The sequence below is a fragment of the Phragmites australis genome, chromosome 9, assembly GCF_958298935.1.
Source record: "Phragmites australis chromosome 9, lpPhrAust1.1, whole genome shotgun sequence".
NCBI lineage: Eukaryota > Viridiplantae > Streptophyta > Magnoliopsida > Poales > Poaceae > Phragmites > Phragmites australis.
In genome coordinates, this window is record NC_084929.1 from 20,889,836 (window position 1) to 20,961,924 (window position 72,089).

A 72,089-nucleotide genomic window follows, 5' to 3' on the forward strand; every position below is an offset into this window, starting at 1 on the left:
TGAGCTACTGGCTTTGGCTCCTTGAGAATTGGACAAACGATAAGCCACATGATCATCACTTTCACAGATTTCACAGAAGAGGATTGCGGAACAATCAGCTGTCTTATGCCCTTTGGTTGCACATTTGAAACAGTACTTTTGTTTGTTGCCCTTCCCACTTGCCCTCGACGTGCCCGCCTCCGACTTGCTAACGGGTGCCGAATCCATTCACAACACTACTGACTTGCTCTCCTTTCCTCCATCTGTTGTAGTTGACAAACCAGAGACAGAGGCCGCGACCGAATTTAAGGCCGACAACCCTTTCGCAATCGCCATTTGCGTAGGAGCTGAGGGTGCACTCGGCGTAGCCAGCGATGGTGCTGGAGCGGATCCAGATAGTGCTGGCACCGTGCCCACCGCAGTAATCACCTCAATCACAGGTGCCACTTCAAACAAAGAAAGCGTTGCAACCGCGGTCAGAGCCGGTAGTTTGACAGCATTTGGTGCCCCTGCTGGAGGCTGAGGAGCACCTGCTCCCAGAAACATCGGAGGAACGGTGACATGGTTTGGACCACGACCTCATCCCGGAAAGCGACCACTCGCACCACGTCGTGGGAAGAAACCTCGTTGCTCACCACCGTGATGAAAGCCATGGTGACCCGCGTCAACACCAGGCCCGAAGCTAGAGCCCGGTTGAAGCCATGGTTGCCGCTGTAGAAGCTTGGGATGCCACCGCCATATCCATCCCTGCCACCATAGCCAAAAGCTTCATCTCCACCATAGGCTCCCCCATTGTAACTAGAACCATAACTGCCATGGTCGTAGTCGTTGAACCGATCCCCGGCATAGCCACCGTGGCCTCCACCCCTGTGTCCACCATGGCCACCATGATCACCACCGGATCGTCCTCCCCTGTTTTCGCCACCACCAACAACTTGATTCCCCCGCTGCAGATCTGTCCATGTTTCGATGAACAACCTCAGCGTATGTAGGGCGATCAACCAGCTTAGGGTCGGCAAGCGGAGGATTAAAGCCGTGCGCCGCCGCTGGATCGGAAACCCAAGTGCAAGAAATTTTCCAAGCGATGGTAACACCCGGAACTGCAGGCAGGGCCACCTGGAATAGCTACAGAGGGTACTACGCCCACCCTATTGATTACCGAAATAATGGGAACCGAAACCGCACCATTAGCACCACTATCGCTGTCATTTGAAATTTGAACGTCATCATCAACCTTCTGCTCTTGAATTCTGGATCTCCGGCGAGCCGGCCGTGCCTCTGGAGACACCGACATGCAATGAAACGGAATCAACGAACTGCGGTGGCCCCGACGATCCGACACTATCACATCGCCCAACGTTTTGGGCGGTGAAAACCTTGCTGGTGGAAGAGGCCCTCGCCACGATTTCTCCTTCCTTGGTCTGTATTTGGCCACGACGTCGATGATTTTATGAGCCACGGAGACCCTAGGATCAGCTGCCGGAGGAGTGACAACCGTGTTCACTTTGGCTCGAACAGAGGAATCGGCGACGTCACACTCCACAGTAGGGATGAAAACGGAACGGGAAAATCCCGTTCCGTCCCGGTACCGTATCCTGTTTTTTTCAGTTCGTTTTCGTTTTTTTCCGTTCCCGTCTATCCCGTTTTCGTTTTCGTCCGACTGAGAAAATGTGAAAGTGAAAACGGTAGGGGGTTTTTCTGACCATTTCCGTCCGTTGTCACCCCTACGTTCACTTATATTTTTGATTGAGACTTATCACTTATGTTTATTATATGCTCGAGTATCGAGTTAAGGTTTATGTGGTTCTTTTTTAGAGGGGAACAAAACATGACGTACATAACCCACTTACATCACACTCACGCCTAACGCGCGCACACACGTGCATGTCCTAAGCATACACGTTACAGATATATTCTCGCTAAACGGGCACGTGTGTGCATACCCCTAACTACTAAGGAAAAACCCCCGATGAGGCTCGTGGGTCGATCCTAGGGATCGAACCCACGACTGGTCGTCCCTGTCAATCTGCCACTGAGAGCGAACCAACCGAGCTACTACTCGGTCCTAAAGCTTATATTGTTGTATCTTCGTATCTTGTATTGTTTGAGTGAAATATTGATAAAAAAATGATATGTCATGTGAATCGAAAAAGCATATGACATTTTTTTTTACTTTAATGCGACTTGCTGATTGGATTGGTTCATTAAACTTATTAATTCAATGTTATCTGAAGATAATATTAAACTTATACATGTTGACATGTCTTGATGGTTTCGTAGGTCGGTGTTTCCATTTTGTGTTTTCGAATCCCGACCGATACCGGTATTTTTCCGATCGGATTGGTTCGTTTTCGACCTTCCAATTATGTCCGACCGTTTTTTTTCCCGTTCCCGCCTATCCCATTTTCTTTTTCGTCCGGTAGAGAAAATATGAAAGTGAAAACGGTTAGAGAGTTTTTTCGACCGTTCCCGTCCGTTTTCATCCCTACTCCACAGTGAAACCTGCTCTGACTGCCGTCCGCAAGAAACTGCCAGAAGACGAGGACTGCATGCTGCCGCTGAACGGGCCTTCTTCATCATCAGACTCCCAATCCCTCACCGAGACCATGTCACCATCAGTCGCGAGTGACCAAAACTTAGAACCCGATCCAGTTGGATGTAGTCCATGCAACGGATCCGAGTGGACATGGCCAACTCGTCGAGGATCCACCGGAGCCCATACTTCGCTGCCTTCATACACATTCCAAATACCTACCAACATGAATGGCAAATACAATAGTGTGAGGATTCTCCTAGTACAAATGGAGAATCACTTCCGTGTGAATGTGTGACTAGGATGGTAATTTATCCTGTTTACCCATGGTTAAATATTTTAATAGGATAGAATATGTGTATTATTTGATATTTATATGTATGTTTATGGATAAAAATACTATCTGACACAGGGTTCAAAAATTTGTTAGTAACTGACTAAAATGCGCGATAGCCGGCCATCTCGGTCCGGCTCGGTTTCAGAAACCGAACGGTAACCGAATTTGAATTAAAAAAAATCAAAAAAATCAAAAAATCAAAACAATTTTTAAAAAATCCTAAAACAACTAGACACAATTCTAATATCTTCTGTGAAAAACAATTTCAAAAATAATATCGTTTGCATCATATTCTACAGAGAGGAAGTTTGAAAAAAAATGAAAAAAGTTGAAGCGTGCGGCTCAGTTATTAACTTATATTAAGGAAAAGCTTAACATGCAAACACATATTTTTTTTTGTGTAGAACGTATCTTAAAAGGATCTTTAAAATTGATTTCACTTTATTTAGAGTTTTATTAATTTCTCTATGATTTTTACAAAGTTCACAAGAATAAAGTGAATATGTTAAGAAATAGCATTGTAATTAACTTTTTCATGTCTACTATTATTTTTCCTACGTAAATAATAGTATAAATAAACTAATAAAAGTGGTTTCACTAATTTTTGAGGTGTGATGGGTTAGTTATGAATTAATCTAGTCGCAACACATTTACACAATCCTGCATGTTACAATAACTAATTCATAAGTTCATGTATTTTTAAAAGAGATAGGATCATGTAAGAAGACTAACAAAATTAGTTTCATGATTTTTGAATTAGCAAAGAGTAAACTATGCATTTAACTTGGTTTAATAAATACATTTTCTCAAAGAAAATTTTGAACTTTTTTATGAGTATAAATATTTTTATCATGTATATTATGTTATAAGGAAACCAACAAAATTTGTTTCACTTGATTTGAATCTAAGATGAATTAGTTATTGATTTTACAAGGTTGAGATAATTTTTGGGTTTTTGTTGAACTTCACTGAAAATAGAGAAAACCGCTCGATAAATCGAGAAAACCGAACGGTTACCGACAAAACCGAGTGATTACCGAGAATACGAAAAATTCAAGAAAACTGCTCGATAAATCGAGAAAATCGCTCGGTAACCGATCCAATTCGACCAGTTACCGAGAGGTCAATTTCACGATTTTTTCCTAAATTTTAAATTTTATCAAACGAATTTTGTCCAATTTTTTTTGAAAATTCGAGTGGTTGTCACGGTTACTATGGTTTTTCGGTTACCGCCACAGCTCGGTTGCCGAGCTTCTGACAGTACTTATATTCACAAAACCTATATACTCGTATAGTTCTCTGATGATGTCATTGTTCAGTGTTCACATGTTCATTTGAACCTACGAAGTGCTCGTCCGTTCAAATGTTCGTTCGAGTGAGAATTGTATTGTGCTTGGGAGTAGATGAACATATTAAAGTTCAGGATATGTTTTGCTGAAATCATTTATTTATATGTCTTGCTGAAATTATTTATATGTTTTATTGAAAATATTACACTATTCTGATATAGAATGAACGAATGATGCATGAAACTTATAACAATGTTTGATATATATGTTGTGATAAGACAAGCGGGTAAATAGATATACCTACGGGTGACGAGTAGTTGTGGGTGACGGGTTTGAAGGGCCGTTCTTCACTAGCAGGCGTTTATAGGTATACCTACAGGTGGATAATTAACAGATATGAATATAGGTGAACACTACCTATCATACCGATTGCTATACCTATGTGTTTGGTAGAGCTTCTCAGGATTGGATCTAGAATCAGCCCCTGGGAGTTGTACCGAACGAGACCTTAAACTTCACTGCAGCCAATTACAAAGTTGTATTTGGGAGTTACGACAAACGCCAATTCTAACAGAAACTCAAATGCTACAAATTTACAATCTGAATAGAACAGTCATTAACGCCAATTGCACAGCACGTCCTGCCGAAATCCAGCTACCGACGCCGAGAGGAACACACCAACTGAATAGCATCAGTACATGTAGGATCCGTACATACAAGTTCTCTGATCTAACACCAATCTGATATTATAGTCCCGGTGTATTCCCCCCCCCCCCCCCCTTTTTGGGCTCCCACTACAAGCGTCTACGCCTATACATAGGCCCGTCACAGGCCCAAGACACAATCACATGGTGATAAAATAGCCGTTGCATTGCGTGTCGATTGAAGCCAAGGATTATCCATTTCCTGGCCTAATTTCAATCATAAAATAAAAATCAACAACATTATAATCATAGTCAACAAAAATAAGCGATGTAGATTCCTCACCTTTGTTCATTTGATTAATCAGTTATTTTCTATATTTTTTCCTAAAGAGTTTCCAAATTTAAAGCTAAGGATTATGGTTGTGCGTTCTCTCTTCTTAATACAATGACACCTGGATCTTCTCCAGGTTCTCCGGTTTTTTTTATTGTGGTGGCTTCAACCCTATGACTTGTTTTCTACCCAGGTAGTCAGATAGATATATAGATAGCCATGAGCAATATCAACTTAGCACAATAACTCTAAATTTGTCCCTTCAGAGATTAAAACACTGAAGGACAATGAACAATCTGCAAATACATTGAAGGGCAGTGAACATTCTAAAAATTACATACATTCTTCTCCCAAACGATGAAAAGAAGAATTAGAAAAGGAGAGATACATACAGCTCTATTTCTTCTCACCTCTACTACCAAACTATACCAACCATGATAAGCTTAAAAAAGAACCATACATGGCATTTCACAACAATCCAGAGCCTGTACAACTTCGCAGAAACAACAGCTGTTAGACTCCACACGCAATCATCATGTCATCAAATAGCAGACATGAAATCGATCTTCGACGCCTCACGACGTGAACAATTGGCTCCCCAGTGTGATGATGGCAGTTCCATCACCCATGATCGTTGTCATGGACATCTCCGTCTCCAGAATCCGGTCCAGTTCGGTCACGACCAGCCTCATCTTTGGTCGCCTTCTCGACGACGGGTTCAGGCACTGGAATGTGAGGCCAACAAGCTCTTTCATACTTTCTGAAGTGAAGCTGCCGCCTAACCTTGGGTCAATCAGTTCATCTGAACTGAAATGTGCTTCCATCTTTCGATATACAAGAAAAAGTCTGTCAGTGGGAAGTTAGTAAACGAAATATTCTTCACTACAAGAAACTGCAACCTATTTCTGAAATTGTTGGAAAGTTTATACCTCAACTGGTGTAGGAATAATACCATATCAACTATCAAATATCAAGAAGAAATTTCAGTGTTCAAGTACAAATATCCCAAAATGAATTGAAGTGATATTGCTAAAATGAATTGTACTTTTCTTATGTTCTGGCTGTATCAAGCTTGGGAAATCTGTGGTTCACCTTAACAGTTAGATTTACTAAGCAACCACAGTTACAATGCGTCCATAGATAAGTTAATCATAGCCTAATTATTTTCTTTTTCCAAACAAAAAATGTAGTACGAGCTTTGCATGATCCCTTGACATATTAGAGACTGGGACTGAAGGCTTGCTGGAGATTCTATGAAACAAACAGCAGAAGTTCATAGCTTCCTTTCTAGCCAACTTACAGAGCTACGTGTCAGTGGAAATTACCCAGTGGGCCAGAGGTTCTCTGGAATCTGGAGATATCAAGCGAACCGCTTCCTTGCCGGTAATTAACTCCAAAAGGAAAACTCCAAAGCTGTACACATCGCTGCTTTCAGAAAACTGCGCCACCGAGTGTATCCTACGGATAGACATGCACAATTGGTCACAAAAGATTGTTAAGAATGAGTAAACAAAATCATTCCACAATTGCAAGACTCAATAACGATACAAACTGATGCTACTAAAGGCGTGGCTTCCATAGAGAACTAGTAGCAAACTGACCGTGCATGTTATTTGAGGATTTAATACTCAAATGTCAAATCCAGCAAAATGGCCTACACACTTGCTGTCTGGCATAAAATTTGAAGATAGATAGAAGTGGTGATGGGACTTACTCAGGATCCTGGTAGACACAGCTACTAAACCCATGCGATGGGCCGACATCCTCAGGTCCTCTAAGTAACCTAACAAGTCCAGCATCAACCACCTTTGCAATGAAATTCTCATCAACCAAAACATTACTCGTCTTGAAGTCTGTGTGGATCAAAGGAGGCACAAGACTGTGCAGATAATCCAGACCTGCATCAGCATTCGCACTGGCACTAAGTATTGTTAAAGCCATAAAAAGGGCAATGTCAGGGTTTTCCTACCTTTAGCTGCTCCGATGGCTATTGAGAGCCTTTGCTTGAACTCAAGCCGCGTTATGTTGCCTTTCCCAGTATCTGGAAAATAGTGTGAGGCTTCAGAGATAGCAAGGCAAGAAAGGCTACAATCATTTCCCTAACAAGAAGTGAACATTACCATACAGATGACCACAGACGCTGCCATTGGGCAAGTACTCATACACCAGCATTTGTAGGCCCCCTTCTTGACAGTAACCAATGAGAGTTACAATGTTTCGGTGACGGATCTCTGAAAGCCACCTAACCTGCATTTTGCAAGGGACGCCAGAACCGAATCAATTTATTAGGCAACGACGAATGCATTTATTTACTTGTCCCTGTCTAATTGACGAAACTTATTGGGCTAGAAAACAACTACTGTTGACAGAGAAAGATCTTCCTAACATGGCAAACTAGTCATTGGCTAAAAGTGTTCCCTGTCTGCCCATAAATAAGGCACGATTTATTGCAGTTAAGTGCCAAATCTGAATAACGCAATGCATGGAGAACCTCTAAGTCAAACAAGAAACTATGAACACTTGACACAGATGACCAAACATGACAAATGCAGCTCAGAAACTAGCTGTGCTTAACCCAGCTCTTAAGCATCACAGAGTGAAGGTAAACTATTTTTCCTTTGTAGGCCAATGTAGGTAAACTTTACAATAAACCTAATTCCAATCTAAAACAATGTCACTGCATAATTGAATCCACATTTTACCTCTTCAGCAAACTCCTGCCTCGGTGCCGCCACACGCCTCTTGATCGCGACAACCGTGCCGTCAAGAACCAACCCCATGTACACCAACCCAAAGCTCCCCACGCCGACCACGTTCGCCTCACTGAAGTTCTTGGTGGCCTGCACCAGCTCCTCCAACGAGAATTGCCTCGCGCCCTGATGTTCCTCAGGCGGCGTGGATGAAAACCGGCCCCTCTTGCCCCACTCCACTGACACCGACACATTGCATTAGCATGAGAACACTGAATAGTGTTTTGTTTGGCACAGCACTGGCATCCATGGACGACACAAGAAACAATAACCGCAATTCACCTAGCGTTGGAGGATCGGAGGAGCCGGTGTCGGAGTTGCGGTTACGCCACGCCCTGAGCCGCGCCGCGCACCACAGAGCGAACACCACGGCCGCCGCCGCGAGCAAGGTGGCGCCACCGGCGGCAATGCCGGCTACGACGGCGATCGGCAATGACATCCGGGTGCCCGTGACATCGAATCTGCAAAAGATAAAAATGGGTCTGCTGTCAGAAGAAGCAGCGCTGCACTTGGGACCCCAAACATCTCGAATAAAAAATCCCTGCCCATCTACCCTTTGAGGCCTTGACCTACCCCCAAATCAGTGAATGCTATAGCTCCGGCATTCATCAATGCAGCAGCAATCCTTTCTCCAAATCGGTGCCTCGATTGGGCAATGCAGCTATACAGGTATGACAGGACCAAGATCCAATCATCCAAGAACCAAACGATGCAAGAAGCGGCCGTTCTTTGGAGAAGGGTGGGCCGAGTGGTGATGGTGATCAATCAAGAAGTAGTAGAAGAAGAAGCGCAGCAGACAAGAAGGGGATCGATGGGGGTTGTGGTGTGCGAGTGCTGGTGTAGGGGGCAGCCCTTCCTCCGTCGGCTCCCTCGCATGGCTGGCAGACGGGATGGCAATTGGATCCTTTTGTCGAAGGGGGGGAGCGACCTCTTGCGCCATGTCATTGCCATGGCCCTCCGCCGCGCTGCCCCCCATCCATCACCCCATGTGTGTGCGCGTGTCGGGGGGCGTGTGTGCGCGTGTGGGAGCGTCGTAGGGCCGTGCGGGTTGGTGGGGTGCGCCCGTGTGGGGCTGTGCCTAGTGAGAGAGAGAGGAGAGAGAGAAAGGTAGCAGCTTGCCTGCCTCCATTGGAATCTTTCACCACCCTCTGCTGTGCTCGCCGTGTTCTTCTTCTCTCTTCTGCTACATTTTTTTTTTTGCGAGTGATCTTCTACTACATTCTTCAAGACGAATGCACATACATCATTTACTGCAATACATTCATAGATTGCGTAGTGCATTGCCATTCCTAAGAATAAAGCATCTCGATTCTCAAGATGGGTGGAAACAAAAAGAGCCCAATAAGAGAAAAGGCAAAGAGGAGGGAGAGAGAGCGCGATTGATGATTAGGATGGTCTCTACTTTCTGGTACAAGAAAGGGAGAGAATCTGCTAGCTCCGAGGGAGGCCAGGCCGCAGGCCCTCTCTCTCTCTACCATCTCTCTCCTTTCGCTTTCGCTAGGGAGTAGGGACACACGCAAACATTTGCCACCATCGTCAGGGCTCTCCGGGGAGGACTTGTGTGGTTGTGTTCTTGTGGTGCTTTCTTCCTCCTTCCCGGTACACCGAATCCATGCTACTGTGTTTACGGGATCCTGATGTTATTCTTGGAGGTACTGCTGATCCTTTGTGTCAGCCATGCTGTTGTGTGCTGAATCGCTCAATGCTTGAATGTTCAGCTAAGTTGTGAAAAAACTACATAAATAGGATTAAGAGGGGTCGAATCTGGGAGGATCAGTGGAGTACCCTTAAAAAAAATTTCTTTTCGTATCTCTTCGCATTCAATAAACTATTTATATTTCAACTTTTATATTTCACTCTTCTATATTTTAGTAATTTATTATAACTAAACATATATTTATAACGGCTACATTTATAATAACTATAATTTTAACAACTATATTTATAACTGCTATATTTCCAACGGATATATTTACCATGGCTACATTATATACTATTTTAATTATGGAAGGTGTACTATTTTAATTATGTAACGGTGTAGTGTTTTAATTAAAGAACGGTGTAGTGTTTTACTTATGGACCACCTCTTTCATACAATAACTAGTTCATACATCATAAAAGTTCATACAACAAATAGCTCATGCATCAAAAAGTTCTTACAACAAATAGTTCATACATCATAAAAGTTCATACAATTAATTAAAGTGTGCAACAAAATAACATAATAGTTCATACATCAATAGTGCAGCTCAACCCGATCGTCGAGCGATGATCTCACCTTGCAGGTTCATGTAGTATTGTTGTTGTGGTCCTGTCATATCACTAAGATTCATGCTTATAATTTTCTCATCTCTCTTATTTCTCTAGATTTATAACTTTTCTTGTTCTATTGCCAACCTCTTTTCTTATATAAAAATGCTTGTTCATAACACTCATCTTTCTTGGCCTCTTTCACAACCTATATCTCTCTCTTCTTTGTCCACACACTATCCAGTGCTAAGATGACAGCACTATTATCATTTGTAGAGGCAAAACTTTTACCTCGTTGTAATCATTCTTTCTCCACCTTCTTACCACTTGGTCTACTCAAGAGATCATCTTCTGGAGTAAGAGCATCTGATACATCCTGAAAACGATTAGAGTTCGTACAAGGAGATGATGTACCCGGACTTGCAGACGAGGTCACCTTATGTTTTTTTTTTTGGAGATAACCTATCAGTGCACTTCGGATGGAGATGTAAGACATTCCAATAATGCAATAATACAAACGCTCCCTCCCTTATCTTTCACCCAGTACAAAAGTACATGCATGAATAATCTGCATAAGGAAATGTATCTTATTAAACTTGCATGGAATATAAGAAGTTACAAGCAAATTAAAGAGATTGATGTATACCTTATCTTTCTCTATCATCCCGCTTTGCCTTATGTTCTAAATCTGATCATAACATCCACATAACCTGTTAACTTGTTCTTGAATAGTACCCCCAACGGTTCACGAGAGAATTTTGATTATGCACAGACTCGAAGTACTTGTTCTCGTGAAAGTACCGATAAATCCTCATCCAATACGAACCACGAGTTCGTTCATTCGCTGTTGTTGCATCCAAACTAGTATTTTGCCATACTGACACCAATACATTGTCTTCATTCTAGGTAATTTTTTTTAATCTCTTGTTGTTTGGTCTCACGGAGGTGGTAGCTTCTTCAGTTGGGAGTGGTTGCTCCCAAATGAGGCTAAACTTTTGATTGTCCTCCCAAGTTGAACCATGAATTCCCTCATTCAACAAGTTTACATAACTATCTATTGAAGCACCTTGCATTCAAATATCATCAAGAGTCAAATATTTGCTGAACGGGTTCATGCATAAACAAGCAATTTTAGCATAGGTATTTGTAAGCAAATAATTCTGCAACTCATCATAGGCTAAAAGCATAGGCAGCAATACACGAAAATGAGGTGACATATTTCAGCACGACATAGCAAATATTTCATTTGTAAAGGAAAAATCAAGAAACAACTATAGGCATCACTATAAGAGCAAGTGATGTGCACAATTGGACAAAAATATTGACCCATGATCTCAGTTTACGCAGATTAAGGTGAGCAAAAGTGATATATTTAAAGAAAAATCATAGGCGCTACTGCATCAGCTATTGCATTTGTTGACTTGCAAGCCATGAGTCTATGAAAAAAGAGGAATCTAAAAGACATTGGTACCTTGTGTATTCAGGTAACTGGATGAGTAGCTATTATTTGACTGTTAATTCATGCATATTGTCAAAATCTAATCCCTATTGTAGGGTTTCCTTTTTTTTAAGTGTTGGAGCAAGAGATCGTCTTACCCCAACAAGTACGGCGAGAGTTTCTTCTAAGGAGGAGATTCAAGTTTATAGACGAAGTTTGAGAGAAAGGAACATCATGAATGTATTGATCGTAAAGATATGGACTGGGCTAGGGGAGTATCACAGGAAAACTTTGTGATTATGCTCCTCCGTGCTGTATTGAGCATGTCCTCTTTTTTCCTCCTTCCAGGTGACCACTGCCCCCTATTTATAAGGCAGTACGTAGCTTAGTGTACAAGTTATCACGATGTACAAATACCTAGGACTTGGCTGAATTACTGGGTCTTATCCTAGACAACTACTTTTTACCTTACATAGAAGATAAATATCTATCATGGTAACTATGTTGGTGCTTGCCCCCTAAGGGGTGAGCCGGCTGCCAATTACGGCCTGGTGGCGCTTTGTCGGGGGTGTCAGGATGACTTGCATCATGTTGGGGTGTCAGGATAAGCACCACTTGTACCGGCATTTATCACCCGTCACCTGGTGTTAGGTCAGCGGTAGAGAGGGGGTGTCCTTTCTTCCCCGATATTATCTCCGGAGGCCTATCGCACCTTTAGGCTTCGGAAGGCTGCATGAGCACCGGAGAGGCAGCCCAAAGGGGTCCGCAACCCCTAGGGATAAGGCCTCCTGCTGAGTTCGGAGGCTAAAGGCTCCGGGGGTACTTGTTGTAGCTCCGAGTCTTCGGAAGGCCATGTATGAGCAGGAGAGGTGGTTCAAAGGGATTTGCAGCCTCCGGGGATGGGACCTCCTACCAAGTCTGGAGGCCGAAGGCTCTGGAGGGACCTTTGATAGCGACCGCCAACTATTATCCTCAGGTTGGTCTATTTTCCCCCAACAGTACCCTCTCATTATCTGGCCTCGACGTTTGGAGGGGTGAGAGGATGTAGAGGAAAACCAACTCCAGGGTTTGTAACAAGAATGCCTGAAGGCTATTCCCTGTTTCTGAGGAATTTTTTGGCAGGAACTGTGGGCGTTGATGGTGAAGCTCAATGCTGACGGTGCATTGGTGATGGCGGCACACCCTGGAGTTGTGCTGAGGTTAGAGGTGCAGCCGGTGTCGAAGTCGGAGTGGAAGACCGAAGATGTTCAGCAAAGGAGGTACGTTCCGGAGCCTGTTGGAGTTGGAGTATACGGTATCGAGACTCAGGGTTAGAGAGGCGTTGATGGAGGTGATGCGCTCTGGGGTCTGTGCCGAGGCCGATCTAGATTCTTTGAACTGTTTTGGTGATGGGTATGCTTGCCATTTGAGTTTGTCAGTGTGGGGATCACGTGTGGGATCAGGGAATCCCCATGTGTGCCCATTTGAGGACGGTAGGATGGGATGTGTCACTGGCGCGTTTCTGACTGGATAATGTGTGGGTTCATTTGGGGTCTTGTGCCCACGCCCCTGGCAGGCGTCGAAAGGGGTCTAGGTCATTAATGTGATGGGACATTCGCGCGAGAAAATGAGGCGCTGTAGTGGGATGTTGCCATGTGTCGGTGGGACGACCGCGATATGGCCACAGGCCTCCAGAGATTTAATGAGGGATGCCACGGAGCGATGTCGAGTTGGTTCTGCTTCTCTTCCTAGGCGGATGTGGCCGCTCGACCCGAGTATAAAGCGGGGGTCATCCAGCTGGATCTACCACCGCCCCACGAGCGAACACATAACTTTTCTTTGAATGTGGCATCGTCTTCCTCCCCATTCTCTTCGGAAACATCGATGATCTCGACTACTTCTACTGGGGCTGGGCCGTTTCGGCCACCGGTGGTGGTGCTGGTGGCCATCCAGCTTTCGTCCCTATGGGGCGGATAGCTGCTTGTTGCCCCTGCCCAACCCCCGGTTCGGGAGACCATGCCTGTCGAGATCATTGATATTTTTGACGATGATGCGGGGATCGACTGGGATCTTCTGCGGAGGGAGAGTGATGAGGAGGAGCGGACTTCGGTGGCGAGGGTCGAGAAAAAGCGGGAGGAGGACCCAACGGTGGCTCCTTCGGCTTCTTCCTCATCTTCTGACAGCTTGGGGTCGTCTACTGCATCAGCTTCAGTGACAGCAGGCCGCGGATGAGGTGTATACGCTACTCCATGCGCGGCCCCTGCTGGGATGCATAGGAGGCGAAGGTGGCCTTCGGAGGTGCTTCACGGACATCCTTGTTCTATCATTCGACTATGGCCCTGCTACGGGTCATAGTTGTCTTTTGCCACCTTGCGCTATTTCTCCCCCTGGTTTGCTCTCTCGGGGTTTGCCTCCTCTGCAGCGGCCTTTGTACTGTTTGCTTCTTTGTACGCGTCCTCCAGATGCATGATTTTTTAATAATATAATGTGGACCCCTGGGGGCGATTGTATCTCTTTTTGGGCCGAAGTGTGAGGGGTCCTTTGAGCAGGGGACCGTGTGTCTGTGTGTCTTTGTGCCTAAGAGCCGCTTTTCTTTGTTCCCTTCGTAGGCGATGGCTAGTTTTTTGGACGACCGATGTGCCGAGCCTTCACATAGATCATCACCGGTTTTGTTCCTTTCAGGGTGAGGTGGCCTCGGGAATCTGGCGGTGGTAGATACGTAGTGTAACTAAGGAGGTCCAGTTGAAGCGGTGGCGACCTCATTGTTTCTGATTATCGTGTACTGCTCGGGCTCGGTGCTGGTAGGGCCTTCTTCCAAATTTGTTCCAGATTTTTGACCCAGCGAAGCTCATGTGGAACCTTGGGAGACAAGGTCCCGAGGTGGTCTTCGACCCTTTTAGCCGTTGCCCAGCTTCGAAGGTAATTTGCCCGGGGCTTGGAGACGGCGTGTTGGAGGCAATGTCGAAGGCCACACGGGAGAGGTGGTCCTCGACCCCCTCGACCCTTAGCCGCTGCTTGGCTCCGGAGGTAATCCACCCGGAGCCTGGCGATGGCGCGTCGTAGGCGAAGCCGAAGGTTAGTCGAGAGAAGTGGTCCTCGACCCTTACCCGCTGCCCGGTTCCGGAGGTAATCCGCCCGGAGCCTAGCGACGGCGTGTCAGAGGTGAAGCCGAATGCCATACGGGAGAGGTGGTCATCGACCCCCTCGGCCCTTAGTCGCTGCCCGGCTCCATAGGTAATCCGCCCGAAGCCTGGCAACAATATGTCGGAGGTGAAGCCGAAGGCCAGACGGGAAGGGTGGTCCTCGACCCCCTCAAACCTTAGCCGCTGATCGGCTCCGGAGGTAATCCGCCCGGAGCCTGGCGATGGCGCGTCGTAGGCGAAGCCGAAGGTTAGTCAGGAGAGGTGGTCCTTGACCCCCTCGGCCCTTAGCCACTACCCGGCTCCGGAGGTAATCCGCCCGGAGCCTGGCGACGGCGCGTCGGAGGCGAAGCCAAAGGTCAGTTGGGAGAGGTGGTCCTCAACCCCCTCGGCCCTTATCCACTGCTCGGCTCTGGAGGTAATCCGCCCGGAGCTTAGCGATGGTGTGTCGAGGCAAAACTGAGGCCAGACAAGAGAGGTGGTCCTCGACCCCCTCGGCCCTTAGCGGTTGCCCGGCTCCGGAGGTATCCGCCCGGAGCCTGGCGACGACGTGTCAGAGGCGAAGCTGAAGGCTAGTCGGGAGAGGTGGTCCTCGACCCCCCTCGGCCCTTAGCCACTGCCCGGCTCCGGAGGTAATCCACCCAGGAATACCATACTATTTCCCGTGCCACGCAGATTGGGCTTTTACTTATTGTTAGCATGACCTCCTCGGTCTGTTGGCTGCGTCTGTTAGGGGCTAGTGGGCTTCGCATCCCTCCGGCACGGAGTCGCTTGCCTTCAAGATGTCGTGGGATTTTGTTCGATAGGTTTTTTGGAATCTCTCCATCTGGTGGAGGTTTTGTGAGACTATTTAGTGGATTTTTTTATAAGACGCTCCGTCTCGTGGAGGTTTTCAGAACTCTCTCCATTTTTGCTGGAGCTTTTGCATGGCTGTTTGGCGAAGGTTTTTGTAAGACGCTCCGCCTTGCGGAGATTTTCAGAAGTCTCTCCATTTTTCCCAGAGCTTTTGCAAGACTGCTTGGTGGAGGTTTCTGTAAGACGCTCTGCCTCGCAGAGGTTTTCGGAAGTCTCTTTGTTTTTACCGGAGCTTTTGCAAGACTGTTTGGCGGAGGTTTTTGTAAGACGCTCCGCCTTGCGGAGGTTTTCAGAAGTCTCTTCGTTTTTGCCAGAGCTTTTGCAAAGGGCTCTCCATTTTTTCTGGAGGTTTTGTAGGACTCTCCATTTTTGTCAGAGGTTTGATAGGACTCTCCGATTTTGTCGGATGTTTGGTAGGACTCTCCGTCTTTGCCGGAGGTTTTATAAAGGACTCTCCATTTTTGCCGAAGGATTTGTAAAGGGCTCTACGTTTTTGTCAGAGGTTTTGTAGGACTCTCCGCTTTTGTCGGAGGTTTGGTAGGACTCTCCGCCTTTGCTGTAGGTTTTGTAAAGGTGAAGCATCTAAGTACCTAATTTGTGTTTTGGTAATTAATAATAATATGTCTTTTGTGAACTAACATGTTTGAATGAGTTATGAAAAGGTTAGTCACAAAGATGTTGCGGAGCTAGAAGTTGCATCAGTGGAAAACATGAAGAATGGCTAGCTCAAGGCAAAGGGATAATTGTAGGGCATTTTCTTTTACCGGTCAACAGAGATTAGAGAACAGAAATTGGCTGGATTGATAGGATAAGTGTCGTACTATAAAAGAGAGGTTAATGTGTGTCTACTTGAGGTATCTATAGTGCTATAATTTCTCAAACTTGTATTTCATATAGAGTGGAAATTTTAGTTTGAAAGAACCCATAAAAAACTCATCTCTGGGGTGTTTCTGTGTACTGGCGGTTTGACCGCTGGAGAGGTCGGTCTGACCGCTGTATAAAGCCTCATCTATGCTGAGCTGAACCCAGTCGCGGTCTGACCGCCGGAGAGGCCGGTCTAACCTGTATAAAATCTCCTCAAATGCTCAGTAGAACCAAGTCCCGGTCTGACCGAATGGTGTGCTGGTCTGACCGAAAATCATACAGAGAGTTTTGGATCCCCCGGTCTTATCGCGAGGTCGGCTGATCTAATCGCCAAGATTGTGACGGTCTGACAGCCGGTTTGTTGTCGGTCCGACCGTGCGCATACAGAAGGTTTTTGTGTTGGCGGTCTGACCGAGAAGAGCAGCGGTCTGACCGAGAAGGATGGCGGTCTGACTGCCAGCCTGTGTCAGAATTAAATTCGACTGCTGTCTGTAGCCATTGTACGGGGGCGGTCTAATCACCATTTGTGCTGCAGTCTAATCGCCACTTGCGCAGAACTGTCAGAACTGCAGTAACGGTCAGTTTTTGTGTAGAGGGGTATAAATAAGGGCATGGCTGGTTCATTGAAGGCCTCTCTTGATTCTAGCACATAAATACAACATCTTGAGCTCTTGCCCTTGCTCTCCCTCTCCATTGACTTGGTGATTGCATCTTTGAGAGGTTGAGAGCAACTAGTCATAATTTCAAAGAGTTTGAGCAATTAGGCACTTGTGATTCTTTAAGCAAGCATCATCGACTTATTACTCCTAGAGGTTGCCTCCTAGACGGCTTGGAGTTGTGGTACCTTCGAGCCCTTCAAGGAACATTGTGAATGAGCCGCGATGGTGATTGTGAAAGGTTTAAGCACTCCTTGCCGGAGCGGTAAAGTGCTTAGCTAGTGGAATCGAGTTTTTGAGTAGTTCTTGTTCAATTCCGGCTTAAGGTCAAGTTGCTCGGTATGAGCCTTTTCTCATGTGAGAATTGAATACTTGATAGAGAAGCGGTTTGAAGCTTGAACTTACCTCAACGTGGATTAGTGGTGATCGGCAAATCACCGATACCACGGGAAAAAAAATCTCTTGTGTTATTTTTGAGCTATTTACTTTATTGTTGAGCTATTTACTTTCATGCAATTTACATCAAGTAATTTATCTTCTTAGATTATAAATTGTTGCATGTCACCCTAAGTTTGCAAACCTCAACATAGCTCTTAGTTGTTCTACTTATTGCTCTAGTGGTCCTTAGTTTGTTTTCGCTAGTTTTCTTGATCGCTTAGAAATTAGTTTTTAAAACCGCCTATTCACCCCCCCTCTAGTCGGTATCCTTGATCCTACAAAATGGCTCTTCGTTTTTGCCGGAGGTTTTGTAAAGGGCTCTCCGTTTTTGCCGGAGGTTTGTAGGAGTCTCCGCTTTTGTCGGAGGTTTGGTAGGACTCTTCACCTTTGTCGGAGGTTTGGTAGGATTCTGTGTCTTCGCCGGGGGTTTTGTAAAGGGCTTTTCATTTTTTTCCAGAGGTTTTGTAAGACTCTTCGTTTTTTGCCGGAAGTTTTGTATCCTTTTGTAAGACTCCATTTTTTGCCGGAGGTTTTGTATCTTTTTGTAAGACTCTCTGTTTTTTGTCGGAGATTTTGTATCCTTTTGTAAGGCTTTCCATTTTTTCCAGAAGTTTTGTATCCTTTTGTAAGACTATCCGTTTTTGCTGGAGGTTTTGTATCCCCTTCAGCATGTATTAATGTTGAAGGCTCTACACACTATCGGGGCTACGCAATACCTTTCAGGAAACCTAGGTAGCCTTGCCTTCCAGGTGACCTAGGCATGCTATGCCCATTATGTGTAGGCTCGTCGTGCTCTCGAGAAAACGCCCTGGGTGCACCGCAACACTGTCCGCCAAGGGTGTGCCCTGGCGCGTGGTATTTATACAACCGAAGCTATGCAATGCCTTCCGGGAAACCTAGGCTTGATGCCCTCACGGTGACCTAGGCATGCTGCGCTCGCGGTATATAAGCATGTCGTGCAACGAGGATTACTTGCGACAGCATTCCTCAGAGCACCACATCCTCACATCAAGGTAACGTCCACACTACTGAGGCTATGCAATGCCTTCTAGGACACCCTGTCATAATCTGCCCTCTGGGTGATCTAGGCATGTTGTGCTGCTGCAGGTGTGTGGGCTCCACTGCCTACCAGGGCAAAGCCTACCCTTCGGGGAACCTTTTCAGGTGACTTTATGTTTAGGTAAGCAATGCCTACAGGTGCGTGGGTGTATCACGCCACCCGAAAAAATCTGTCGGGGGCGCCGCAACTACATTACCAAGGAAGTTCCTTGATAACCGACATCTACACACTATCGAGGCTATGCAACGCCTTCCAGGAAAACTAGGCTTGATGCCTTCGCGGTGACCTAGGCCTGCTGTGCCCGCGGTGTGCAGGTATGTCGTGCAACGAGGATTCCTTGCGACATCATTCCTCAGAGCACCGCATCACCGCCCCCCGGGGCATGGCTTCGACACTGCCGAGGCTATGCAATGCCTTTCAGGACACCTTGGCAAAATTTGCCCTCTGGGTGACCTAGGCATGCGGCGCAACTGCAGGCGTGGGTTTTGTGTGGTTACGTTACTAGTTAAGTTTTGTAGTCTACTGTTGGCAATAAGCAGCTAATTACAGTATAAGACATAACTATGTCAGATGACTAATTATAACTCATGTCAAAGGAAGATGTAACTTAAGTTCTACTGCTTACTGCTAAACAGGGACATAATCTAGATCTACCATTCTACCTAATGGCTATCTGTTGTAAAAGCTTCTAGCAGTAAGGTTGGAGGCCTCCAACATATTTTTTATCGTACTGTACGAAAGATAGACCAACTGGGTAAACTATCTATAGGTAACAGTTGGCGAACCTTTACCAGAGTAAAGCCTTTATTATGAGGCTTGAAGGCCTCGAGGCCTACGACTAGGCCGAGAGAGATTTTCCTCGACCCCCTCGGTCCTTAGCTGCTGCCCAGCTCTAGAGGTAATCCGCTCAAAGCCTGGTGATAGCGTGTCAAAGGCGAGCCGAAGGTTAGTCGGGAGAGGTGGTCCTCGACCCCCTCGGCCCTTAGCCGTTGTCCCTCTCTGGAGGTAATCCGCCCAGAGCCTGGCGACGGCGTGTGTCAGAGGTGAAGCCGAAGGTTAGTCAGGAGAGGTGGTCCTCGACCCCCTCGGTCCTTAGCCGTTGCCCGGCTCCAGAGGTAATCCGCCTAGAGCCTGGCGGCGATGTTCTCGGACTCAGTCCTTGTCGCTGGGATATTGCACCGTTGGTAGCAGAGTTGATGGCGACAGAGCAGGGTCGAAGGGCCAGGGATCTGCTCGGGAGTTTGCCCCAGTCTTCTGACCCATGTGTCATCCTTTGCCGGTTCCCTCCGTGGCCAAGTATCCTGCTTGTCTTTCGAGGTACTCCTCCCGGAAGGTCCTGAGGGTTCGGCAGTCGTTGGTGTTGTTGCCGCGCCGGATACACCCGTATGGCTCCGGGGGTACCAGAGCTTGTGGCTGACATTGAGGTCACTGCCGGGGGGCCGCGTACCCCGGAGCCTGTGGTTTCCCCTGGGCCTCCTTTCCTTTGGGTAGACCGTCGGGGTTGTCTAGTGAACTGGTTTTTGGAGCCAGAGTGGCTCTGACAACGCCTCCCTGGATGAGATGGACTTGAGGTTCCCCGCACGCGGTTGGCGTCACGAGGGCTGCGTGGGAGGTGCTGGTGGGGTCTGCGCACTCCAAAGTATCGCACCTCTTCGGAACCTTCCTTTGCCCAGTGGGGGGAGGAGGACGCTGGGTGTACAGGTTCTCCAAAGGTGTAGGCTCGCCCGGGGCGTCCCAGGTGTTGTCGAAGGAGATAACCTGGGACCAAGTCCAGGTGGGGACATTCTGGGATTCGACCGCCCAGAACCACTGGAAGGCGGCTTGCTTGGCTGCGACCTCGGCCGCGACCTCTTCTGGTGCAGCGAGGTATTCACCATGTAGAGGCTGGAAGGGCTCCGTGCCGTCTGGAGTTTCCGTACCGATCCAAGGTTCTGGGTTGGTCAAGGCCGGAGGAGCGCTGTCCCATATGGCAGCGAGGCTGGAGGGTATACGCAATGTACACGGCTGAGACGGCCACGCGTATGGTTGCATGGTTGTAACGGTGGATATGGTGGCTAGCGCGTTGGTGATTTTTCTGGTGGATTCCTACCTCTCTTAGCACTTCTGTGTTCAAGATCCCCATGGACGGCGCGCTGTTGGAGCAAAAGACCGTCTTGCCCCAGCAAGTACGACGAGAGTTTCTTCTAAGAAGGAGACTCAAGCTTAGAGACGAAGTTTGAGAGGAAGGAACACCACGAATGTATTGATCATAAAGATATGGACTGGGCTAGGGGGAGTATCACAGGAAAACTTTATAAGGCAGTACGTAGCTTAGTGTACAAGTTATCACGATGTACAAATATCTAGGACCTGGCCGAATTACTAGGCTTATTCTGGATAACTACCTTTTACCCTACATAGAAAATAAATATCTACCGTGGTAACTATGTTGGTGCTTACCCCCTGAGGGGTGAGACGACTACCAATTATGACCCGGCGCTGCTTTGTTGGGGGTGTCAGGATGACTTGCATCGTGTTGTGGTGTCAGGATAAGCACCACTTGCACCGGCATTTATCACTTGTCACCTCGCGTCAGGTCTGCGGCAGAGAGGGGAAGTCCTTTCTTCTCCGATATTATCTCCAGAGGCCGGTCGCGCCTTTAGGCTTCAGAAGGCCGTATGGGCACCAGAGGGGTGGCCCGAAGGGGTCTGCAGCCCCTGGGCATAAGACCTCCTGTTGAGTTCGGAGGCCGAAGGCTCTGGGGGTACTTGCTATAGCTCTGAGTCTTCGGAAGGCCATGTGTGAACCGAAGAGGTGGTTCGAAGGGATTTGCAGCCTCCGGGGATGGGGCCTCCTGCCGAGTCTGGAGATCGAATGCTCTGGAGGGACCTTTGATAGCGACCGCCAACTATTATTCTCAGGCTAGTATATTTTCCCCTAACATTAAGAAAACATCTTTAGTCTGGAACTCTAACCAATGGTCCAATGTTGTGAATTTCTACACTTAATGGCTTACATTTGCCTAGTTGTTGGCGTGGAACTTCCTAGGAAGAAGCAACATCACAAGTAGCTGGGAAGCTTGACTTGTAGTTGTTTGGCAAGACCCATTCCAACTTGGAAGTCGTAAGTGGGTAGGGAAAAGAAAAACAACGGAATATGACTAAAAGACAGTTACATTCTACACGCGGTTTTTGAAAGGCTAAGAAAATTCTTGGGTTCCAAAGGACAAAAATTAGTGTCGTTTTTGAACGGAACGCATCACACAAGCAAACCAGGAAGAAGATTGTGTAAACAATCAAATTTATTCACCAAGTCATATAAACAAATATGTATCTACTTGTTCAAAATTAGCTAATGATGTAAATGACAGCGCGCCTGTTCGAAGATTACATATTTTTCCACAAATATGTATAATGAAAATAATATGACATTCTAGTGTGCTTTTTAGCATTTGAACAACCATATGACTTGTAATCACTAATTGGGTTAGAAGAAACAGCAATTTTTGAAACACACATTGTAACTTCAGTCCCAAGACCAAGAGCCACTTTGTATGCATACAAGAAGGCTGAGAAATGGTTTTGAATCCAGTGTCCACCACCAATACACACCTTATTGGAAAAAGCTAGGAAGCAAAAACTATGAATTCCACCTAAGAGACATCACTGTTATGTCAAGCTGATATTCTCGAGTAGGCACATTTGATGGCTCTTCGGGCTTGTTCAAAAAAGCAAAAAAAATGATGAAAGGTTAGAACAAACAAATAACCTTTTAGAAGAAAATCAAAAGGAAAATGTGTTATTGAGGCAGCGTACTGCAATCAAACTGTGTTAACAAATTCAATCATGCTGAAACTAACACAACTCCATCAAGGTGGGTGGAGCGGGCGACTTGGTGGCTAGAGTGGGCGCCTTGGTTGCTGGCCGGAGATGGACATCTGCCAGAGCAAGTACCTGGGCGGCTGGCTGGTGATGGACGGCTGCCGGAGCGGGTGGCGCACAGGGCGGTATGCAGTGGGGGCAGAGCGGAGGGTTGCAGGTGGCGGGGGCGGAGCGTAGGGTTGCACGTAGGCAGGGGCGACGCGTAGGGGATGGGCAGAGGTAGGCGGCAGGGGATAGGGAGGCCGTAGGTGGCAGGGGCCTTCTCCGGCTGGATTTGGGAGGATGGGAAGGGAAGAAAAGGCTGGCGAGGGGAAAATGGACCTACCTTCGGTTGGGGGCAGCGTGGCTCCATCATGGTCCCAGGCTGGTCAAGGTGGTGGCGGGAGCGCACGAGGCGGAGCGACGGGAAGGAAATTCTACGAGACTCTTCACCGAAAGACCCCTAAGAGACCCTGATCCATGCCGTTCTTCACTGATCCAAAGGCTGACACGTGTAACTGAGAGGAATGAGATGGACACATGGTATGCACAAAAAGGGGTCTTTCTGTGAGACCGGGTCTCATAAATTTCCTTCCAGAGCGACGGTTGAGGGATGGTGTGGAGAGAGACACTCGCTAGATGCGGGAGGACGAGAATGAAGTGTGCGCCAAGGTAACAGCGGCGATAGCGTTCCTATTGGAGACTAGTTTTTGACCCTACTAGCTAAAAACCGGGATAGTGTGGAGGGTAGCAATTCTCTTAGGATGCTTTTAGTATCCTACAACTTTAAATAGTAAATTTTTCTATTTCTTAAAAAAACATTACAGTACGTTAGTATTTACTTTTAATAGTGTTTCATCAATGTAACACTACGATAGATATAGAGCGTCTCTAGTATACGATCATCCACAGAAACGTTTCTCATGGACAACATGTTCCTCGTTAGAACAGTATGTTAATCCTATCTCATCATCCACTCCACCTCCCCACACCAGCTCTATCGCTGAGGATTTGACACAAAATCCAAAACTTTGAATCCGTGAAAAAGCGGTTTCGACTCAAGGATGTGAACTTTGACACCTAACAAACATCGTAAGAAAGAAGAACGAAAAATACAAATGTGACTTCATTCAACTCTCAACCATGCTGACCATGGCACGAGAGGAATAGGAAAGCAATAGGAGAAAAAAAAAGGGAGTTCGTCGACGCTAGCCCTGACTGCCGAATAGAACGGCTCATTGTCATGTGCAGGGCATCCAATGGTTAATCGAGTTTCGTAACACCAGTAACATTTGCCAGTACTGTACCAGATACACACCACTGCTTTCATAAAATGGATGCCATCAAAACATAAAAATGGATTAAAAAAGAAAAAGGCAAAAGACCATATTTTTTGGTGCCCATCTAGAGAGCTCTTTTCTTCATCTTCTCTCCTTCTCCAGTTCATCTAGAAAGCCCTTGCTGGTACACCATGCCAGAGATGAATCAGCGCAGGAAGAAGAAGACGATGCCGGACAGACAGCCAGGGCCCACCACACGCAAGTGGCTTGTCCCCTGCCGCTGGTACCGTAGGCTTTTTTGCTTTGGGTTGGGTCCCCGGGATTTTCCTTTGACCGGTCGGGATTAGCACGGAAAAGAGCCCGGAGCAGATGTCCGGTCGGGATTAGCAGGGGCTGGCTTTTAGGGCTCCAAAAGCTCCTCCTATGTGCAGTGTAAAGTGAGAATCCCTTACCGTGTCTCTAGCAACTCAAGATTGCCTCTGCTGCTACATAGGGAGCTAGCTAGCTTAGTTAAGAATGTGTTTGATTTTTTAGATGAAGCCTTGTAAAGCTCTATGGTATAAATAGACTAAAGGAAAATATGTTAAGATGAAGCAGACTCATAGAGTCGTATTTGTTAAAAATAAAAGTGTTCAATTAGTTGTATCTGTTTGGACAGGTTAAGCTAAGTTACTATTTAGTTGATTGAATCTGATGACGTATGAGCGAATTAAGAGTTGATATTATGATTAGTTACCCGTATAAAAATGATTTTGTGACACTGACAAATAAGTCCGTCTGCATGAGTGAATACAGATCCTGCATCTAGGCTCTCCTGGATCAAGATAAAGCCGTATATTTGTATCTGTCGGCTCAGATTAGAACAGTAGATGCAAGCAACCAAACACACTTATGAGATTATATGTATCCACTTGGCCAGTTAAGGTAAATTTGAACAACCAAACACACCCTTATCTTTCACCTGTTCCAAATGCAACTATAACATATTTATTCTCTTGAACTTTCAAATGTGTTTATGATGCCATGTTTATTTTGTAGTTTTATGTTTATATTGTAAGAGAAATGGCGGTAAGGAGGTAATAACTTCTAAATTTATTGCTGTGGCAAGCATAATGTTATAAAAATATTTTCGATATACATGCATCGATATTATTTGACGTGGCGGATCTTACATTTTTTTTTCTATACTTCTACCCAAAATTTAGAACATGCGCACTACTTTGATAGTACTAGTGTCTGCAACGCAGTTTACCCAACTGCATCAAAGCCCAACTAAAATATAACCAATAGGTAAGTTGGTTTACTTGAATTATAATTGCAGCTTTATAAAGTTCATATAGGCACGATTGCTTAATTGAATAGTCAAGCATATCCATTTCATCACACGAAGCACAGTGCATAGATAATTCGGGAAACAATGTGCAATAGAGGTCCTAGGGTGCACCATGCAAGTTGCTGGAGTTTTGGCAAAGGAAGCAGCCAAAAACAGGTTAGCAATGGGTCCAGTCAGATACTCCCCCCAAGATCCAAATTTGCATCCAGTAAACCATGCTCACACACTCAAGCAACCCAGATAGAAAATTAAGATACCAACTTGCAGAGTACTTTGACCTGATACATGGTCGGCCTAGACGTAATGTATGATATCAGAGCAGTGCACATATTCTAATTCTTCAAACATGCGTGCATGGTTAATAGCAGTGCCGAACTAAGGAGAGCTCACAAAATTACAACCAAAGTGCTCAGTGTTACTCCTGGGCTGCATTTTGGAAACCGGAAACTTTTCCTGATATTTTTTTTCTAGAGGAGTGTTGGATGCAATCTGTATGAAGAGAGACATCCCCAAGGTGTCAAGTTGATCAAATAAGAAGCCAAATTGGGAACAAGATTAAACAAGGGGGAGGCTACATGCCTGATGCTGTTATGGAGATGAGAATCCAATGACTTTGTCTCTGCAGAAACAATCATCACAATGTACCAACTTCCAGCCTGTTTCGTCCAAAATTGCAGGGGAGAGGAGACTATATTATATGTAGGCATTATTGAGAAGATCTGGTCATCAGATATAGCAGGACGTGTGATCTACTAGTTCCATAGCTCATGAGATAGAATGCTGCTCAAAGTAGAACCAGCGATTTATCCTAATGAGAGACTGCATTCAGAAAGTAACTGAATGCATTAGGTAGACAATACATTCAGTAGAGCCTGTTTGTTCTTCCTGCTCTATTTGTAAATAACAAATGAAAGTAGTATACAAGATGTGACGAGAGCAATAGGAGTCTCGTGTCGTGTAAATCCAAATTATAGTTTTGAAGTTCTAAAATCATCAATGATACAGAATTATTTCCCTGGATATGATGCTAAAACTAGCATGTTCTACCTTTTATTATTGAATTTAGATATTCATTGCAAAAGGTTGTGACATGACAATTAAATATCAAAAGCTTCTGGACATTAAAAGTGAAAAGTGTGCATCCATGAGGTGCACTGTTGATTGATTGCAATTATTTTGCTCAAAACAAGAAGCTGCTATTAGGATTAAAAGGACCAAATCAGCATTGGATGCAGCAGAGCAGACCCCATTCAACAAATCTAGAGAAAGAGAGTGAAAAAAGAAATATATAATCAGGTGCTGAGCTGTAATAGCCAGCAAGGCAACAAAGGTGAGCAGTCTGGGAATCCTAGCCACATCTATTTTTCTCTGTATTCACTATGCGTCTTTGTGCCACTGCCACAATTCAATGGTCCTTTGGGTCCTGCAACTGCAAGCATCTCAGACTATTCACCTCCTCTGCGAACCTAGCCATATTTTGACATGCATGTTTTAGTTTATTATTGTCTTTAATTTATTATTGGTTTCTATTTTTCAGAAATCAAAAGTTAAAATAAAAAAGTTGGTTTATTGTTGTTATTTAAAAAACTGAAAAGCTGGTTTATGATGAAATGAACTAAAAACTGATAAACTGACTTAAGTGCCTTTTTTAACTTTTAATATGTTAAAAACCTAAAAAAATCTGATAAAAGCCAACAGCTAAAAACCAAAAGTCATAAATAGCTTTTAACAAAAGCTGTTTTTCAGTAAAAACTCATAACTTTCAGCTGTGCCAAACTAAACCTATATGTGATGTGAGATCTAAAGAAATAAAAACAAAAGCAGGAGATAAGGCAAGGAGACAAGGAGCCAAATCAGAAGATGAAATGAGATGCCCTGTAGTGAAGAACTGGAAAGAGAAGGGGGTTCTTGGATTTGGCACCTTTTCTCCTTACGCTACTTTTCCTGCTCTCTTTCTTGCACTGCTTCCCTGATACAAGAGTGATTGCTCAAACCACAAGGCCTTTTTAGCTGAGGATTTTAAAAAATAATTTGTAAATTGTAGATTGTAAAAAACTTTTAATTATGAATTTTTAAAAACTTTTGATGAGTAGTTTAGTAAAATAGACTTTCAAAATATATGAAATGTTAAGAAAAATCAGCTTTTTATATTCCTATAAGCTAACAAGCAGATTGTAAAAAGATATGACAAAAAACTACCTATTTATTTTAGTTTCAAATTGTAGAAGTTAAAATACACAATCCAAAGTAGAAATAAATAGGCTCTTAATACTACCATTCACTTAAGAGATTCACTGTATAGTGTGATTGATGACCGGTACAGAGAACTGTGAGTAGGGTTTAAAATTGTGACGGTAATCGTTCGGTTATTATGGTTATCGACCAATTCGATCAACACCGTATTTAGAAACCGAGTGGTTACTGTTCAAACTCAAATTAAAAAAATAAAAATTTAAATAATTTCTACCGAATTTTATTAAATTACTATGTAATTACCTACTCCGGACGGTTTTTAGAAGTCATTCGAATTTGTGAACACTGACTGGGACTGGAGTATGCATGCTGATGACCTCAGCTGGGGTCACCCTCTCCTGGTGGCATGCAGAGACAGCTAGAGATGTGTACCCGATTCTGCCGCAGCTGCTGCCTGTGCTGGTTCAGTGCCAGCAGCATTTTTATGTCTGTTCATGCATGCAGCCGGCGGGCGCCGGTCGTCAGGGAGCATGTGCGCACGGCAGCCAAAGGCGTCGCATGTAAACGGCCGGCAATGTAATGCCGCAGAGCTGGAGGTGCTAGTGCTACACAGAATTTGCGATGACACATACACAGTTGTTTTCTTCTGAATCATTCAGGCAGCAAGACCAGTAGAGCTCCAGAATGCAAGGCAAAACATATTTTCCATTCTACTGTGAAGCTACCAAGCAAGAGTAATCATGCACCTGTTACGCAGTGAAATCAATTTAATATATAACTATCTGGAAAATATGAAAGGTAAATAATAGAATATTGAATGTATGTAAGATAAATATTGGATGTGTAGATATGGAAAATAAATAATTAAAGATTAAATTTATTTTTAGAAGGAGAAATGAGGTCCAACGTTGCACGGTATAACTATTTGATCAACTCGGTTGGACGGTGAAGATATTTTAAATTAACTATAACTAATAAATTATATAGGAGTATAGATTTACCGAGCAGCAGCTGGAGGGGGTTCTGGATCCCAGCATTTTTAACATCAATCGACACAAGTTCATAATTTATTTGTGTCAGCTGCAAAAACATTCCAACCAAAACATAAGCATCCAACACATATTCGCAATTTCTTTTTTAGATCAGCTGCAAAGGCATTCCAATCAAAGAACAACATTTTGCAGCACGAAAGCAATTCGCTGAGCAAATGAGGCAGAGGCGGCACGTTCTAGACAGCAGTGCTGTCCAAAATAAGCCTGGGACAAAATCATTGCAACTAAGCAGGCTAGGAGGTAGGAAATAAAAATTTGCACAGTTGATACTTACCATTATTACAAACAAGGGTGCACTGATGGGCTGCTGTCAGATTGGTCACTACTCAATTCCTTCCACACACATAAACTTGAAAAGAGAGCAAGTTGGAGCAGCAAAAAGATGGAAACGAAGCTAGTTCATGAAGGAGTACAGAAGAACTAGCTCCATAATCTATCCATCATCATTACTCTCTCAGTACAGACGAGGGAATTGCGGGTTCCTTGAGAAACTAACACGATGAGCTTAGAACAAATTGAAGTACGTGATGGTGTCCTTCGTCATGACCAGCAAAAGTAGCTTAAAATGTATCAAAGTGCACTTTCTGGTGATTTCGTGGTGTACATAGTCCAGAAAGATCTCCTTGTGGAACATGTATACTTGATGAACACCGCACCGACCAGAAGAGTAGAGGTACTCATACTGTTTCTTGAGGCAAGAAGCAGGGTTGGGATCTCTGATCGCCTTACTTTGGAGCTTTCACTCGTCAAGGGACTGCTTTCTAGGTTTAGCAATAGCTGCTTCTAGTGGGCTGAATGCCACAACAGAGCATCTCCAATCGAGCCCTCTTCTCACCCCCTATCCTATATTTGAGAAAAAAACGATGAAAATCGGTCTTCAACCGACCCCCTATCCAACCCCCTTTATTTGAGGAGCCCTCATCCAACCCCTCATTTGGGAGAGAGGAGGGAGAGAGAGGAGAGAGAGTTACCAAATATTAATAAAATAGAGGTGATTCGAATATAGTGGGTTAAATATAAAGGGTCGGTTGGAACGCATTGAGAAATAGGGAATGAAATCTGGATGAGGAGCCCCTAAATAAAAGGAATATGAGGTCAAATATGAATAGTCGGTTGGAGATACTCTAAGGGGGTGTCTCTCTCCCTCAATTTCTGTGCATCAGACTGTTCCATTTCAACACCAGACTTATATGTCTCCGAGATCTATCAGATTTGCAAACATAATCAATTTCATGAGCATCTAGCACGGAGTGGCAGAAGTGAAGAACCTGTGGCTTCTGCATGGGGTATCCATTGGATGCTACAGTAGAAAACAAACGAGGTAAAACTTGTGTTCCACTGATGTGAGATGTTGGTTCATATCCCAGAACCTGTGCACACATACACTTTGACATACAAATTAGAGCTCATTCTTCTGAGCAGGAGATATAAATATATGTTATAAACCCACCCACCCACGACCACAAACAACTTCTTTCAAACCTACAGCCTAACTTCTAAAAGTCTTACAAGTTTCCATTACTGGGCGAAACAAACTTAGCAATTGGTTTTCTAATTTAGGGAGCATGGATGGATACACAAGTACAGACATATCATGCAAAAGCAAGAGGGCAAGGAACCAACTCGAACAAGTAAAATGTAGGAAAACGGATTAATTACTGAGTGGCATCAAGTGTTAGATAATTAGAATGTCATAATCTGAAAATACAAGCTGCTCATAGTATATTAATGACGTGTGCTATAAAATGTACGATTTTCTTCCCGACTACTCCTTCCGGTCACATAAAACATGTCACGGACATAACTAAAATCAAACTTTAGAAACTTTAATTATTAATATCTTTTAAAATATTTAGGCTGAAAACATGATAAACATATGTGCAGATTTTCCTTGAACAGCACTCTCGTGATATTATAAATTACAATTATATTGGGTTTTATAAATATATTAGTAGAGTAGAAATTAGTGGTAAATGCTGTGTTTTGGAGGCTGTGTCACTGTCCAAAACAATGTTTTTTCCTGATCGGAGGGAGTAGCACCGAATATCAGCAACTCAGCAAGGATGCGACATCGTAAATGGGTTCAAAGTCCATCAATACACTATAATGGTACGACAAGGTAAATATTGTTAAATGGTTTTGGGCATTAGTTATATTATCCTCTATTAATTCATCATCCACACTGAAAAACATGAATTTTGGTTTTTTTATAGTTTAGTTCTCTACAGAAGAACACACCTTTATCAGTGAAAAGTGTATATAAATCGTTTAAGGAAGCAAAAGTCTTTGTAGTTTATGTGGAAGAGGTCCTAGGGGCACCACAAAGTAGTCAGTATTTTTTTTTCTTTGGACATCAGTCAGCCATTCAATGAAGCAGAGTCCCCTGTTAATAGTAAATCACATATTGACAGATGACAGTTACAAGGTGAGGACTGAACAGTTCCTACTAATACAGGTGCAAACTAGCATGCAGTGTATTCATTTTCCTTTAAGAGGTACTTTATATATCTCCTTGTCATTTTCATCAGCCTATTCATTACAAATTTACAATCCTTGATGCTCAATTGCCCATACATCATGGTCCATTCTCCATACCAAGTCCATGTCAGAATATTCAGAATATATGTCAAAGTAGGCAGTGGCGGACCCAGAACAAAAATAACCGGGTGTCCCACTTATTAGTCTAGAGATTCGGGTATTCTATTTGTTAAGTTAGAGGGTGTCCTAGAGACCTGGTACACACGATGTATCACTGAAAAACAAAAATCACCGGGTGTCCTGTGCACCCCTAAAGCTCAACGTCGGTCCGCCCCTGAAAGTAGGTCAACTGCTGAGTGCATTTTGCTATTTGGTCTGGCAATAGAATTTTGCAAAGGCTTTATTATCAAAATAGATATGAAAACATATCCTCTCATGTGTCAGATATTGAGCTAATGTGCATAATCCGATGTTGTTGCAGATTATATCTGCATAAGAGCTCCACATTGGAACGTAATTCCTGGAATTGATGTACTCGAAGTGATGACAATTTTACGACCACCAGACATCAACCAGGATTTACTTCTTGCTAAAATATGATACTGCCTCCACTCTAAGAATCAGCTCGTTAGCATCGTTCCTAACTATGTCACAGGCTCCATTGTAAGAAACTGCAACATATTGTTCTCCATCAAAGCAAATTGAGAAACCAAGTTCAAATGTGATTTGGTTTTCTTGTGATGAGTGATTGATATTGTCATTTATTTGGTTTGATGATCTTCGGTTTTGCATGAGCTTTGATGTGATTTGAATTGATTTGAGATTTCATTTGAGCATAATGATTATGGACTAATTGGAATTAGAGTTGGAGATACGTGTTTGCTTGTCTCATAGTGTGTATGTGATGGATATAATTTGGCAGTCGACGACGGGATGATCAGGGCCAAACGGAGTGCTTGGTGCCAGACGATCAAGAAGGCCGGGCGGAGTTAAGGGTGATCCTAGCTGAACACGTGGAGGTCAAGCAAAGCATTGAAGGCGGATGGAGACGGCGTGTTGACAAAGTCAAGCGAAGGGGATGCCGGTGCAAGTAACAAGGCGGCCCGAGGGATCAGGAGCGGGAGAGACTTGCCGGCGGTCAGGATCGCATGACAGAGTACACGCGTCGACATCGAAGCGCTTGCTTAAGGTGTAAGCAAGGCGGTGAGTCACGCTTTGAGAAGCGTGCAGGCAGTTTCGCGGTTTGGCCTCAAAACCGTGGGAGGACTGTATGAGTATGTGGCACCATCGTGAAGCTTGCGTCGAGGTGAAGCTAAGTCGTGAAGGCGCCGCAGCCGTCCGATGAATGGAGAAGAAAATGGATCAAAATACCCTCGGTGGTAGGTAGAAGTGCACTACAAGAGAGGGGTATTTTGGGGAAAAGCTAGGAAACTTAAGGGCCAAGTTTCCTAGGCCTATAAATAGAGGGGTAGGGCTAGAAAGAGCTTGAAACCAGCCACTTGAGCCCCCTTGTGCCACTCATTTGAGAGCTTTAGAGCTAGATTTTTAGAGGAGAGAAGGATGAGTGCTTAACCTATGTAGTAGGTGAGAGTTTTGAGAGATAAATCTTTGTAATCCGCCTAAAATAGGACTGACCTCTTTAAGTAATTAAGTTTATGTTTTTGCATATGCTTGAATTCCCCTCCTTCTAGTTTCCCTCTATTGGTTCCTTTGCAAGTTTGCAAGTTTTTCGATTTTCGGCTTTGATTTTCGTTTTGGTTTTTGGGTTGAAATTTCAGCACCTTGTGAGATCATTCTTCTTGTTGCTAGAGGCATAAAAACTCACATACGAGCGTATGCTCATGGGTCTTAAGTACCTTTGCCTCTAGATCATCAACTTGGAGAGGTTTCTTGCCCGGTGATCTTTTTCTTTGAGCTGCAATATTTCACCTTTGCAGGGTTATTTTTCTTGATGCTAGTGGCTTAAATACTCATATACTCATGTATTTGAGCGGGTCTTGAGTCCCCTTACCACTAGACTATCATCTTGAAGGATAACCTTGTCCGGTGTCCACATTATCTAGTTTTTTTGGAAGTTGCAAGTTTTGTGCACAAAGACACATGGAATGGTCCTGAATGGAACCTATTGTTCATATTTCATCTGTGGAGTCATGTTGCCATGAAAGTAGTTTTCTTACTTTGTCTCTTTAATTCTTTTTCTTTCGCTTGAGCGTTTTGAGGTGCGTTGGGTGAGAAATAGGAAAAGACCATCTATTTCGAAAGAAATTTGTTGAGGCGCCTATTCACCCCCTCTAATCGTCATTCTCATTCCTACACAAATCATACCAACCAGGAGCAGTATCACCTCATGTTAGGTCAATGGTTAGTTAAACTTTCACGGAATAAAAACAAATGGCAGTTATATGTGTCATACCCATTTCTCAAATAATCAACTCATCCTATTACTGTGATTCATCACCAAAGATCAATGGAAAATTTGGTCTGTAACACTGAAAGATCTGCACTTAGAAATTTACAACACCGAAAGAATCAGGTTCAGCTCAATACCACCGAAATATCACTCGGTAAGAAATTTTGCACTATGTTACCATCCATTAGTGTAATGTGCGGTTCAGGTGTTGAAGGGGAATAGAGCTGCTTGTGAAAAGTCACAAATACCCTCGTCCAAATAAAAAGCATGCGTTGAACACTTCACACCCATCGAACACCTTATCTTGCATAGAACAGATGAATCATTGTCTCAGTCTCTCAGATCGCTCATGATTACAACATTGATTGCAGAACAGGGATCAGACCAACAAATGCTAAGAACATAACTGACTTGAGGAGAAAAAAAGGGATGGACAGGTAAAAAAATCGACAAAATATTAACCTGAGCGTGGGAGAGGGAGAAGAGTATTTAGCTAAGACTTAACGGCTGCTACCACTAAAAATGGACGGAATGGTAAAATTCTAAACGCAGCAAACTTTAAATCTGATTTGTTTGATGGTAAATTTCTTTCTAAAGTGCGTATCTTTCAGTGGTATAAACTCAGTTTTTCCAAGATCAATACCATATAACGAAACCCATTATATGAAAGCTTTTGCGGAACTAAACATACGCCTACACAACATCGGTCAGTTTCATCTTTACAATTCTTGCAACTGGAAACCCAGCAGTTGTCAAGGGGCACGCCAGGCCTGCAAATCATAGCCATACCATCCAGTCTTTCCTTTCCATGGCAATGTGCTTCTTTCCTTACACTTACACCGTCATTCTCACCATGTCCATGGATTCGGCTTGCGGATCTGTCAGACTCCGAGAATTCTGAGTTCGACAGAGATAGAAATCCAGGAAGAAATTGCAATCAGAATTTCAGATCGGAACAAGATAAATTGGGGAAAAATTTGCTAGGTAACCTAAGATACCAGAATGTGCTATTTAGGTATGAAACTATCCAATCGTCTTACTTCTTCTCCATTAGCTGGGGCTTGTATACCCGCCCACTCAGTTAAGCATCATTACAGTAATCGTGATTTAGCATGGAATTACAAGTCTTAAGCAAACATTAAGCACCGTTTAAACAGTTCAACAGTGCATTAACGCAGTAAGAAAAGTAAATTTGACGAGAGCCATCATATCCTCCATCGACGACGGCCCGTAACTTATTGTGCGCTTAAATGAAATCGGCGATGAGTTATTTTGCCTATCATCTCTTCTCCGAAGACACTAGCTGAAAAATATCTCTGAACTTGTCTGAAGAAACTGAATTTTTGAGGTCTGACACTACTCCTCTTTCATATAAACCTTGTCCTCAAGGTTTGAATCCCTTGAAGGTGTTTGTAATGAATGGAACATCCTCCCATGTTGCATCCTCTATTGGTAAGTTCACCCATTTTATCAACCATTGAGCCACAGTTGTACCCTTCCTTGGAATAACCCTTCCATCAAGCACAGCTTACCAGAGGAAGCCCTGGAATTGGTACACCATATTTTCCACAGTGTTTCTTCAATTGACTCACATGAAAAACTGGGTGTATTTCAGCCCCTTTAGGTAGTAACAACTTATAAGCTCTTTTGCCTACTTTGTCAAGAACTCTTAGAGGACCATAATACTTTGATCTCAGTTTGAGAGATCCCCTCAGCCCAAAAGCATTCTAACGATATGGCTATATTTTCAAATATTTAAGATCCCCAATTTCAAAACTTTTCTCCAATCTCTTCTTATCTGCGTACTTTTTCATTCTATCTTGTGCTTGAAACAGGTTATGCTTCAATTTCTGCAACATTTATTCCTTTTGATTGATGGTCACCTTAGCTTCTTCTAAAATCTGACATGGAAGAGGTATCTCTCCAATTTGGGGAGGAGGATACCCATATAAAGCTTGAAAGGGTGTGACCTTTAAAGATGTATGAAAGGTAGTATTATACCACCACTTTGCAGTAGGCAACCAAGTACACCATTCCCTTGCCTCTAAAAATACCGTACTTCTCAAATAAGACTCCAAACACCGATTTACCCTTTCAGATTGCCCATCAGATTGAGGGTGGTAGGGAGTGCTAAACTTCAAATTAACCTTTAGAGCCTTAAATATTTCAGTGAATAGTTTACTTGTGAACACTCTATCTCTATCGCTTATGATAGATATTGGCATTCCATGGAGTTTAAAAATGTTGTCCATAAAGATTTGCACCACTTGCTACACTGTGTAAGGGTGAGAAAGCGCTACAAAATGTGCATATTTAGCCAGCCTATCTACCACAACCAGAATCACATCTTTGCCTTTTGATTTTGGCAGCCCTTCCACAGAGTCCATGGTTAGTGTGCCCAAGCCATGTCAGGAATTTCAAGGGGATCTAATAGTCCAGGATTTGGTACATGTTCAGATTTTGTTACTTGGAATATAGGGCATTCAGAGATAAATTCCTCCACCTCTCTTTTCATTTTGGGCTAATAGCACACACTTTTGATCCTGTGATAAGTGGCTCTCATGCCAGAATGTCCTCTAAATGCTGAAGAATGGAAGCTATCAATTAGTCTTTTTCTCAGTTCACCTTGTTTGCCCACATAAATTCTCCTTTTATAATATAATACTCCAACTTCAGCGGAGTAACAATTGTTCTGATCAGTTTGTTCTCTGGACATCTGTAACAATGTTTGGCAGCCTTCATCTCCTCCATAACTTTGCTTTATATCCTCAATCCATTGAGGTTCCATAGTGACCAATGTGTTGTAATTGAGTTCTGAATTTCTGTTGTTTCACCTTTCCTAGAAAGGGCTTTCCTAGAAAGGGCAGCAGCTACTACATTTTCCTTTCCTCTTTTGTATTCCACAGAAAAATCAAACTCAAGCAACTTGAGTAGTAATTTGTGTTGGGTTCCATCTATGAGCTTCTGAGATGTGATATATTTCAAGCTGTGCTGATCAGTTTTGATGATTACCTTACTTCCCAAAAGATAATGTCTCCACTTCTTTAATACCTCCAGAATTCCCGTGGACTCTTTGTCATAAACAGACTGAGCTTGTGCTCTTACACCCAATGATTTGCTGAAAAAGGCAATAGGTCTGCCTTCATGCATCAGTACAACTCCTAATCCCAACTTGCTAGCATCAGTTTCAAGTATGAAAGGTTTAGAGAAATCAGGCAGAGATAATACTAGACAACTGGTCATTATTTTCTTAAGTTGTTCAAAGGCTCCAGACTGTTCTTCTCCCCACACAAATGAGTTTTTCCTCATCATATCAAATAATGGTCTACAGAGGCGGCATAATTGGGCTAGATGGCTCTCTCTAGCTCCCCGCTCCGCCCCCTCTTCCCCCTGCTTCAAGCTCCACCTCTCCTCGCCATGGCTCCCTCTAGCTCCCTTGCTTCCAGTGTTGATGATGGCGGGTCCTCCTCAATCTAGTCTCATTGAGCTCGAGCAGGATGAAACTCTTGCTTGCCTTGTTCGAGATTGGGACTTCACTCATGGACAACGCTTTCAAGCAGAGATTTTGAGTAAGTTTCAATTTTCGGCGCATCACCCCATTTCCTCTCCAAATGGCTCTTTCTTCTTGCTCGCGGTCTTCCGTTGCCACTCTTTTAGGCTCACCGAGAAATCAGTTAGCCTTGCTCTGCATGCTTGCTTGGGTGGTTCACCGGCTGGTTTTCATGTGAATTATCAATATGATCGTCATTTTCGCTTCTCGGTGGCCTCTAAACAAGTTGGTTTCTTGGTTTATTCTCTCAAAAGATTCATTTCAAATCACTTTGATGTTTACTTTCATCTTTGGAGAGATGGTGTGGAAAATTGGCTCTCTGAAAAAAGAAGATGGGAACATGAAGAGAGGGAAAGCTGGACAGTGATTTCTCATCATAAGATAAAAAATATCATGTGAAGTAGGTTTCTTTTAAGGAAAAGCTGATTCTTGATTCTCCGGTGAAGAAATCATGTCCACCAGAGTTGAATTCTATGATCAAGATTGGTGAATTCTTCTCTCCTTTCACTGGTCATCAGTAGAATATTTTGTCAAGATGGTTCTCTGGCAAATCTTTTGCCAATTCTGGTTTTTCTTAAAGAATGGGTGAATGTTTATCGGACTCATCATTTTCTTCTTCTCGAGTTGATGTTCCTCCTTCCAACCTCAGTCCTGGTGTTCATGTTGTTCAAGTCGGTCAAAGCTCTATTCAAATTCTTGTTAATGGCATTTTTGAGAGACTAAAAAGTGATTTGGGCATTTATTCTTTGGTCGAGCATGATAGCAGGCCAGTGGCGGATGCTTTGGCTCCTGTGAAGTTTGATGGTAAGTGTTTAATTCCCAACTCTCTCATTCAATGTTGGAGATGTTTGGGATTGAGCCATCGTAGCAAAGATTGTTTTAATGAATATCGATGCTTATTCTGCTTTAATTATGGTCATTGGGCCAAATCTTGTTTCAAGCACCGCTCTAGGCCTTATTTCAAATGGGTCCCTAAAGATAGTGCTCAAGTAGACAATTATTGCCCCACTTCCCAGCCCAACTCGGCGGCTCATCTTCCAGGTTCTAACTTATATCTGAGCAAGGGGAGGGGAAACTCCTCGTCTTCCTCGCTTCACCTTCTGGCTTCCTCGCCCAGAAACACAAAGCCATGCTCCTCATCTATTCCTCTCTCTGATCTTGCTCCTGGCAACATTGACAGGGTGAACTTTGTGGTCAATCCAGTGCGCTTTCTCCCTGCTGGGCTTCTGGTAGAGGATGGCGGTCCACACCAAAAAATCAGAACCTTTGTCAGTATTGCGGGCAATCCAGTGAAGAGAAATGAAGATTTGGCAATTGCGGTCATTGAGGAAGAGCTTACTTCCGCACAAGAACTGGGACTGATGCATGATATCATGCACTACATCGAAGAAGAGGTATAGAAACATGTCCTTTACTATAGCCCTCATCTGCATGGGATTGTTGTTTATAGGCTCCATGATTTCTGTGAAAGAGATGTTCTTCTTGATGGTAACCCACATTGGATTGGCCCTTATGAGTTCAAATTTGTCAAACATGATAAAGCCAAGAATTATAAGAGATCTCCTTTTACTAGGAAGGGTTGGATTATGTTCCTAGGTACCCTTTCGAATTTAAAGAACTCTATTTCATCCAGCAAGTCTGTGCTACTTTTGACAAGTTGTTGTATTGGCATTCGACTGACAATAGCTTAGCTCGAGTGTTGGTGAAAGTGTTGTTTGATGACCCTTTAAAGATTCCAAGAAGCATAGTGATCAAGCTTGGTAGAGAATTGGATGGGGATGGAAGGTCTTGGACTTTCCCTGTTTACATTCATAATTCTGAGCTAGCTTATATTTTGCCTTCTAATGAAGATGACCCTCCTACCAATAATGGTAACCCTCATCCCTATGAGGGGCCCATTCTACCAGGGGAACCAGAAATGGCTGCTAATATAGTTGATTAGATGGTTGGTCTTGAGGGAAATCAGAATTTAGGCGAGCAGTTGCAGGGGGATGAAATTTCTGAATCAGGTTCTATTATTCAGGAATCATCTTGTGCTCCTTCCTCTTTTGTTCAAGTTGCTGGTATTGTTAGAAGTGGGGAAGCTCTGATCACCCAGGAAAGTGTAGCAGGTACTTTGGTTGCTGACAGGAACATCAGACTTCAAGGACCTATTCTGCAACAGTTTTCAAACAGTTTGACAGAGCCTCAGAGCTCTGTTATCCAGTTGAGTGCTAACTTGGAAGAAATCTCCAACTTCATGGCAGAGAGTTTGATGAAAGCTATGGAGAGGCACATGCAATAGCCTTAAAGCAAAGCCAGATACCTTTTCACCAACCCTAGCATCTCTTATTCATATCAGTATTGGTAAAGATAATTCTACAGAAAGTGTTCTTTTGCCTTCCTCAAACCACCAGACTTCCTTTCTAGTTCCTTCACTGATTGTTGAAATATAGAGTTTGTCTCTTGGCCAGGAATACTTCCTGGACTGGTCCTCTTTCCCTAGAGCAGTCACTAGTTCTCCTTTGCTTTTGACTTGGATTGATTCTCCCAAATCCCCACTGACAGGGGACACTTCTAGTGATAATTACTCAGATAAGCCTGCAATCACCAGGGTGTACTGCAGGAAGAGATATAAAAGCAAGAAAAATAGAAATCAGAATAATATTAATGAAGAAGCCATCTTCCCAGGTCCAATAGAAGAGTGTATTCAGGCAGAAACAACATCAAAGAGAGTTGGGCTATCTCGGGCTAGAAAGAGAATTGCAACCCTAATTTCTGACAAGAGTTTGAGAGAAGCAAAAGAATTCAGAACAAGATGGATGGATACAAGTTAGGCCAGACTAAGAACAGTTATAGGAGGATTATAAGGAGCATGTCCAAATCTAGGGAAGTCATCAATAATAGTTTCCTTAATGTAACTCTCTCTCTACCAGTTTCAATTCTGCAGTTGAATTTCCTGGACTTTCTTCTTTAGATGACTATAATAAAACAGGGCTTTCCTACCCTGAACTCTCAGTTGTGCAAATACAGTTGGTGGCCCTACAGAGATGCAGTCTATCTCCTTCAGAGGTGACTTCGGAGTTGCTCCTGGCAAGAATGGAAGAGGCATCAAGGGAAGAGGTGCACATACAAAATGATCAAGAAATGAACATAGCTGAAGGGAGCAGCTTCCAGCTTACTGGCATAGATATCAATGGATAAATCAATGTTTTATCTTGTGCTTAGCAAGGAATGCCCTATCTTGTTATGTTGTATTAAGTACAATGTCAGCTTAAGTGGTGGATATTTTGTTAGGATCTTGAACTTTGGTTATGTTGCTTTCGCGCTTGTTCTAAATGTGCACTCTGCCTGTTATCGGTTTAAGATCAGCCTTTTGCTTTATGGTCTGAGATGTTTATGTCTGGTTCCTTCAATTCTTTCATTGATCTGGGATATGATTCCTGAGATGATCTCTTTAAACTGGCTTAAGATTTTGGTCAATTCTAGCTGTTCTTCTTTTTTATACCCCATGTTGGAGTTTTCATACTTCCTCTTGCTTTGCTGGAGATCTGCTAAGCTCTTCTGGACTGATAATTTTAATGGATAATCAAACAAAAAGAAGTTGAAATATTTTGAATTGGAATATCAGAGGCATTAATCAAGATGACAAATGTAATGTAGTCAAGTCCAAAATTGAGGAAAGTGCCTATGCTGTTTACTATATCTAGGAAACCAAAAGAGATATTTGATCATTCCTTCATTAGGAAGCTAGCCCCTAAAAAAATTGAGAATTTTGCCTTTTCTCCTTCGGAGGGTTCTTCGGGTGGTATTCTCATGGGATGGAATAGCTCCATCTTCACTGGTGTTGTCATTGAAGTCTTAAAATTTGCTATCACCACTAATTTCACCTCGAAGCAAAATAGTTCAAATTGGACTCTCACTATTGTCTATGGTCCTTGTCAAGGTCCAGAAAGGGATGACTTTGTCCACTGGATTAATAACCTCAGTATTAATGATTCTCACATTGGATGTTTATTGGGGACTTCAACTTCTATAGAGCTTTGTTTGATAGAAATAAAGAGGGAGGCAATTTGAATGATATGTCTACTTTCAATGAAATAATCAGTAACTTCGGCTATTAGAAATTCCTCTCAAAGGAAGAAAGTATACCTGGAGTAATATGCAAGAGAATCCTTTATTGGAACAACTAGATTGGTGCTTTACCTCAATCAATTGGTCTTCTGACAATCCAAACACCCTCTTGCTACCTCTAGCAAAACCTGTTTCTGATCATATACCTTGTGTGGCTCAGATAAGCACTTCTATTCCAAAGGCAAAGACTTCCAGATTTGAAATTTTTTGGATTGATCATCCGGTTTTTTTTTTTAAATTGTGGAAAGTGTATGGTCTTCTAAGGTCAAGGCCAATAATAGTGCATCCAAAATCTCAGCTAAATTAAAAATCCTGAGAAGAGCTTTAAAAAATTGGAGTAGGAACATCTCTAAACTGAACAATCTAATTAAAGAATGCAATATTGTCTTAGAAATTTTGGATAAACTAGAAGAATAGAGACCACTCTACATTCAAGAAAGAAATTTCAGGACAATTCTCAAGAGCCACATCATCAGATTATTACAATACAAAAAAGAATATTGGAAGAAGAGATACACTATCAGATGGATAAAATTTGGATATGAAAGTACTAAATTCTTCCATGCTGCTGCCATAGAAAGATTTAGACACAATACTATCACTTGCTTGGAAACTCAAGATGGGAGGATTGTTTTTGAACACATGGAAAAAGCAACCATTCTTTTTGAAGCCTACAAAACTAGAATGGGGATGTCTTCTAATCCAGTAATGCATTTTAATCTGGATGATCTTGTGAAGAAGCATGAAAATTTAGAGAATCTTTCTGCTCCATTCAGTATGGAAGAAATTGACAGAATGGTTCTTCATATGCCTAATGACAAATCTTTAGGTCCTGATGGTTTTAATGGTCTCTCCTTTAAAAGATGTTGGCATATCATCAAGGATGACTTCTATGTTTACTGTAATGACTTCTTCAATGACAATCTTAGTCTTCAGGCCATCAATAATTCTTTCATCACCCTCATTCCAAAAAATAACAATCCAGTTGGGATTAATGATTTCAGACCCATCTCTCTAATGAATTGTACCCTTAAATTACTCAATAAGCTGCTGGCAAAAAGATTACAAGCTAGTATCATTCCTATCATTCATCAAAACTAATATGGTTTCATCAAAAAGCAGAACTATTCATGACTGTTTGGCCTGGACTTTTGAGTATTTACACCAATGTCAACACTCCAAAAGGGAGATTATAGTTTCGAAGTTGGATTTTGAAAAGGCTTTTGATACTATTGAACATGGCACTATCTTGGGCATGTTACATCATCTGGGTAACAATGAGAAATGGATGAATTGGATTCATAACATCCTTGATTCTGGCTCCTCTGCTATTATTCTCAATGGGGTCCCAGGGAAAATTTTTATTGCAAAAGAGGGGTGTGCCAGGGGGACCCTCTGTTACTTCTTCTTTTTGTTCTGTCGGCTGAATTACTCCAATGTGTGATTAACAAGGGACATGAAAAGGGTCTTCTTAGTCTTCCAATCCCCTCTGTTAACTCAAATGACTTTTCCATAATTTAATATGCTGACGATACAATTTTATTTCTAAAAGCTTCACAGAAGGAGTTATTTTGTCTTAAAGTTTTGCTTGAGACCTTCTCTCAATCAACTGGGCTCAAATTTAACTATGCAACATGTTGTCTCATACCTATAAATCTTAGTCAAGAGAAAGCTGATTGTATGGCAGGTGTTTTTGGATGCAAGATTCCTTCCCTTCCTTTCACATATTTGGGGTTTCCTCTTGGAACCACAAAACCTAAAGTGGAAGACTATGCTCCACTTATGAACCAGACTGAGAGATGACTCAACTCTACTTCCAACTTACTCACTCATGCTGGTAGATTGCAACTCACCAATTCAGTCATTTCCTCTATCCCTACATACATGATGTGTACTTTGGAAATCCCTGTTGCAGTAATCAAGTATATTGATAGAGCAAGAAAACATGGTTTATGGAGGGATCTGACGTCAATGCAAAAAATAAGCCTCTTGTTGCATGGAAAAAGGTGACTAAGCCTAAATCTAAGGGGGGTCTTGGTGTAGTAAATCTCAGAAATCAGAATTCAGCCTTACTTCTCAAACACCTGGATAAATTCTACAATCAAAAGGATTTACCCTGGGTCAAAATGATTTGGGGAACTTATTATCAAAATGGGCAAGTGCCCCATGCTGTCACAAAAAAAAGGATTTTTTTGGTGGAAAGATGTCTTGAAGCTCTGTGATCTATTCAAAGGCATTGCCACATGCTTAGTGGGAAATGGAAAAACTATCCTTTTTTGGTCAGATATTTGGAATGATCACCTATTGAAAGATAAATTTTTCAGATTGTTTTCCTATTCAAAAAATAGGAACATTTCAGTTTCTGAATTTATAATCAACAATAGTATTGAAAGACAGTTTCATACTCCACTATCAACGTAGGCATATAAAGAATATCTCAAGTTACAAGAGCTCATTCAACAGATGCAGATACAAGATAATGAGAAATATGTATGGCATTACATTTGAGGATTACATGTGTACTCATCTAAGAAATGCTACAATCTGCCCTACGAACATATCACTCTCCCACACCCTTTCATTTGGATCTGGGATTCTAAAAAAAGAAATCCAGTCCAAAAACTGAAAGGGTGTGGGAGAGTGATATGTTCGTAGGGCAGATTGTAGCATTTCTTAGATGAGTACACATGTAATCCTCAAATGTAATGCCATACATATTTCTCATTATCTTGTATCTACATCTGTTGAATGAGTTCTTGTAACTTGAGATATTCTTCATATGCCTACGTTGATAATAGAGTATGAAACTGTCTTTCAATACTATTGTTGATTATAAATTCAGAAACTGAAATATTCCTATTTTTTGAATAGGAAAACAATCTAGAAAATTTATCTTCCAATAGGTGATCATTCCAAATATCTGACCAAAAAAGGACAGTTTTTCCATTTCCCACTAAGCATGTGGCAATGCCTTTGAATAGATCACAGAGCTTCAAGACATCTTTCCACCAAAAAAATCCTTTTTTTGTGACAGCATGGGGCACTTGCCCATTTTGATAATAAGTTCCCCAAATCATTTTGACCCAGGGTAAATCCTTCTGATTGTAGAATTTATCCAGGTGTTTGAGAAGTAAGGCTGAATTCTGATTTCTGAGATTTACTACACCAAGACCCCCCTTAGATTTAGGCTTAGTCACCTTTTTCCATGCAACAAGAGGCTTGTTTTTTGCATTGACATCAGATCCCTCCATAAACCATGTTTTCTTGCTCTATCAATATACTTGATTACTGCAACAGGGATTTTCAAAGTACACATCATGTATGTAGGGATGGAGAAAATGACTGAATTGGTGAGTTGCAATCTACCAGCATGAGTGAGTAAGTTGGAAGTAGAGTTGAGTCATCTCTCAGTCTGGTTCATAAGTGGAGCATAGTCTTCCACTTTAGGTTTTGTGGTTCCAAGAGGAAACCCCAAATATGTGAAAGGAAGGGAAGGAATCTTGCATCCAAAAACACCTGCCATACAATCAGCTTTCTCTTGACTAAGATTTATAGGTATGAGACAACATGTTGCATAGTTAAATTTGAGCCCAGTTGATTGAGAGAAGGTCTCAAGCAAAACTTTAAGACAAAATAACTCCTTCTGTGAAGCTTTTAGAAATAAAATTGTATCGTCAGCATATTAAATTATGGGAAAGTCATTTGAGTTAACAGAGGGGATTGGAAGACTAAGAAGACCTTTTTCATGTCCCTTGTTAATCACACATTGGAGTAATTCAGCCGACAGAACAAAAAGAAGAAGTAACAGAGGGTCCCCCTGGCACACCCCTCTTCTGCAATAAAATTTTTCCCTGGGACCCCATTGAGAATAATAGCAGAGGAGCCAGAATCAAGGATGTTATGAATCCAATTCATCCATTTCTCATTGTAACCCAGATCATGTAACATGCTCAAGATAGTGCCATGTTCAATAGAGATGTTCAATTACAGGCATTGGGAACTTATTTTTGATAGTTATGGAGTTCAATTCTCTATAGTCAACACATAGCCTCCATGCTCCATCTTTCTTCTCGACTAAAACTGCTGGTGAAGAAAAGGGATTGAACCTAGGCCTTAGGGATTTGGACTCTAATAGCTGCCTAATAATATTTTTTATTGCTTCTCTTTTATAATGTGGAACCCTATAGGGTCTCGCATTAGGAGGTTTTGCTCCTTCCTTTAAGATAATGGCATGGTCACAATCTCTTTTTAGAGGTAGACCATCTGGTTCTTTGAATATATCACTAAATTCAAATAAAACTTCTTCAATTTTAGGAGGCAATTCAGCTTCTATTATTGCATCACCCTCTTGTATTAGTTGCATATGTATCATATACCCACTAGCTCCTTTGTTCAACAGGTGTTCTAACTTTAGAGTATTTATCAAAAAAATTTGGTCTAGGAGTAGTATGATCAAGAAATTTAATGGTTGTCTCTTTCTTAATTATAGTCAAATATCTTTGTTGGAGGTCTAAACTGATGGGGCTATGCTGATATATCCAGTCTGCCCCCAATATGAAATCATAAACACCCAGCTTCAACAATTTGAAGGTATTGCAAAAGTCCTGTACCATATATGATAGATTATCCACTAGTGCAGTCACCTTCTTCAATTTCACATATGTTAGCTTACAATCATTTTGAATTGTAAACTCATAATCCACGAATGAGTGTGTACTTCCACTATCAACAAGAGCAACTGCTCTCTTACCATTAATATATGTCACTAGAGAGGAAGTGGTTGGTCCCATAGTACTAGAGATAGTATGTGCTGACACTAACATGACATGATCCTGACTTTTCACAGTAATTTGTTCAAGTGATTCTGGACTATCAGGAGCAGTCTTATATCCATTTTCAGTATTATCCTCATTGTCATTCACATTAGAATTTTCTTGATTCTCATCCCACATAATAGCATGTGGCATACTTTTTACCTTGCACTTGTGTTGAGGATTCCAATTATTCTTACAGTACCAGCACTTACCCTTCTCCCTATTGATTATATCAGGTAACCGAGGACTTTCCTTGGATGTATTCTGCTTGTTTTGCCAGCTCATATTACTAATTGGCTTAACTTGAGTCCAAGGCTTCTTGAAGGTATTTGCTTGCTCAATGTGGTTAGCATACCAATATGCCTCTAACATATTTCCTGGCTGATGACAAGTAACTTGGTGCTGTATATAATTCTTTAATCCACCTATGAAACAACTTAAGAAGAATGTATCTTGTAGGTATGGATGCTCTCTTATAAGATTTGCCATGCATTCTTCAATTTTATCAATATATTGACTCACGGTCCCTTCTTGTTTAAGATTTTGAAACTTTGCTACTGCCTCATGAATTCCCAGAACTGAAAACGGTCTTGAATCATTCTACTGAATTGCTCCTAGCTGATGATTTGCCATGGAATACCCAGTCCAGAGAGCTAATTTTCTGCTCTCCGAGTCAAGTGAGCTGTTGCTAAGTTAACCCACTAATCATAAGGTACCTCAGTTAACTCAAAAAATCTTTCACATTGTCAAAGCCATTCATCTGGGTTATCAGCACCAAACAGAGGAATTTCTAATCATGGACCTTTGATTATAGCCTCTGCATAATGCATATTTGAGTAATTTCTATTGTCATCCACCATTTGAACCCTTGTATATTATGATTGACCTCTAACTAGTCTATTTCCCCCTCCACCAGGTGACATTCCTATACCATCCGAGTTGTATTGAGGAAGACGTGGATATCTACCACCTCCTAATGGCCTTGTATGTGGAATTACTGGAGCATTATACACATGTAACTTAACTGGACATGGTATTTGGGTGGAGTTGGTAGGTACCTGCTCAAAACCTGTAGAATGAACTACTGGAGTAGCTCGAGAGGTAGGAGTGTGAGGAATTCCATTACTCGGAGCCAATGAGGGATCCCCAAATTGAATTGCTCTGTGATTTTCCTCTAATCCCCTATGATTAACCTGAGCACTATCTCCCTTTAGCATCAACAATTGCTTGATTTCCGTTAAATCGGACCTGAGAAGCCTCATATCAGCCATCTCCCTCTTCAATTCATCCAGCTCTTGCCTCCAAGCTTCATCTCCACCTGGTTCCATCTTGAGTTCTCCTTCACAGTGATTACTTCAACACCACCACCTTGATTACCAAAAGGGGTAGCAGGAGACTGAATCTCTCGCTATAAGCCCTCTAGGGTCTACTGCCACCCAAACTGGAGATTGACACCAGGATTTTACTCACGAACAAGTCGCGAAACTGTAGCCTAAATCCAGCTCGCCAGTGGGCTGATTGGATCCAATTGCCTCGGGATTTCACGTGCAGACGCGCCGCACAACCTGAACAATCTATCAATCCTCCCACCACTGAGATCCGAGGAGCGTATACGCTCTGATACCCATTGTCAGACTCCAAGAATTCAAAGTTCGATAGAGATAGAAATCCAGAAAGAAATTGCAATTAGAATTTCAGATCGGAACAAGATAAATTTGCTAGCTAACCTAAGATACCAGAATATGCTATTTAGGTATGAAAATATCCAATCGTCCACTTAGTTAAGCATCATTACAGTAATCATGATTTAGCATGGAATTACAAGTCTTAAGCAAACATTAAGCACCAATTAAACAGTTCAACAGTGCATTAATGAGGTAAGAAAAGTAAATTTGATGAGAGCCGTCAGATCTTCCATCGACGACCGCCCGTGACTTATTGTGCACTTAAATGAAATTGACGAAGAGTTATTTTGCCTGCCTTCTCCGAAGACACTAGCTGAAAACTATCTCTGAACTTGTTTGAAGAAAAGAATTTTTGAGGTATGATAGGATCATTACATAACTACATAAGCACACTACATATTTCCTGCAAGTAAACCCGCACAACGATACTGAACAAGAGAATTCTACACACCCAAATAAACAGACGCAAATCAAACGACAAGGGCTGTATAAGGCTGCTACAAGCCAGATCATCGCACGACAACGGATCAAATCAAGCGCGCATCTCTCACGAAAGATTCACATCACAGTCACCCACTCTAATCCATATGAAAGCAGCCACGAGCCGAGAGGGGGGGGGGGTAGGGAGACGAGCAAACCTTGTTGAGGCCAAGGGGAGACCGTGCGACGGCTGACGAGGCAACGTGATAGCAGGGGAGAGAGGAGAGCGTGTGTGCCCCAGAGATGTTGGCATCGGCACCGGCACCGGTACCGGTGTGGGAGAGGGCGGCAGCGAGGGGTAAGGTCTTTTATCGGGCTAGGATGCGGGACACCATGGTGAGGTTCGGTCAGAGAGAAGCTATAGGTATGACTGCAAATGAAGCTGAAGGCTCATGAGTCAGCTCCTGCTCGACTAGACTATGGCTTGGCTAGGTGGTCAAATGAGCCAATTTTGAGCCGCCTTCCAATCTCGGTGGCCAAACGAGCTGAGCCTGAGCTAGCTCAGGAGTGGCTCGGTGGGCGGTCCAGTCAAACACAGACTTCATCAGTGAGTGGCTCAAGGTTTAGGGTTCCTCACCCCATCATCCGTCGCCTGGAGCTCTAGACACGCCCTATCACGAGGCATGTTTCTGCCTTCTCTAGTCTCCGCCTACTGGCCCACTACCTCTCCACCCTCAGATCCCACTTTTTTACCATCTCTCCGCCCACCGCTAGCTGGCTGGCCCACAACCCCATGCTTCCATTCCACAAACCATGGAGCCGGAGTGACAACCAAGCATCGGCTCACTCACCGCGCGTGGAGGGAAGGGGCACTCTGCCACCGCTGGTGGTGAGGTCATTGTGAAGCTCGGTGCATCCCGATCCTCCACTGGTGTCATTGCCTCTATCATCTCTTTAGCGGCAGTGACGTCTTGTCCTCCACAGCTGGCAAGGGATCTCATCCTTCAACATTTTTTGGCTATTATTTTTGTTGTATCTATTCATTGCTAGAATGGTGCTTGCCTAGAGGAGCATGACTGTAAAAGACATTTTGTACAAGTATTACTTCATTCAAATAAATATGAATCTTAAAAGGTTAGATGACATAAAGTTTCAGGAATTCAGGGGGCATCTTTTTTTTTCTTTTTGCAAAGGCATAGTGCCTGGAGACTGGAGTTGCTTTCAGTGTGAACAATCTCTTTATTGATTTTTTTGAAAGTTCAATCTATTTAGTGAATCCCATATTCATACAGCTGTGAATAGTCACAACTTTTGCTTTAGGTATATATGTGTAGCAAGTTCAGATCCTGATCTACGTTGTTACTTTCTTGTTGTCCTATCCATATGATGAATGGTGGCCCTTGTCTCATATAGGAGTCAAAATATTTGTTCACCTCGGATTTATGTGTACATCTGTTGAATGATAGCTCTTATCTGACTTAGTGGAGTGAGTTTTCAATGCTTGGGATGCCCATGAAGAAGATTGCTCACTTTACTTTGGTTATGAACACTTGAAGTTTTTAAGATGGAACCTTTCTCTTTTTTCCTTCATCAGGTGATAAAGGAAGCACATATGAGAATTGCTACCTACTATTGGATGCTAACCCTTAGTTTTTGTATTTGCAGTTGTCGGGTGAGGAAGATCAAGAAGAAAATTCTTTTGACAAGAACAATGGCATGTCTGATATGTCAATGCCACAAGAGGGAGAACCAATTGATCTTTCTGATGATGGTTCAAACCCTCCAAGATGTAAGAACAACAACAGGAGGTGAAGGTGTGCAAGTGGTGCTGATCTTTTTCAGAAGTTCGGAACAACTTTGAGAAGATCAAATTGCCATCTAAGACAGAGAAAGATGTGTTTATTTTGAAGGCAAAGTGCATGTTCTGACATAAATTGTACTCTTATACACAAAGATCAAGTGCTTCTCATCTTAGAAGACATATGAAGAAGTGTGACGTGTTCTTAAACAAGTTGGCAAAGAAACAAAACCAAGTTCTTCTCAATTATGCTCCATCTAAGGCAGGTGATTCTGGTCTTCATACTGTGGTCTCTCCTAGTGAGTATAATCATGAGAAAACTCAAAAGTTAATTGCTGAGATGATAATAGTTCAGGAGTATCCATTTAGGATGGTAGAGCACACATGGTTTAACATCTTGATGAAGTATTGAAATCCCGCTTATCGGTTTATTAGTAGAAAGACCATAAAAATGAATGCATGAAGGTTTTTGAGTATGAGAGAGAAACCCTTTTGAAGAGACTTAAAGGTGTGGTCAACATAATTTTAACTATTGATCTGTGGACATCCAACCAGACACGTTCATGTATGTGTTTAGTTGCATACTATATTGATAAAAATTGGAATATAAAATGGTGTGTTCTGAATTTCATCAAGTTAGACCCTCCACATATTGGATCTATGATAGCTCAAGTTGTGTTTGAATGTGTTATTGCATGAAAGATAGATGATAAGATCATCTCAATCACTCTAGATAATGCTGTCAACAATGATGTTGTTGTTAGGGGTTTAAAGGATAAGTTTGTTGCTAGACAATTAACTTCTTTCATTGCAAAATATTTCCATATTCGTTGTTGTGCTCACATTGTTAATTTGATCGTGAATGATGGGATAACGGTATATCACTTTTGATAAGTAATGTCAGAGAATTTGTGAACTACATAAAGAAGTCTCCATCTTGCATGCACAAGTTTGTAGAATTTTGGTGATCTTTTACATTAAAAATTGGAAAGGGACTCAAACTTGATGTGTCGACAAGGTGGAATTCGACATACAATATGTTAAGAACTTTCATTGTCTATAAGGAAGGACTAGTGTCTTATGCTGATTTAGATATAAACTATAAATGAGAACCTACAAGGGAAGATTGAGAATTGTTTGAAACCATTCAATCGATACTTGCGTCTTTGGCTGAAATTACTACAACATTTTCAGCTTCGACATATCCTACTTCAAATTATTTTATCCTCACATTGTTAATATCAAGATTGCATGTAGGGATGCAAGTGCTTCTAGTAATGCAAATTTGAAGGGTATGAGAATTGCAACGATGGATAAGTTCAACAAGTATTGGAAAGAAAATAATAATTCTATGGTAATTGCTATTATTCTAGACCTAATGTACAAGATGAAATATATCGACTGATGCTTTAGGAGGATGTACGAATCTGCAAAAGCTCAAATTGAGATAAATGATATTCACAAAGGTTAGAGAAGTTATATGAAAAGTATGATACAGATCAATAGCATAAGAAGGCAGATGCTTATAAATTTGGTTACAAATAGCTCCTTACCATCAAGCTCAAGTGAGTTATAGTCCTTCTTGCAATCATCTTCTATGGAGCCATCAAAGAGCGAGCTTCCCATCTATCTAGATGAGAAGAATGAGAGTTTACAAAATAAAGATTTCAATTTGCTTAAGTGGTGAAAGTTGAATGCACATAGATTTTTGGTAGTGTCAAAGATGGTGAAGAACTTTTTTTTTACTATACCAACCACCTTTCTATCTTCAGAATCATCTTTAGCACTGGGGTAGAGTTTTAGATGACTATCGGAGTTCTCTATGGCCATTTATAGTGGGGGGGGGGACTGGTGTGTGCTTCTAGCTAGATTAGAGGTGCTCATAATGGTTTGAGAGCTCTTATGCTTGTGGTATGTTCATTCATGTTATATATATGTCTTCTAAAATTTTCTTTTGTTTACATCATGGCTAACTTGATCATTATGACTCTTCAGGAAGAAGATGACAAGGATGATGTCGAGAACATTCCATTTCCTAATAGCGTGGTAGAGAGCAACTAGTACTGGAGCTGGACTACTAGAGTTGGTTTTGTAATTCTGGTTTGTAATATATGGATGCGATCTGTTTTCTGTTGTGTACTGGTGTTCTTGTGTGTTATCCTAAACTTGCATCATTTGTTGTCAGCAACAAGTTAAGGACATAGGATTTCTGCATGTACTGATGCTTCTAATATTTCTATAATTCTATATGATTGCTTGCCTGGTGATTGGTGAATGGTGAAGCTTCCTTGTTTGATGCATTGTTGGGTTACTCATAAAAAGAAATCTTTTGGCATGCAGGTTATGTGTCCAGAAATGTGAGATTTTCAAGACTTTCTGTGAGATAACAAACAATAGTAGGTTGCAATTCAATTGTTTCTTTTTTGTTGTTGGTTTGTTTGCGAAAGTTGCATAGACTAATATTTTCATCCATGCTCATAGTTCTATTATGTGTCTTTAGATGATGATTATTGTCTTTAGATGAAAATACTTTGTTACTTTGCTAAGTACTCACATAGTTTTATGATAATGGGTAGTATAAAACTACCATCCAGATCCTATAGGAGTTCCTATATTCTTGTGGCATATTTCCGTGCTGAGAAGAGAATCCCTTGGCGTATAGAAATTTCCCACAAGTACCTAGGATATCTCTTAAATAAGAAAGTTTATATCTAAGAATGATAAAGAAGGAGTCTCGAGATCGCATGATGACCGCTATATATATGGAGCCAAGAGACCCTACGGAGGATACTACCATTCAAGCCATTCAAGTCTACAGGTCAAGGCTATTGTACTCCCGATCTACATCAGCAATCCTTCGTGACTACGCATAAGAAGACTCTCGACTAAGTTTAGATCTATCTAAGTTAGCCAAAAACCCTTTTTTAAACAATTTCGAAGATCAATATAAGGTAAATATGACATATAACTATTGCCTTAAGTGAGACCTGAACCTGTATAAATCTCTACGTGTGACGTGTGATTCGACTACTGGAAAAATCTCCTACTTCATTCACAAGTTTGTAAGATCAACGATTCACAAATCATCGATATTCTATTACTTTGCTAAGTGCTTCTAGCTGGATTGGCTATTTTGGGATTTTAGACAACAGACATCGCCGTATTTGAGAAAATAGACAACATATTGACGTATTTACAAATTTAGCATCCGTATTCGGAACCTCAAACGCCGAAAACTGACTTTCGGTAATTCAGAATCCGAAAACAGCTCGGCCCCACAATTTTTGGCAACTCAGTTGCCGAATACGGTACCGTATTCGGCAACTCAGTTACCGAAAACACTGTATAAAAGTGCATGTTTTTTATTTAATTCACGATTTTTTTTGAAAATACAAAAATAGTCCAAAAATTCTAAATGTTTTCATGATCAAACTAGAGATCACCAGCAACCCATTTTAATTAGTTTGGTCCAAAAAGTCTGAGCCAATATTTAATTAGAATTCTCCAAATAAATCAACTTTTATAAATTCTAGCAATATTTAATGCCTCAAATAATTTCTAAAAAATCTAGAAAAATTCACTAATATTATTATAATGTGATATACTAATTTATAAAAATATTTCCATCCCTATGTTATTTAGTGTAAAAGTGAGTTCCTTTGTAATGCTTCGTTTATATGTATTTTTATCATTTCATGTGATATTCTCTTTTTAATTCAATTTGAATAAAAATAATGCAACATGCACAAAATTTTGGTTCTCATATTAATATTAAGCCTTTGTAATGCTCCATTTATATATTTTTTATCATTTCATGCCATATTATCATGTTTGAATTTTTTATTCAAATTGAATTAAAAAGATAATATGGTATGAAATGATAAAAAATATATATAAATGGAGCATTACAAAGGCTTAATATTAATATGAGAACCAAAATTTTGTACATGTTGCATTATTTTTATTCAAATTGAATTAAAAAGAGAATATCACATGAAATGATAAAAATGCATATAAACGAAGCATTACAAAGAAACTTACTTTTACACCAAATAACATAGGGATAGAAATATTTTTATAAATTAGTATATCACATTATAACAATATTAGTGAATTTTTCTAGATTTTTTAGAAATTATTTGAGGCATTAAATATTACTAGAATTTATAAAAGTTGATTTATTTGGAGAATTCTAATTAAATATTGGCTCAGACTTTTTGGACCAAACTAATTAAAATGGGTTGCTGGTGATCTCTAGTTTGATCATGAAAACATTTAGAATTTTTGAAATATTTTTGTATTTTCAAAAAAAATCATGAATTAAATAAAAAACATGCACTTTTATACACTTTTGCTTGCTAGCTTTTTTTCCTGTAGCTTCCGGGCGCCAGCGCATGCAGAGGCCGTATTCGGCAACTCAGTTGCCGAACACTGTAAACAGTGTCGTATTCGGCAACTGAGTTGCCGAAAATTGTGGGACCGGGCTGTTTTCGGATTCTAAGTTATCGAAAGTCAGTTTTCGGCGTTTGAGGTTCCAAATACGGATGTTAAATTTGTAAATACGCCAACATATTGCCTATTTTCTCAAATACGACGGTGTCTGTTGTCTAAAATCCCAAATTTACCAGCTGGATTAGATGAAAATTACTTTGCTAATTGCATATTTATTGAAAGCCTAAAACCCTTGTGCGATCTGCAACTTTGGCTAGCGAGCCAAACCGAGCCTGCTCGTGCTGGCAATAAGCCTGAGCCGAGTTGATGTTTCAGCTCGTTCACCTAACAGAGCCGAGCTCGCTTGAGCTGGCTTGTTTCCTCACCTAGCTGCGGGTGGGACTGAATGACTATATACCGTGCGGTCACATTAAGAGCATTTTGGGCCCACTTAAGTGCTCGTTTGGGCATTTCGGGCCCTATCGTATCAATTTTGCTTAAACAATATGAAACATATTGCTCTCCCTAATGTCTAATAGACTTCCTGATAATTTGCTTTTAAATGTGTTATAACTTGCTTTCACGCTTATTCAAACGTGTGCTTACGATGGTACATGACTTGCCTGTCATTTTTGGACGCAAAAGTGAAAGGACGAGATTGAATTTCCATCATTTTTCTACATGTCTAGCACTGGTGTAACCTTAAATGTGGTGTTTGTGATGTTATGGGGAAAAAAATCATATGATTAGTTTTTACCATTTTTGGCTGTGCGGATGGCGGTGATTTTTTTCCTTTTACGGGTGTGCATGCCGGAGGCTTAACGCCCGCGCGTGCAGCGGTAGCATGGTCCTTTTGTTAAATATTTGATTATTTGTCAGCTTAAGGCAAGTTAGTTACATATTCAGCAGGCCCGGTGTATCATGGACAAAATTTTCTTGTCACCATTTATTATATTATACCATAAATTTGTGGTTTGCTAATGTGACAAGCGAAGAAATTAACGGTAAATCAAATCAAATCGTACTATCCAGAAAACCGGAATTTGCTAGCAGGGAGTATAGGTAAAAAATTATATGCAGTGGAGGAGGAAGTATCGGCAGTATCGTGAATGATTGTTACCGGTTTTTAACGTGAATCTCAAAGTAATTGATGAGATCAATTCAACATAAATTATACTCTTTCTGATTACAAATATAGATCATTTTAGATTTATATATAAGGATTAAAAAAGTAGATCAAATAATCTTATTGCTCCTTATTTATTCTGTATTGAAAAAGATAACTTATTCATTTGTGAGAGTGATAGTATTTATTAAATAAGGGTAAGAAGGAAACAAAACAGAAAAAATTGCATAGAAGTTTGAGAATAATTTATATTTAGAGAATAGTTGGTGAGCCTAAAACAATTTACATTGAGAGTATATATTAAGTAAAATATATATGATAATTTTTTATTTAGATAAAATCTATCATTTTGATATCTATATTGGAAAATGAGAAAATGTGGTAGCTATCAGGTAACTGTGCAGAACGAGACGTAGAATTTTTTTTCCGACAGGACGGGGGACTGATTCCGCAAAGATGCTCGCTCTCCTCACTCTGCCCTGAGCTGACTTTTGCCCTCGGACCTCGGACACCTGTCTCCTTTGGCCCATTTCATCCCCGCCCCCTCTCCCCAAATTCGCCGACCCGCCGCTCCCAAATCCCATCCAAGTTCCTCTGCATCTTCCAAAGATCGGATTTTGGGAGGGGCTCTGCCCCCAGATCGGGGAGTAATCCCTGTTCCGTCTGGTGGGCTGGCCTCCGTCGCCCGTTTCTCGGTTCTCCCCCCCCCCCCCTCAAGGGCGGCTCTTGAATGGGCTGTTTGCCGTGCTTCGGGTCGGCCGGCGACGGGGCGGCCAAGAAGGGCGGCGCGCGCAAGGACGGCTCGTCGGATCGCCGCGTTACCCGGGTCGGATCAGGTGCGGTTCTTGGGGAAAAGGCTGGATCTTGGGTGGGTTTGTTGTGGGAAATGACCCGTAATGTCCTCTGGATGTGGCCGGATGATGCGCGCAAAACCAAGATTTAGGTCGATCGGGTTAGCGAATGTGCCAAACTTGCGTCTTTCGGGTACCGCGTAGCCTATTCAATTCAGCTATGGCTAGAGCTGGAGAACATCGTTTGTTATGTTTAGCGAGTGGCATTTAGTATTTGTGGAATTTGTGTTCATGTTGGGCCATTTGATGGAGTGAATCCCCTGTTTGGAGGGTTTATGTGCAAGATAGGACGATGACCATTGCTTTGGAAATCCTAGGGTTATGGGGGCGAGTCTCGTCGAAGATATGTTCTTGGACGGATAGGAAGCGATGGATACTTTGTTTGATGTTGATTTGAGCATATATTTCTCCACCCCTCGATTTCACCCTGCATTCTAAGATCATGTGATATTGATTGGCATCAATAGCTTCAGTTTCACTTATGTTTCTGTGCTTGTTATGTATTTCACCGGTAGCTTCAATTCCTGTATCTCTTACTATGTAGTTACATTAAAAATGATAATAGGATGCTCGAAGTTTGGTCTGAGAGGCTAGAAATTCGAATATAATCAGATGAAAACCAAAAAGATGTGTACCAATTATTTTTTTGGGCTCGTATTATAATATTATAAATTAATGGGCTATACATATTAGAGTTGTTATTGTTGATTAGTGGCATAATGAATACACCTATATTTTCAGTTATATGTATTTGACATTTATAAGGAATGCAACCCTACTTTTAGACATAAAGATGATAAGTGTTCTAGCATCCAGCTATCCATTTGCACGGAATTAAGTTTTAGTTTTACATTTATTACCTTAATGTTTGTGTTGGGAGCAGTTCACCTTGTTTATGTTTGTATTCTTTAATTTGGATAATACCTAACTCTAGATTAACTTCTGCTTTAGATAAATCAAAACCACAGGGTGGATCAGACTCTAAGAAGGATGCAGTCATCCTGAGGGAGGGGAACAATCAACATATTGCAGCACACACTTTCACTTTTCGTGAGCTTGCTGCTGCCACTAAGAACTTCAGACAAGATTGCTTATTGGGCGAAGGAGGTTTTGGCCGTGTTTATAAAGGACGTTTGGAGAATGGACAGGTTTGTGATTCTGAAAATGCTTTCGTGCATTGGAAATTTGTACCAATCCTCCCATATTTAAGGTTTAAGAGATTTAATTACATTTCTGATTAAACACCAATACGATTACCACATAGGTGAAGAATGCATTTTCTTTGATGTAACTCTTGATTAATGAAACTTCTCTACTTTACAGGCTGTTGCAGTGAAGCAACTTGATCGCAATGGCCTTCAAGGAAATAGGGAGTTTCTGGTTGAGGTTCTAATGCTTAGTCTACTGCACCATGACAACCTGGTCAACCTAATTGGATACTGTGCTGATGGGGACCAACGTCTTCTTGTATACGAGTTTATGCCATTGGGATCACTTGAGGATCATTTGCATGGTAAGTTCGCTATAATACAAACACATGTACCGAAACACACTTACAGTCCCACATATTCAAAGAGTTGTACGGTATTGTACATGTCAGCATTTTTATTTGGGATGCTTCATATGTTTTGCAATAGAGAGGTTAGAAATTTTGCAAGCACTACCTGAATATTTTCATCAACTTGCTGCTGTCTACATAATTTGTCACTCTACTATTGTTGACCTGGCAATATAGTCAACAGTCAGGCTGGTTAACTTGGGGGCATGTTTGTATCGTTGGTTAAAACCATTTGCTTAATAAAATAAAATCTTGTCGTACTTCTATGGGCAGCTAGCAATCTATAGTTTATGCTGCCCCTTTTTGTGGAGGTGCTATTTCAAGTTTATCGAGCATAATGAAGTCATACTTCACTGATATTCACTGATACTTCAACTTCTTTAAGTCATGTTCTGTTACTAGTTGATAATATACTTATGTCTATGATACACTTTGTTATGCTGATTGCAGTTCTTTGTTATGCTGATTGCAGTTACCATTTTTAAGTCATAAAAAATAAAATTATTATATGTAGATTTACTGTGCATTAGGTTTTTACTGTTTTACAAAGGCATATAACTTCTCCTACATGGCAACCCACCAATGTCTAACCATGTGTTTCAAGTGATCAATTTTTATTTATTAGTTAAGATTAGAGTTTAGTGCATTATTTTTTTTCATAAGAGGCAGTTGTTTTGTGTACCTTGATTCAAATTTCTTTATATTACATCTTCTAAAGTTCTGAACACAAATGACATAAGTTTGTTTGACTTCTCACTTAGTCGCTTATTGAACTTCTTAAGGCTAGCTGTAGCTGCAAATGGCTAGTACGGGACTGTGGTTGTGTTGTGTGATGCCATTTCAAAGGTTTAGACAAGCAAACCCTAGCCAAGCTTTTTGTTTACCTTTTTTTTTTTTAAGTTTTAATCAATTAGTTACCCAAATCCATCTGTAGTAAACTTAAACCTGGGTAAATCTGTCTTGCAACTGTGTTACAAATTGTCTAGATCGACGCAACACATTTTGTCCATCTTGCATTCTTGCTGTGCCATGTGAAATGGGTCTAGGCGTCTAGCAAGCATGATTGAGCAAGTTAATTGTTATGGACTTTGGCCTAAACTCATTTGTAGGAAACCAAAATACACATAAAAGGTGCCATGTTAAAATTTTATAGATATAGTGCTTGTGAAAAGAACAGTGTGCAACTGCTATAAGTAAACTCAATGTTCTAAATGGTTTGCGAAGCATACCTAGCAGAACATAATTTTCATGTGACATAAATTATGGATTGGTGAGGTTTTATTTTATAATTTTAGGATTTATCTGTAGGGAAGGTTGTTAGTATGGTGATTCTACGTGTATGTAGGATAGCCTTGTTGATGCACAGAATCAGATTCTATGATCATGATCTTATAAGATCTTTCAAAATATATGATTATAACAAAAATATGTACTATAAAACAATGATTTGTAGTGATTACTGAATACTCATAAAATGGCATGTAGGAAAACATTGTATTACCCAGCAAGCACAAACGGGTTCAATTTGTAACTAAATGCACTCAAGTACTTAGGTTTAACTAATATATTTATACTTCTTTTGAGAGTGAATAATTGTTGCTTCAGTTACTTGGTTGCCATTCTTTATACTGAAGAAGATTCCTTTCACACCTGTTTGTTTTACATCTATCAATTTTTGCCTTCTCTGATTGAGGAGCTCCTCTGTTCTCCTGGTCTTTTCTCCTTGATAGTCATTAATCATGGCTCTGTTTGATTGAGGACTCTTCAGAGTTCATTAGCTCAGTGATGCTCCGTCAACAGATCTGCACATATGGGAATAATGGCTACCGTGAATTTGTTCACTTTGCCTCATCTTTTTGCTCCTTTTTCTTTCTTAATTGATCATGATCACAAATTCACAATCAACAAGTCTTGTCTGAGGGTTCACTGGACAGCTTGAGGACTCACCAAGTCTTTCCATACTGCAACAACAAAATCACAATTGTCAGAATTCCAGTGATCCGACAATCGGGTTACAGTATTACGCTGATCCCACCATATTCTAATGCACGGTGCAATATGTGGCGCCCAGCCATGGTAGGATTGCAGAGTTGCACATACTACAATCTGTGTCACGACGCTTACACCATATCTTTGATATGTTTTCAAGTTGATAAATTGGCCCACCATATGTTTTATATGTTTTCTCCCTTGGTCTAGTGTCGTTTCTTTTGGTTGTTCAATTGTTCTTTTGATTGCTATGGAAGAAAACTTTAACCATACTAAAAACCAAAGGGCCGTTTGGTTGGTTTCAAGGCTGTGCCTTGTCGTGAGGTAGGCCTCAAAGTTACCTCGATTTCCAAGAGTTTGTTGCTTGAGAGGTGTTCCCATGGAATATGTTTCTTTGGCTTATATTCATGTGGGGAGCCACCCCGTGCTCTAAAATTATGATGTGAATTGTGTTTCAAGATGGGGAATACCTTCCCATAATACAAAGAAAAAAGTGCTTTGTCAATCAGCAGAAACTACAATGGATCTCCATGATTTTTTATTCGTGCTATAATGTAAAGGAAGAATGCTGATGATGAGGTAAATTTGCTGAGAATGACAACACAAATGTCCCCTAATCATGAATCATCATCTCATCCTCCCACTTCAAGCTATACTCCCCATCCTCTGAAACTTCCTTGCATTCCTACTCCTGCGCTGATGCAAAATTGTTAATAAAAACTAGGAATGACTACGGTACAAATATGCTCAAAGAGTATTCAATTTCTTCTTTTTATTCTTCTAAAATAGCATCAATTAGTGGAACTTTTCTGTGAAATCTAATGGACCTAGGCATAATATCATCAATTAGTGGCAGTACTCACATTCATCCTTCTACATTTAGATGCTTTGCTTTGTGGACAATGGGTATGCATCGTGTTATTTCTTGTTGCACATTCAGTACTTGGAATTTCGCAGTTTCAGAATTTCTTGAAATCACCATCCAAGAATAAAAGCATTACTACTTTTCCCTTTAATGATAAATTGTGATTTTGTTGAGTAACTATCTGATCCTTTTTTTTTGTTAAAAAAATGTTCACGGGCTTATTCATATTTGTCAACATTTTCTGAACAGCAACTTAATTATGTAATTAACCTTTTATTGTTAGATATTCCACCTGATAAGGAACCTCTCAACTGGAACACTCGGATGAAGATAGCTGCCGGTGCCGCCAAGGGCTTAGAATACTTGCATGACAAGGCAAGTCCTCCTGTTATTTACCGGGATTTCAAGTCATCAAACATTCTACTTGGTGAAGGGTATCATCCAAAGCTATCAGACTTTGGCCTTGCAAAACTTGGGCCTGTTGGTGACAAGACTCATGTTTCAACACGTGTTATGGGAACATACGGCTACTGTGCCCCAGAGTATGCAATGACAGGGCAGCTTACGGTTAAATCTGATGTATATAGTTTTGGTGTTGTGTTCCTTGAACTGATTACTGGCCGCAAAGCCATTGACAACACTAAACCTAATGGAGAGCAAAACTTAGTTGCATGGGTATGTTCTTTTCTCTATTAAATTTTCTTCATATGGTCGATTGTTTGCCTTCAATTTGTCATCGGAAAGGTTGCTTATCTTATAATTTTCTTGAGATAGACTAAAACATAATTACCAAAATAGTGTATTTGATTAAAAAGTACAGTGATGTTGACAAAAAACTTAGGGTGGGATTAAACTGTTTTGCTGGCCTGGAAAATAAGACAGTTCCAAGAAACAGAGACAATGGGCACTGCAGCTCACTTAGCCAGCACAACAAATGCCCAATCAAGGAGGTATCAGGAACCCGTGCTTAATCATCTTTTCCCCTGTCAAACAAAATAGTTGCTTTGGGCTACTCTGCTACCTCTGACTTAGGATTTAATAATTGGAGAATGGGACACTAGAAGTTCCTAGGTGGTTCTTTTTTTTCTTTTACTGTCATCCGATTGTCCTATTTTTTTATTTCCTTTTCATATCATATCATTGTTTGTCTAATGTCTTAACCTTTATTAACTCACAGATGGTGATATACTTCTATCTGTTGCTCTATCTTCCAAAGCCTAACACATGCTATCATTGTGGGGTTGTTTATTACCTAATTCAATCCAATTTATTTTTCAATGCATTACTGGAATTCGTCATGCTAAACATTGATTTTGGTCCCACAAAAGTGTAAATTGGATTATATCTGACTGATGAATGCCCTTGTGTGTATTCTTAGGCTGCTTGATAGCTTGCATATATTTTCCATCTAATACTATTTTCTTTGCAGTTGCAGTTTTAAATAAACGTTTCTCTGGATATATATTCTGATATTACAATTTTGGATACCTGATTATTTTGCAGGCTCGTCCTCTATTCAAGGACCGCAGAAAATTTCCTAAAATGGCCGATCCATTACTTCAGGGCCGCTTCCCCATGAGGGGTCTGTACCAGGCTTTGGCTGTTGCTGCAATGTGTTTGCAAGAGCAATCTGCTACGCGGCCCTTCATAGGAGATGTGGTCACTGCTCTTTCATACCTAGCTTCTCAGACATATGATCCAAACATGCCTATTCAACATAATCGGAGTAATTCATCTACTCCGAGGGCCAGTCGAGGTGGCGGGATCGATGATCAACGCCGTCTCCGCTCACCGAATCACCATTCTCCAGATTTGAGGAGAAGAGAAGCCACCATAGCGTCAAAATATGAAGCCGACGTTGGCAGGACAAATTCTGGCAGTGGTTCTGGTCGTCGGTCTGGCTTGGATGATGTGGATATGGCAGGTTTGCAGGTGGGTAATCCTGCTCATGCAGGAATGAAGAGGGAATCTCCTAGGACCGGTGACAGGCAGCATGCTGTTGCAGAGGCCAAAACATGGGGGGATAATTCAAGAGAGAGAAAGTGACCAAATTCTTGGGGCAGCTTTGGAAGTATGAATTAGTAAAACTCTGAAGCAGAAGGTTCAATCTACTCATCATTCTGAAAAAAGATGAATTGCTTGCCAGCACCAAACAGGACGATTTAGGAGCATGGCATTGATTCCATCTTGATCTCGTGGTCTATGTGAATAGAGATTTCTTTTTCTTTTCCTTTCCTGGCTATCACCACTGCTTCATACTTTTCCATACAAATACCACCATCACCATCACAACCACCATCAAAATGCCCATTCCTGGCGTCCGTTCCTCGTGAATGTGATCATCATGCATATGCACCTTTATCATCATGGCGAAGAACAACATTTGGCTGAAAATGTAGGGAGCAAAGGCAAAATCTGTTCTGTGGAGCACAAGATCTCATCCAGTGGGTATCTTCTATTGCTGTTGCATGATGGGTGTCAGCGGCCGCATCATTGTTGGATTGTAGAGCTTATGTCAAGTCCGAGTACCGAGGGTCGAGAGATGTGATGTTCTTTTCCTGAAGGGTCTGTACCTGGGGTTACAGCAGTCCACCTGTGTTTGATACATCTGTCTTGTGACATTTTTTGTGTTGAGTTGTCAGACACCTTTATGTTATCTCTATCAGCTTGTGCCCCTTGCATCTTATGCTTGCTCTTTTGAAACCTGTTTTTGTCCCTTTTTTCATTTTTTTTGCCGTTTCACTTTTCAATTTATGCTGCAAGGTCTTGCTAACGAGCAATGGTATCTGCTTAACTTTTCTTAAAAATGTTATGCACCAAACTTTCATTCATCAGATTTATTCCATCAGAAACTTGAGGTGAATTAAGGCTGGTATACTCCTGTTCTCTTGCCACGTCATCATGTCCGGAGCATTTGTAAGAAAGATTTATTACATATTTCTTTCACCTTCCAAATAAGCATAAACATGAAATATCGTCACCCAATTCTAACAGATTTGTTATCTCCTTTTAAAGAAACTAGGACGGAAGGCACGCTTTGCTGCGTCCGTCCAAATTAATGTTCTGAACACCATGGATTTGATAATGGATTACAGTTAAGAGAATAAATATGATAGCGTAGATAGGAATTTATAATTTTAGTGTATTAGGAGTTTAAGAACATCTGATTATGAAACATGATTTCATCATAAAAAATTGGTGAAACCTGCACACAGAGGATGATACGTTATAATAGTCTCACAATAGGGTTATAGACAGTACACATGTCATATTGTACAATGGGCTTCATCCAAATTGAATGTTATGTTCGACCGTGTCAGAACATCGAATGTAGTTAGCCATTCTTAGAGAGTGGGAGCTTGGTCTATCGATGAAAGCATTTGGTCCGGGTTGTAAATAGCTTAAGTGACCCACTTGTGTAGAATAAAACAATTATACTACGAGGTATCACATGCTTCTGTGTATCAGTGAATATTGTACATTACTGATAAGAGTTTTTATTCCTCCTCGAAACTCTAAGCCTTTTCCCCTTGTTAGCAGTATTCTAATGTCTCAGTGCCTGAAATTGATAGTCTCCTGATATCAAAGCATATGGTCAAGACCGAGCCACAAATTAATCGAGAAGTCAGTGTATCAAGTTTAGAGGGGCACATCCAAAGCAATCAAAATTTCAGATCTGACAGTATGGAAAACTTAATATGAAGTTCGTTCAAAACTCAAAATGATAAGGCCCAGGTTATAGTATGCAGGGCACATTATGGGGTAGAGCTATTAATTCTATAAATAAAAACATCTTGACCCTCTACAATATACTGGCCTCATCTCTTAGCTTGCTAAAGCAACGTGCAAATTTGCAACAGGTAATGCACTGGCATGAGCTTGGTTAATCTTATACATATATAAACCATAGGTGATCTGCAAACAACACGTGAAATAGGAAGCAAATATATGCAACATGTTAGGAAACCACTACGGAGATAAACATACATATATATTACACGATTAGTTGCCAGTAGAAACAAAAGATGCTAAGTGCAGTTGAACTGCTTTATAATTTGCCCGAACTCGCAACAAAATTAATCAGTATATCTTAATAAAGCATCTGAACACAATTTTACCATAGCAACTAAGTGTACTTTAATACTATTAAATAAGATGAGTAAAACGGTGTGAGGAAATGATGGACTTTAAAACAAGATGAATCGTAAGATCAATCATTCAATCACCACACTGTTAATACTTCAATCAGACATACTGTGATATTTTTTTTGGCAATCAGATTCAGGAGAAGAAGGAAAGGGCCGAGGGGATGGGGAATCTTACCAAAATAGCCACCGGAGTTTTCGATGCGTTGATTCCTTTGTTGACTTGGTACAAATTAGGAAGCAAACCTGTTTAAGAAATTAAGAATTGCAAGGAACATTTGTGTCTCGATCATCTTATTGTTTCTTGGTGTAGCAACACATTAAGAAGCATGGAAGAAATTAAGGCAAAAAAAATGAATCAAAGAAAGTGGAAGGGGAAGAGGAAGATCTTGCCGATGCTGATTAGGAGGACGACCACGCTGTGGCTGGGGTGGTGAAGCAGCAGGCACATGGGCGCGAGCGGTGGCTTGTGGCTTCTCGTTGCCCTCCTTGCCATTGATGGAACTATCATCCTTTCCTTCACATGGGTGCCCACGTCGGACACCCACGGTGCGTGTGGGTCTTGTGGATACATTTGGCGGTTGCCTGGACGGTCATGCACTTGAGCTGGTGGTGGCGCATCATCGATCGGAGGAGAGGAAGGCACCGGAGTGGTTACGGACCCCACAGCTTGCGAAGATGGAGGAGTGGGTGTGTTCGTGGATACCTTCCTGTTCATCAAAGGTGGGCTTTGTCAGGGATTTTCCAGTCACCGGAGCCCACCATCGCCCCGATCATCTTCCTCCTCTCTGCCTCCATCTTCGTTGGTATCGGCTGACCCAGATCCGCCCTCACCCGAGCTAGATCTGGCCGATGCCGTTTCATTCTGTTGGTCGTCGAAGCCTGTCGCCGCCAGTGCTGCCCCCCCCCCCCCCCGCCCATTGCCTTCCTCCTCTCTGTCTCCCTCTCGATCCCATTCTGAGCAACAGATTCAACGCCTCCCTCTGGTGGTGGTCGGGGGCTCGGAGAGGCAAGAGGGGTGGAGGATTGAGAGAGACAGCTCTGACCGTGAGAGTGGCTTGCCGATGTCAAATCACTGGGAGGGGTTGGGGAAGGCGGAGGGGCAAGGAGGAGGCGGATGGAGCGAGAGCGCTATAGGAACGCAAAGGAAGGAGGCAATGGAGATTTTTGGACCGGCGATCGAAGTCCATGGAGGGGAGATGGTGGATCTCTCTGGACGCACGTGGGGACGCATGGATCTCCATGATAGGGCTTTTTGACTGACTATGGGTCATAGTTTAGGTTTAAGTGTCCACATTAATAGCTCCATTACATCATGTTACCATTCTTGGTTCATGTTGCATAGACATTAATCATATTTACTTTGCAACTGAACAAACCATGGCAGAGACTAAGCGTAACTACTCTTATCACAGGGACTCAATCAACAACGACAAGGATAAAATGCTAACATGCAACCCTAAGTTAGGTGCAAAATGAGCAAGGACACTTGCCTTCAACGGAGAGTTGCTCAAATTCTTCAAAAGTTTGATCCTGCAGGTTCACGAACTGCCCACCTCCTAAATATCGGCATACCAGAAAAGCACAACAAGGAAACTACTAAGAACAATACATCAAACAATAATAAAACTCAGTAAAAACCTTATAATAAGATTCTACATGTCCCTACAAGAATTTGAGTGCAAATATTACGTGAAACGAAGCTACGAGCAAAAAGTTATGAGGGTTTAAAGATCTAGGGGCTTTTCTACAAAACTATCAAAATTACTAGAATATTAACATTATTTTTCTACTTAAAATTCTATGGAAAAGGTTTACGGGCTTATGGACCATGGCAAGAGGGCCGGTCTATGGGTCCATGGTGGACCAGTGGCACCAGCGGCGCTCTACATGGTGGAGGGCGGCCGGAGAGTGGCCGAAATGAGGCTCCGACAGTCGGGGAGCTCCGATGAGCGGAGAAAACGGGAGAGGGGAGTGCGGGGGTTCTCACCGTAGGGTTCTTGTTGGTGGATAGGCGCGGTGGATGGCTAGCAATGGTGAGGTGTGGTTGGTGATGCTTGGGCTCGGTGTGGGCGGCTTCTGGTGGCGGAGGGAAGTCGAGGACCGGTGCTACGGTCTCCTCGTGCACCTGCACACACAGAGAGGGGGTCAACATGGTTAGAGAGGGCTCGATGGTGGAGAACCGACATAGTGGAGCTACTCATCGGAGGCGGAGAATACACGGGCGGTGACGGCGCTACGGGCTTGGAAACGGGGCATAAGTGGGTGAAAAACATGCGGAACATTGCCGTGGTGGTGGACAATGGCTTAAAAAGGCACAAGGACGAGCGGAGCAGCCGGGGCACGAAGAAGAAACGACTGGCTTCAATGGCCATCAAGGCCGGCGATTTCCGCATTGATTCGGGCATTAGAGAAGGAGATTGAAGATGGGAAAAAGATAGGGTGGCTTGATGGGGCTTAAAGCCTCGGATTCAGTCGTTACAAGAAGGAGAAAGGACATGGGGAGGCGTGGGATTGCAGCGGCCAATGGAGGGGATCGGGGCTGGACAGAGGAGGAAGAAGAGCCGGGGATCGGCTTTGTGGATCAGTAGTTGCAGTTTGGCTTGGCTACGTCCCCACGAGACAGATAGAGTGGTGGGAGGGGGAGGTCGGCTCAGCCAAATGGGCTCGGCCCACTGGGCGCGTGTGAAGAACGATCGGGCCATGACCCAAGCGGGGAGAGGAGAGGGGGAGAGGGAGATTTGGGCTGGGTTACATAGGATTTGGCTCAGATGGGTTTAGGATTTACGAAATTGATTTTCTTTTTACTTTTAAACCATTTTCGCAAATAGCTTTCAAATGAGTGCCTTCTAGCAAAATTTTGCAAATATTTTCCACACATAAAAACCTAATGTAACTACTGCGGTATGAATACATCAAGCATGAATATAACATATGGAAAATTAAATTTAGAAATTAATTTCCTTCTAAATTTAAACAAGATCTACAACTACTATTAAATTCTAGCAAAATTTTAAACTAATGGGAAAAACTTAAAATTTAGGGTGTTACAAACCTATCCTCCTTAGGTTGAATCTCACCCTCGAGATTCGGAAGGATCGAAAAAGAGATGGGGAAACTCTATCTTCAGATCATCTTCTTTTTCCCAGGTAGCTTCTTCTTCTGAATGATGCTTCCATTGTATTTTGCACATACGTAGTCTCCTGTTCTAGGTAACCCATTCTAACATCTCAAGAATCTTGACCGGATATTCTAGGTAGGAGAGATATTCTCGTATATCCAGTTCCTCTACTGATAGCCGTTCCTCAGGAACCCTTAGACACTTTTTCAGTTGTAACACATGGAAAACATCATTTACTCCCGAGAGTTGAGGTGGTAACTCAAGCTGGTAAGCTACTTCACCTAGTCTTTCCAGTATCTTGTACGAGCCAATAAACCGAGGTGAAAGCTTGCCCATGACCCTGAATCTGCGTAGACCTCTGATAGGTGACACCTTGAGATGCATGAAGTCTCCTACTTCGAAGGTCTCGATGTCTGTGATCCGCATAGCCCTTTTATCTTTATTGAGCAGTTTTCAGGTTATCCCTAATCTCTTGTACTTGTCTTTCTGCTTCTCTCAGAATTTCTGGGCCGAAAACTTGGTTTTCTCTGATTTGATTCTAGACTAGCGGGGTTCTACATTTCCTTCCATATAAGGCTTCAAAAGGAGACATATTGAGACTAGTTTGATAACTGTTGTTATATGAGAACTCTGCATAAGGTAAATTCTTGTTCCAATTGTTCCCATTCTTCAAAGCACATGCTCTCAACATATCTTCAAGGATTTGATTTACCCTTTCTGTCTGGCCGTCAGTTTGCGGGCGATATGCTAAGCTAAAATTGAACCTTGTATCCATGGACTCATGTAGGCGTTGCCAGAACCGGAAAGTAAACTGGCTACCACAGTCAGATACACTTATCTTAGGTACTCCATGTAGACATACAATTCTGGACATATACAACTCAGCCAGTTTTGGACCATGATAGGTTTCTCTGACCGGAATGAAGTGAGCTACTTTTGTCAACCGATCAACTATAATCCATATGGAATCATATCCCGACTGTGTTCGTGGTAAGCCCACAATGAAATCCATGCTAATTTCTTCCCACTTCCACTCAGGTACCTTCAACAGTTGCAGCAGTCCTGCTGGTCTCTGATACTCAACTTTGACTCGCTGATAGGTGTCACACAAAGCCACGTATTCTGCTACTGCACATTTCATTCCATACCACCAATACTGATATTTAAGATCTTGGTACATCTTGATACTCCCTGGGTGAATAGAATATGCTGAGTCATGAGCCTCTCTTAAAATTGTATCCCAAATAGCCTTCGGAACACATAGTCTATGCTTGTACCACATTGTGCCTTGCTCATCTTCAGTGAAATCTGGGGCTTTGCCATCTTTGACGAGTTGTTTGATTTGCAATACCTTTTCATCCTCAAGCTGACCTTCTTATATCTTGTTCAAGCATTGAGTCAATTTCTATCGCAGCTACCTCAGTGTTACACACCATTCCCATATTCAACTTCTCAAACTCCTCGCACAGATCGGGCCTCATCTCTTGAAGAGTTATAGCATTGACTTGAGACTTCCTGCTCAGAGCATCAACCACTACATTTGCCTTTCCGAGTGATAGTTGATTCCTAAATTATAGTCCTTGATGAGTTCTAACCATCTGCGTTGTCTGAGATTGAGATCTGGTTGAGTGAATATGTACTTCAAGCTCTTATGGTCTGAGTAGATCTCACATCTTTGACCAACCAGGTAGTGTCTCTAGATCTTGAGCACATGTACTATAGTGGCTAATTAGAAGTCGTGTGTTGGGTAGTTCTCCTCATGTTTCCTTCATTGTCTGGACGCATATGTTACCACATGACCCTCTTGCATGAGCACACATCCAAGCCCTTGATGAGACGCGTCACAGTACATTGAGAATGACTTCTAGGTATCTAGCATGATTAGTAGTGGAGCTAAGGTTAATCTTTTCTTTAACTCATTGAAACTAGCTTCTCGAGCGGCTGTCCACTTGAACTCTGCTCCTTTCTCTAGTAGTTCTGTCATTGGCTTAGCCATCTTAGAGAAACCTTCTATGAACCGACAGTAATAACCTGTAAGACCCAAGAAACTACGGATTTCTGAAACATTCTGCGGTGGTTTCTAGTTCAGAATATCCCTCACTTTGGAGGGGCATTTCAGGATTTGCCACGAGTGGTAGGCAATTTACCACCCGGACCCAGTTTCATAGACTCAGGATGGCCCGCATGTCAAACTCAGCGGAAAATTTGCACCTGTTAAGGGTGGCAAATCCAGAAATTACCTCCTGCTGATATAATGTGACCTAGGAAGGGAACTTCCTTCAACCAGAACTCATACTTGCTCAACTTGGCATACAACTGGTTCTCCCTGAGTTTCTACAATACCAACCTAGGTGTTCCTTGTACTCTTCCTCGTTCTTGGAGAAAACTAAGATATCATCGATAAATACCACGATGAACTTGTCCAAATACTCCATGAATACCTTATTCATCAGATACATAAAGTAAGCTAGGGCACTTGTCAATCCGAATGACATCACCATATACTCATACATGTCATACCAAGTAACGAACGTAATCTTAGGAATATCTGAGGCACGAATTATCAACTGATGATACCCAATCCGAATGTCAATCTTGGAGAACACACATGCTCCTTTCAGCTGGTCAAACAAATCTTCAATGCAGGACAAGGGATATTTGTTCTTGATGGTTACTTCATCAAGGGCTAGATAGTCTATACACATCCTTTGTGTTTCATCCTTCTTCGGTACAAAGATGACTAGGGCTCCCCAGGGTGAAGAACTGGGGTGGACAAACCCTTTGTCTAATAGCTCTTGGATTTTCTCCTTGAGCTCAGCTAGTTGATTGGCATCCATTCTATAGGGTCTCTTATATATAGGAGCAGTTCTAGGTACTAACTCGATAATGAACTAAATGTCACGGTTTGGCGGCATACCTGCCAAATCATCCGGGAAGACATCCAGAAACTCACTAACCACTCTGCTATCTTCCACTACATTAGCCTGGTTGAGACTGGTGTTCACAGCTGACTCCGTCATAGCTTCGAACTCCACTTTGGTACCATCTATGTCAACTGTATTGTCTTCACGACACATCCAATGATTCCATTGTACTTGGTTAACCAGTCTATTCCCAATATGATATCTATCCCCTTGGATCCCAGAATGATAAGATTTGCAAGAAAATCAACCCCCTTATGTTTATACTTATTTTAGGGCATACATGACTTGACTCCATTTCTTCTCCAAGAGAACTAATTAACACCTAATTTTTCATTAACGCCCTTGGCAATTTATACGCAGTCACAAACTGAGATGATATGAATGAACGTGTAGCACCAGAATCGAACAAAACTGTAGCGGGGTGAGAGTTGGTGGAAAACATACCCAGTACCACATCAGGAGCATCCTGGGCTTCCTCTACTGCAACATGGTTGACACGACCATGCATAGCATTCTATCGGGGTTACTGCTAGTTTTTACCCTGAGCTTGTGCCTAGCATTGCTACTTCTTGGGACATTTATTGGCGAGATGCCCAAAGTTACCACAATTGAAGCACATGCTGATGTTGCTTGATACTTGACCGGTGCAATTTTGCTGTTGGGGTTGATTGTTGTGGTTGGGTCACTGCTACTGGTAGTTAGGATTTGACTACTGCTGCTGCTGCTGCACTGGTTGCACTGGCTGCTTATACGCACCTGTAACCTAGTTAGGTACCTTCTGCGGTGGCCTCTACTGCTGGTATTGTCCTCCCTGGTGGAACAAAGAACCTGGAATAGGGGGTTGTAGTGGGGACGGATGTTGCTACCTGAAGACTGAGCTTGTAGGCTATGCTTGCGTTCCTCTCCCAGATTTTGCCTCTTCTTTTCCATGATGTTTGCTCTGTCTGCCAGCTTCTGGAAGTTGGGGTACTCATTGGCCTAGAGAGCATACTGAAGTCCTGTGTTGAGCCCTTCCAAGAAATAATCCTGCTTCTTCTCATCTGTGTCCACATCATTAGGGGCATAGAGAGAGCGCTTTGTGAACTTGGTGAGGTACTCTCTCACTATTATGGGTCCTTGCTTCAGACTGAGGAACTCCTTCCTCTTCAGTTTCACTTCTCCTGCAGGAACGTGATGTGCGTGGAAATTATTCCTGAACTCTGCCCATGTGATCTCCTGGGGATCCTCATGTGCGGCAGTATACGCTGTCCACCGTTCCTGTGCTGGCCCAGTAAGCTGGTGGGAGGCAAAGATAACTCTTTCCCTTTCGGTACACTAGGCTATCTACAGCTTGCTTTTAATGGTCTTTAGCCATTCATCTGCTTTCATAGGTTCAACTGCCAGGGAGAAGGTGGGTGGCTGAGTACTTAAGAAATTTTTGAGCTTGGACTGTGGTGGTACTTGCTGGACTTGAGGTTATTGGCTATTGGCCATAGTCTGCACCAGACCCTGGAGTATCGCCATCACTTGGTTTGCATCGATCAAAGGGGGTGGAGGTGGGACATCGTGCTAGTTGGTGTTGGTATTGTTGT

At 42.1% G+C, this 72,089-nt stretch overlaps 3 protein-coding genes and 1 pseudogene across 3 annotated transcripts; 1 reads left to right on the forward strand and 3 right to left on the reverse strand.

Moving 5' to 3' along the window:
• Positions 1 to 455: 455 nt before the first annotated feature.
• Positions 456 to 2,587, reverse strand: LOC133928056 (uncharacterized). The gene is made up of 2 exons (XM_062374343.1): positions 2,482 to 2,587; positions 456 to 934 (listed from the first exon to the last, which is right to left on the reverse strand). The coding sequence occupies exons 1-2, from the start codon at positions 2,585 to 2,587 to the stop codon at positions 456 to 458; spliced, it is 585 nt and encodes a 194-aa protein (XP_062230327.1).
• Positions 2,588 to 5,291: 2,704 nt separating this feature from the next.
• On the reverse strand, positions 5,292 to 8,951 carry LOC133928774 (probable serine/threonine-protein kinase PBL22). Its single transcript, XM_062375255.1, has 8 exons — positions 8,437 to 8,951; positions 8,146 to 8,324; positions 7,816 to 8,042; positions 7,234 to 7,360; positions 7,083 to 7,154; positions 6,828 to 7,011; positions 6,439 to 6,571; positions 5,292 to 5,937 (listed from the first exon to the last, which is right to left on the reverse strand). Exons 2-8 carry the CDS (start codon positions 8,300 to 8,302, stop codon positions 5,689 to 5,691), a joined length of 1,149 nt encoding a protein of 382 aa, XP_062231239.1. The 5' UTR covers positions 8,303 to 8,324; positions 8,437 to 8,951; the 3' UTR covers positions 5,292 to 5,688.
• A 19,794-nt stretch (positions 8,952 to 28,745) lies between these two features.
• Positions 28,746 to 38,135, reverse strand: LOC133928057 (succinate dehydrogenase subunit 4, mitochondrial-like; annotated as a pseudogene).
• Positions 38,136 to 55,529: 17,394 nt separating this feature from the next.
• Positions 55,530 to 63,031, forward strand: LOC133928775 (receptor-like cytoplasmic kinase 185). Its single transcript, XM_062375257.1, has 5 exons — positions 55,530 to 55,901; positions 56,868 to 57,064; positions 57,240 to 57,429; positions 60,612 to 61,003; positions 61,832 to 63,031. Exons 1-5 carry the CDS (start codon positions 55,796 to 55,798, stop codon positions 62,372 to 62,374), a joined length of 1,428 nt encoding a protein of 475 aa, XP_062231241.1. The 5' UTR covers positions 55,530 to 55,795; the 3' UTR covers positions 62,375 to 63,031.
• The last annotated feature ends 9,058 nt before the right edge of the window (positions 63,032 to 72,089 follow it).

Coding starts and splice junctions, on each gene's coding strand:
- LOC133928056 (XM_062374343.1), bottom strand. CDS start 2,587: ATGGTCTCGGTGAGGGATTGGGAGTCTGATGATGAAGAAGGCCCGTTC. Junction 935..2,481: donor GCGGACGGCAGTCAGAGCAG/GTTTCACTGTGG, acceptor AAACATGGACAG/ATCTGCAGCGGGGGAATCAA.
- LOC133928774 (XM_062375255.1), bottom strand. CDS start 8,302: ATGTCATTGCCGATCGCCGTCGTAGCCGGCATTGCCGCCGGTGGCGCC. Junction 8,043..8,145: donor CTCCGATCCTCCAACGCTAG/GTGAATTGCGGT, acceptor TGTCGGTGTCAG/TGGAGTGGGGCAAGAGGGGC. Junction 6,572..6,827: donor TGTGTCTACCAGGATCCTGA/GTAAGTCCCATC, acceptor GTCTATCCGTAG/GATACACTCGGTGGCGCAGT.
- LOC133928775 (XM_062375257.1), top strand. CDS start 55,796: ATGGGCTGTTTGCCGTGCTTCGGGTCGGCCGGCGACGGGGCGGCCAAG. Junction 57,430..60,611: donor ACTTGAGGATCATTTGCATG/GTAAGTTCGCTA, acceptor TTTTATTGTTAG/ATATTCCACCTGATAAGGAA. Junction 61,004..61,831: donor AGCAAAACTTAGTTGCATGG/GTATGTTCTTTT, acceptor ATTATTTTGCAG/GCTCGTCCTCTATTCAAGGA.